The 72,089-nt window shown below is 41.7% G+C and overlaps 1 protein-coding gene across 1 annotated transcript; it reads right to left on the bottom strand.

Annotated features, from left to right (window-relative positions):
- Window positions 1–641: 641 nt before the first annotated feature.
- On the bottom strand, window positions 642–45,801 carry LOC138749877 (lactadherin-like). The gene is made up of 8 exons (XM_069911854.1): window positions 45,719–45,801; window positions 25,559–25,672; window positions 20,571–20,752; window positions 17,413–17,568; window positions 16,796–16,940; window positions 15,349–15,533; window positions 12,405–12,560; window positions 642–6,210 (listed from the first exon to the last, which is right to left on the bottom strand). The coding sequence occupies exons 2-8, from the start codon at window positions 25,617–25,619 to the stop codon at window positions 6,067–6,069; spliced, it is 1,029 nt and encodes a 342-aa protein (XP_069767955.1). The 5' UTR covers window positions 25,620–25,672; window positions 45,719–45,801; the 3' UTR covers window positions 642–6,066.
- Window positions 45,802–72,089: the final 26,288 nt, after the last annotated feature.

Here is a 72,089-nt window from a genome sequence, read left to right on the forward strand (position 1 = left end):
ATTTCTGAAGGTCACTTTTGGATCCACATTTTTATATCCTTTTTTTTTACAAGGTAACCTTGATTAGAGGGAGGAGGTAGATTGGATTTAGTTTTAGGATGTTTTTATATTAAAACCTAGGTTTAATTATGGTTCTCATAGCTCATACCATTTAACCTTCGCTTAGACCATCTAGAATTAATTTTAAGAAATATTGTTAAATAAACAAATATAGTTTTTTTATTTACACATATTAATTTGTCTGTTAAACTCAATAAAAAATATTCTAAAAAGGAAATATTTTGAAAGTTGGAAGGTGTGGACAGAGTAGATGCAAAAAGGCTGTTTCCCACAGTGGAAGAGTCTAGGACAAGAGGGCACAATTTCACAATCGAAGGGCGTCAAAGGTTATGTGGAGAGGGAAGGGCAGTGAGGATGATTGGGAAAATGGATCAGCTCACGATTGAATGGCAGGACAGACTCGGTGGGCTGAATAGCCTATTTCTGCTCCTATGACTTATGAATTGGTGTGAACAATGTACCTTTAACCTCATGGATCTATGTGCTAGGTCATGAATACTAAACAGCAAAGAAGTAAAACTGTTGGCCCAGTAAATTAACAGCATTAGTACTGAGATAAAAATGATAACAAGACACAGAAAACCAAAAATGTGGGATGTTTAATCCCCTTTAATGCTTTCACCAGTGACAAAAAAAAAGATGAAGTTAGTTCTTACCTAAACCAGAACCTGCAGAGAGTGGAGTATAGATTGTGTTTTCCACACTACCATACAAAGTCAGTCATGTGTGGTAATAAATTTAAAGCAAGCAAGATACACGAAATTCAGCACAAGTACGGTTCAGTCAACTTCTCTCGTCTTGACTGATAGGTCTCAAAACACTGATGGCTTCTGCTACAGTTACAGAAATTGGTCAAGAAGTGGAATTGATCAATCAAAGTCATCTTCATTGAGTTTTGTTAAAGTTTTTTGGGGGGGTGGGTTAGTTTAAATATATCTTGCCTCTTTTCAGGAAAAGCCAAGGGATACGAATCACAAAAAAATTTAACTATTCAGCACAAAGCTGCATTCTATGGCGTAATGAACGCAAGAACCAGATATATGGCGTATTAAGAAGTAATAAGATGGGGAAGAGAGCAGTTGCCTGAAAAATCTCACTGTTCCTACTTGTATTGCCCATCTTATCATGGACTCCCTTCCATATGATCAATCTCCATGATCATGAACACTACCTCAAGTTGATCTTCCTCACAGCCTTTGCGCAATCATGAACAGTTCTCACTCTGTCGATTCAATGTTTCAAAGCACTGCTGTTTGAACTTCTTCCTAGTTTTCTGTCTGCCAGTCATTCCACTGAATTGACAACTTGTACCAGAAGAGGAAGTGAGGGAGACAAGGCCCGTGGCCAAGAAACTGAGATGTGTCGCAAATTCCAGGCCCTTTCTTTTGCTTCTCTTCCCACAAATCTGCTGACAAACGGAATATCTCCAACATCATTCATCCTTACCACAGATTTCCAGTGTGCACTGTGATTTTGTTCTGCCTAAATTATCGGCAAAGTTTCTCGAATTCAGCCATTTTCTCATCTTTACTATTCAACCGTGGCCTACTGTGCTCATGAAAATAATCCTCCAGGTATAGTCATTATCCTGAGTGAAACACAATGCTTGGATTGTAGTAAACACACCAAAATGCTGGAGGAACTATAGAAGGCAAAGATATATTGCCGATGTTTCAGGCCTGAGCCCTTCTTCAAGGAAGAATTAGAAAAGGCAGAAGCAGGATAAACGGTATCAGAAAGTCTCAGAATTCAAACAATGGGGGTGGAATCCAGACCAACAAAAGGTTTTAATTGGATGCAATAAGGGACTAGGTGAGAATTTACTCTGTCTGTGCAAAAGGAGACAGGGAAAGGAGAGATAATGAGGAAGAAGGGGATGGGGGGGGTGTTTTAACGAAAGCCAGAGAAGTCGATATTAATGCCATCCAGCTGGAGGGTGCCCAGTCAGAAGATGAGGTGTTGTTCCTCCAATTTACAGTCTGGCAGTACATGAAACCATGGAGAGACATGTCAGCAAGGGAATGGGATGGAGAATTGAAATGGGCGGCCACTGGGAGATCCACACTATTGCGGCGGACAGAGCCGAGGTGGTCAACAAAGCGATCTCCCAGTCTGTGTCCAGTCTCTCTGATGTAGAGGAGACCACAGTGGGAGCACTGGATGCAGTAGATGATCCCTGCAGATTCACAAGTGAAATGTTGCTTCACTTGAAAGGATCATTTGGGGTTCCGAATGGTGCTGAAGGAAGAGGTGTGGGCACAAGAAATTAATCTCCACGGAATTATTGCATTGCCAATGAATTAATTAGTTACAATTCCAATTTAACAGACTATGCTATTGACAATTAACATTTAACCTAAAGGAAAATTCAAGTACAAAAATTTGTGACCCAACTTAATAAGTAAATCAATAAATAGCTGAAGGTCACCATGAAAACCCCCTACTGTTTTACAAGGAGTTAATTACAGGCATAATTGTTTTATGTTAAAGGCGGATGAGTTATTTTGGGGGGAATTTCTATCTGGACATTTTATAGATGTTCAATGGTTATTAGTGTTGTTTTAAGACTACATGTTATTCTGAAAGGGTCCTGTCTCTCACATCCCTCCTGTCACATTCTCCAATTCCTTGGCAGTTAATGAAGAAGTGCTCATGGCCAATGAAGAAATCTGCCAAGGAGCTAAAAAGGCAGAGACAAGGCAGAAATGTTGCTTCAGGTCTCTCTGTCAGTGAGGTGACAGAGGAAAGGTGGAAGTCTAGCTCTCCATTGGAAGGGGAGGTGGCCCTTCACTCTCCTGACCATCATGAATGGTCTGTATATATCTCTATTTACACCTTATTCTATCACATTTAAGAATCTTGCTAATCAAAATCTACCAATCTTCCTATTTAAAGTTTCAACAGACCATCCCATACTCCCTCCAATCCCCATTTGCAATCATGAGGCAAGTCTCAATAATAGAACTTGAAGACCTCCATCATTCTTAGGACAGGACACCTTTTTGCCTTAGAACATCTCATAAGTCCCACCTGTGGCAATCAAAGTACCATGGTGTCCTTTCATAGACCGAGGCTGGCCCAAAGATGGACATTGTTGATGCTGACAGATGATCTCCTTTCATATACACCATTATACAGATCGTACCATCTTTGAAAACCATTGTACTGATCAACATAAGAATGTCACTAATTGAAGCAGGAGTCAGCCATCCGGCCTGTCAAGTCCGCTCTGCCATTCAATGAGATCATGCATAATCTAATGATGGGCTCATCTCCATCTACCTGCCTGTTCCCCATATCCCTTAATTCCCCTACTATGTAGAAATTCATCCAACCTTGTTTTAAATATATTTACTGAGGTTGCCTCCACTGCTTCCATGAGTAATGAATTCCACAGATTCAAAGCAATTCCTCCTCATCTTCATACTAAACCTACTACCTTGAATTGAGAGGTTATTTCCCCCTCCATAATTATCTTACCTACCTCTATCTTATCTATGCCTTTCATAATTTCATACATTTCTGCAAGATCCTCTCTCATTCTTCTAAATCCCAGTGAGAACAGTTCCAGATGACTCAATCCCTCTTCACAGGCTAACCTCCTCATCTCTAGACTCAACTTGGTGGCCCTCCTCTGCACCGCTACCAAAGCCAGTACATCGTTCCTCAAGTAAGGAGACCAGAACTGCATGCAGATGCGGCCTCCCCAGTATCTTGTACAGTTGCAGCATAGCCTCCCTGCTCTTAAATTCAATCTCTGTAGCAATGAAGGCCAACACTCCATTTGCCTTCTTGACAGCCTGCTGCACCTCCAAATCAACCTTTTGCGATTCATGCACAAGTACTTTAAGTCCCTTTGCATGGCAGCACACTGCAATCGCTTACATTTAAATAATATTTTGATCTTTCATTTTTCCTTCCAAAGTGGACAACGTCACATTTACCAAGACTGTACTCCATCTGCCCAACCCTTGTCCACTTACTTAACCTATCTCTATCTCTCTACAGTCTCTCCGTATCCTCTGCACAATTTGTTTTTCCACTCATTTTAATGACATCAGCAAACCTCGATAGTCTACATTCTGTCCCCTCTTCCAGATCATTAATATATATTGTGAGCTGTTGCGGGCCTAGCCTGTGGCACCCTGATCACCACTGATTGCCAACAAGAAAACCCATGCTAATACATCACCCCTAACTATATGCATCCTTATCTTGTGTATGTATTTCATGTGGCACTTTAGTAAACGTCTTCTGGAAATCTAAGTAAACAATGTCCATCTGCTCCCTTCTATCTACCACTCTTGTTATATCTTCAAAGATCTCCAGTAAATTTGTCAAACAGGACCTGCCTTTGCTGGATCCCTGCTGCATCTGCCTGATGGATCCATTGTGCTCCAGATGCCTCGCTATTTCTTCTTTAATGAAAGCTTCAAGCATTATCCCAACTACAGATGATAAACTAACTGGCCTGCCTTTTGCCTACATCCTTTTTTGAAAGTGGCATGACATTCACCGTCTTCCAAACCGTCGGCACCTGCCCAGAGAATTTTGGTAAATTATCACCAAAGCCTCTGCCATTTCTTTCAGTAACCAGGGGGCTTATCTATCTTTACATCCACGTTTGCTTAGAGATAGCTATTGCATCCAGGTTCTCAACTCCCATCAGATCCCAATAATTTATTTTGCCCCAACGCCCTGCACTAAAATATCTTCAAAAACAAGAAGGACTACTCAAAATTATTGACCATACTAGGAAAATGATGGCAGTAATTTTCATTTTGGGCCATTACATGAAATTGACAATTTTGACATGGAATATTTTCTCATATCCCGTACTTAATTAAAACTGAATATTCAGAGAAAAGATGCTGGAATCTGGAGCAAAAACAACCTGCTGAAGGTTATCAGGTCACACAGCAAGACTGATAGAATGTTCTGGCTCGAAACATTCACCGTTCTTTTTTTTTCCACAGATGCTCTTTGACCTGCTGAATTCCCCCAGCAGATTTGCATTTTACTGAAAATCAGGAAGAGTTGGGCCAAGTGATCAGAAAAGGTCTATTTCATATTCTTGCAAAAAGTTAAAATACACCCCTGTGGTGGTACACCGATGGCCTACTGCAGGGGGCAACCTCTGTACCTGCAGGAGAGTAAGGGGGACAGGACAACACCTGGCCGGCTGCCTATCAGTCGGCCTGAATGGATCAAGCCCCACCCATTCGGGTGTCAATCACCCTCTGGGATATAAGCCTGTGCCGGCCTCTTGAGTCTCACTCAGTCACTGCAGCTACAGCCAGACTGGCTCTGTGGAAGTCTTTATGGATTAAAGCCTGTTGTACAGTCTTTACTCTGTGTGTGTCTGGTTCTGTCTAATGGCGCACCACAATCCCCGCAACTGCCCAAGGTTAAACATTTGTGGGACTCCACTCCGAAACCAAAAAAATCCACATACATCAGGCATCTTAATAATTTTTCCAGATGTGTTACAGTGAAATATCCCTCCTGCCCTAGAGAGGCAGCAGAATTTGGTTCATGAGCCAATCATTTTGGGGGATGAGCCGCGATGGGGCACTGGTCTGTTCCTGATCTTTCTCCCACAGAATGGGGTCCTTACTTCAGTCTGCCTGCTCCAAAGAATTCTCAAGTAGAATTCAAGACACTTCTCCATGGGAAGGTGATGAGAGAACTCAATCATATCACTCACTGAACAGGGTACCTGGCCTCAATCATACCTCTGCCTTCTTACCCTCCGTCACGACAATCAACAATCTCTGAAGAGGTCAAAAAACACAAGAGAACAGCACGTCAACAAGCGAAGGGGAGGAATACTACAAATAGAACGGGCCCTCTTGCTTTCAAAAATCTTCAATTGGTCTGCAGCAATGAAAGGTTATCATAAAATGCAGTTGACATTCCAGTGTGTATAAAAGGTGCAATACAGTGGAGCAGATCAGCATGTAGCACATATCAGATATTCCTCTACTGCATGCAAGAAGCAAGGATCTATTCGTGACATCCCAGCAGTTCTACACGGAGGGTGATGCGTTCGTGCCAGGTCTGAGGCAAGATCCGAACAAACTGTGCATAGAACGGTGGATTAAAAATGTTGCGCTTGTGGCTGTAGTTGTCAGAGTTGCCCTGGAAAACCTGTAGTGAAAGCATCAATAAAGAAAGCAAATGTTAATCATGATTCCGCTCACAAGGTTTTCATATTTGACCATCTGCCCTCAATCTTCTTCGCACCTAACTGTAGAGTGGAGGGTCATGTGATCTCTCCGGTGAAAACCTGATTGAAAGCCACCACATCTGTCAATGTGGAACCTGGTGGGAATATAGATTGTGGGGGGTCATGTGACCTCTCCTGCTGGAACCTGGTGGGAGTGTGGCGGAGGGTCATGTGACCACCCACGCTGAGGAATTACCTGGTAATTAGCCTTTTCACCACTGACTCCACTAATCACCTGCCCTATTTTGGGCTAGCCACACTGACCAGCAGGGGGGGTATAGAGCCCCAAGGAAGAACCCGAGCTCCACTCCAGGTCACGAGCCAGAACTGACGCTGGAGAATTGATATCAAGGTGTGTGCCAGTAATGGGTGCAAGGTTTTCCGGTGCACACTGACTAATCATCATTGTAGTGTGCTATTTCCTTATTTAATATTGGTGCCATACCTGCACCGGGTCAAGGGGTGGCAAGTACTGTTGTTGCACCTACCTCTACATTACATTTACATCTAGCATGGTTTAGTTGCGTCCAATGGGACTGTTGTATGTACCTTGTCTGAATGAGTGTAGTGTGGGTTGTGGAGAGTCATGTGATCACTCCTGGAACCTGGTGGGAGTGTGGATTGTGGAGGGTCATGTGGCCTCTCCATTTGGAACAAGTCAGAAGTCACCTCACCTGCCAATCAAGGACAAGCCCTGCCCACAAGTCAGTGCACACCTGGTCATTAGCCCCTTAATTACTCATCAATATCTGGGCTGGACCCTACAGTTGATAGCAATATAAAGCCCACCACATGTAGGCCAACTGCCCCCCCCCCTCCCCCCTCTGGTGGGATGAACTCTAGCTCCACTCCAGATTGTGATCTGTGGGCAGCGCTGGAGAGTCATTGGTAAGGTGTGTGTAGACAAAGGGTTGGGTGCTGTGTATTGTGTGTTTAGAAATCACTGTCCTGAGTTTAGAGTAATTAAGAGACATGCCTGCCCTTTATCAAAGGGTGGCAGCCACTGTATGTTGTTACTTGATTATAAAGGTTTCTAAGAGCAGTTTTGAGTGTGTCTTTTGACTCCCCAATGCACGTAAATAAAACCACTGTTCAGACAGCCTGTGCTCAACCTCATTTCTCAGGTCTGGTTGAACTTGTTTTTTCATGCACAACAGTGATTGAGTGTGATTCCCTGTGGAGAATTTCCCTCAAAAGTTCCATGAGTCCACAGGGAGACAGACATGAATATACAACAGACACGCAATTGCTTGGAGATAGAAAGCTTTATAATCAAGTAACAATGTACAAGGGCAAATAAAGATTTTTGTTACAACTGATCTGTTGCTTCTCAGACCTGTTGTACTTGTTCCTTACACTGACCAAACAACCACTCAGCCGATACTGGTAACTCACTCAGCTGATCTTCAGTCCCAGGTAGTTCTTTGACCTGAAACATGTTTTCTGCACAGCATTCATGGGATTTTTCTGTTATGAAGAGCCTTTGATATGCCAGCATTTGTTGTTTGCACCGGAATGACCAAAACCCGCAATCTCTGTATCAGTCAGCCATTTTATACAGTATACCCGCATTGTGGTATGTAAAGAGGCAGGATGTGCAGCTCCACTGTGTCAACGTTGACTGTGACTGTGACATAAGTATCCGATGTATCCTTGGTTTCAAATTACATGTCATCAGAAGTCATGGCAACATTCATTAGCTGAGTTGGTCCCTGTATGCCTGCAGTACAGTTTACACTAGGGGCTAGATGAAAAAAAGGTGCTTGGAGGGCTCCCCCATTCCGGGTCTGTGCTTTTAACACAGCACACATTCTGGTAAAAAGGGAATAATTTCCCAGAATGAAGTGGCTGTGTAAAAACCATGTCTTGTTTCCCTTTCCAGAGATGCTGCCAGACCTGTTGACCTGATATAATTTCAGATCCACGTGGGTTGCCTCCCACATCCTGAAGATGTATGAGGTTACTCGGTTAATTGGTCACGTTTCTGCAATTGGGCCAGAGGGACTGTTATTGTGCTGTACCTCCAAGTTGCTGAAGATCCAGCTGCGCTGGATGGGTCACGTCTCCAGAATGGAGGACCATCGCCTTCCCAAGATCGTGTTCTATGGCGAGCTCTCCACTGGCCACCGTGACAGAGGTGCACCAAAGAAAAGGTACAAGGACTGCCTAAAGAAATCTCTTGGTGCCTGCCCCATTGACCACCGCCAGTGGGCTGATCTCGCCTCAAACCGTGCATCTTGGCGCCTCACAGTTTGGCGGGCAGCAACCTCCTTTGAAGAAGACTGCAGAGCCCACCTCACTGACAAAAGGCAAAGGAGGAAAAACCCAACACCCAACCCCAACCCACCAATTTTCCCCTGCAATCGCTGCAACCGTGTCTGCCTGTCCCGCATCGGACTTGTCAGCCACAAACGAGCCTGCAGCTGACGTGGACTTTTACCCCCTCCATAAATCTTCGTCCGCGAAGCCAAGCCAAAGAAGAAGAAAAAAAATTCCTGCAGTTGTAAATTTTTGATACCTTTCTGAGATTGCAAATGTTGGCTGACCAGAAGCTGCTCTAATCTTGCTGCCACTCAGACATTTTCTGGTAGGGGGTCATCTGATAAACCAGTGGGATCTTTTGGTTTATCCTCATCTTCACTTGAGACAAATTACTGTAGTTCCCTTGCTGCGGAAGGCTAAGGGAGTGAAACCTGCTTCAGTAGCCATTGCACCACTATAGGTCAGAGAGTATCTGAAAAAGGTTTCTGGGACCCCCCCCAACACAAGGTCGAGCATTTCTCCTTTCACTGTTGCTGTTCTAATGCACTGAGTGTTTTCAGAATTTTCTGCTTTTTGTTTAAATTTCGAACACCTGTTTTTTTTAAAATCTTCACTGGGTGAATATTGAGGCTGGGTGAATATTGAGGCCAGCTGAAGGCAAGATTCCTAAAGGCCCACCTTTTTATAAAAAGGGGGAACTGAAAACATCAGCAGGTCATTTCCATCTTCTACCGCCAGATTTATGTGGAACTTTGAGATACTGGGATACCAGTCCCTTCAGAGAGCTCAACTTAGGCCAGACACACCTGAATAGTTTCCAACAAAAGACACCATTGTCCACTCCAATTAATGGCCTTTATGAGTCTTTGCTCAGTCGCCCAAAACAAGACCAATTAAATCGAAGCAAAAAGAAAAAGCAAGTCATTTATATCAAGCTTATTTCTTGGTTATGTCTAGAAGTTGTCCCACCAAGGCAGCTGAGGAATTTTGTTAATTAAATAAATCTGGAATATAAATCTTGCCTCAGAAATGTAGATCACAAACATTAAGGTTGTCATCCGGTTCACTAAAGGGAAGGTAATCTGCCCTTATTTTCTTAGACATACAGCATGGTAACAGACCCTTTTGGCCCTTGAACCCATGCCACCCAATTGACCTACAACGCCTGGTACATTTCTAACACTGGGAGGAAACTGGCGCCCCCCAGGGGTAACCCACACAGACATGAGGAGAACATAGAAACTCCAGACACAGCGCGAGATTAGAACCCTGGTCCCCATTGTTGGCGCTGTAACAGTGTTGTACTAACTATGCTGCCCTTCACCCCTTCTCAGTGCAAGGGAAATCAAAGTTGACCACTAAATGCTGCCTATGTCAACAACATCCATCTTGGTATTCAATATTTGATAAAAATATTAAAGGTTAGTGTAGCAGATAGCACAACACTGTTACAGCTCCAGCAGTTTGAATCCCACGCTGTTTCTAAGGAGTTTGTACTTTCCCCCACAGTTCAAAAATGGGTTGTAGGTGAATTGGGTGACACCAGCTTGTGGACTGAAGAGGCCTGTTACCATGCTGTGTCTAAATTTAAATTAAATTACTTTAAAAGAATCACTGTTGATTTCATAAGGAAACAGGATTGCTACAAAGCATGATCCTAACCTTTGAATTTGCTGGCAATGGGAGGTAGGAGTAAACTCAAGAAAATCCCATGTTAGCGGAAGCTCTTGGAAAGGCAAATGGGCTCTCAGTCTGACTGTGATTAGACCAGTGGTTCTCAAGCTTTTTCTTTCCACTCACATACCACTTTAAGTAATCCCTATGCCACAAGTGCTCTGTGATTAGTAAGGAATTGCTTAAGGTGGGATGTGAGTGGGAGGGGAAGGTTGAGAACCACTGCTCTAGACCCAATTGTTTCTGAAATATTTTACTTGAGAAAAGTTGTCATTGGCCCAGTTCCTTTGGAGTTATGAAACCCTGCACATAACGAGTCAATTGGGTACGAATAAAACAGAGGTTTTTAAACTTTTTCTTTCCACCCACATACCACCTTAAGCAATCCCTTATTAATCACAGAGCACCTATGGCATAGGGATTACTTAAAGTGGTATGTGAGTGGAAAGAAAAAGGTTGAGAACCACTGAACAAGACCATCCTCCTGACCGTAGGACAGTTCCCAGTACTGTACTGAGCATTCGAAATGTACAGGAATGAGGCTTCAACCCATAACCTGTTCTCTGGAAGGTAACAGAACTCTACTGAAGTTTCCTATGTACAATAAAACCCCTGGTATCTGAAATTCAAGCCTCAAGCAACTGGCAAAAAAAGATTGAGGAATATAGAAAATAAATAAATAGGAATAAAATAATAGGTACAAAATACAGAAGTTTAAAACTGGAGAAGTAAATGTTCTCTGAAGTAACACAGAAACCTTTGGTGAAGATGGGAGCAAATATTCAGCCATCGGAGATAGGGCCTTGACCATGTTTTGCTCGTAGCAGCTGTTTGAATAAAGTTGTGTGAAACAGCAATGGGGCCGCCCAGGATGAAGAGCTGGTTGATGCCGCTCGACGTTGGGGTGACTCTCTTAAGGCTCTTTTATAAACCAAAAAAAATCTAAACGTAAAGCCAGAGTAACATCACAAACCTTATCATCGTAAATGGTCCCTGAGCGGCTCCAAGGTGCCAACTTTGATCCTTCTGTAGGCTTGTGTCAGAGGTGGAGCGCAACACTCCACGTCACTGCATAAATGGGTGGGGAGATGACAGTGCGATGACGTCATCAGCTCGCGACCCAGGACTGTTCAGTGAACATATTATTCCAGAGTACCACAAAATGGTCATGATTGGTGTGGCCTCCATCGCTACCCGTCACTGCACCTTCGGGGCCACGGACTTGCCGCTCCACTCCCTCATCCTTCTCAATCTCCTGGTCGCGGTGGCTCACAAACATGAAGCCGGGGCCCCGAAGGTGCGGTGGCAGGTGGCGGCAGCGGCTACACCACTGATGACTATTTTCACTGAAGATTTGCATTATCCAGATTCAAGAACTCGCAGGTGAGTGAGAGTGAAATATAAACAGAATTAAATTGATCAGTGGCCATCTTCTCTATCCATAATCCCACATGCAGCTGGAACCATTCTGCGCATCCTAGAGTGGTTCCAGCTGCATGTGGAATTGTGGGTAAAGAAGTCGGCCATTGCTCGCCGTGTATTTATGACAGGCGGTGCCACAGCAACAGTCGCCCCGACTACAGCAACTCCGGAGGACATACTGATGCGCCGTTCCATATAAAAGTGATGCTGGAGCAGCCTTTTGGGGTTGCTCTATAAAAAGGTAAGTTAAAAATTTTTTCCATGGAAGAAACCGGCCTCGAAGCGGAGGCCCTCCATAAAAACATCTTTAAAGTGTCTCCTTATCCCTGCTAAGTAAGAGTTGCCCCGGTCAGAGAATTTACTGTAAACTCCTGGGGTGGTGGGGCAGTTAATTATCTATAATGCTATTGTTTGTCTTTTGGGCAGCTCCTTGGAGGGGAGGAACCTGCAGATGTAGTGACAGTTAAATGTTTTCAAAAAATGTGACGGAAAATAAAATAAAATGCTTTAAGGTTTAAATATTCATTCAAGTGAGATTCATTCAGGGTTAGTGCAGTGTAGTATTTTTGTCTTTTAAACTGTTTATTCTTAATGCAGGCGTATTAATTAAGCTTTTTAGAAGTAAGTCTCAAGCAGCTGGAATATACATTTATCCGTCATCTACCAATCCCCATAGATGCCGGATACCAGGGGCTTTACAGTATATTGTACTTTTTATGCGGATGGCACTATCACCACAATACACCAAATTGTTTACCTTATCTGATCCTTTTATGCTGTCCTTGTAAGTAAACCAAGCCTGTCCGTCATCACTGTACGCAATTTTAAAGGACTCCACATATTGATGCACTCCAAAGTCTTTTGCTCCTTGAGTAATAATGCCACTGATTTTTTTACGGTCTAGGAGGTCAATCTAATCGGAAATAAAAGGCATTTTGAGAGCAAACAATAAGAGAACATCAGCCCAGTTAAGACCATGAGACCCAGGAGCAGAAATGGGCTATTCAGTACATCACGTCTGCCCCGTCATTCAAACATGAGCCTCAGCCTTGCTGCCAGATTTTTCCCTATACCCTTTGATGCCCTGGCTAATCAAGAACCTATCAATTTTTGCCTTAAATATAGCCAATAACCTGGCCTCCACAACTGCCTGTGGCAACAAATTCACCGATTTACCTCGTTGTGGCTAAAGAAATTCCTCTGCATCTCTGTTCTAAGTGGATACCCTTCAATCCTGGTTATGCCCTCTTGTCCTGGATTCTCCCACCATGGGAAGATACCTTTATACATCTACTCTGTCCACGCCTTTGAACATTCAAAATGTTTCAATGAGATCCCCCCCATTCTCCTAAATCCCAACGAGTACTGGCCAAAAGCTGTCAAACACTTCTCATATAATCGTCTTTGTGAACTTCCTTTCAACCATCTCCAATGTCATCACAACCTTTCTTCAATGAGGAGCCCAAAACTGCTCACAGTACTTCACGTGAGGCCTCACCAGCGCCTCAACATCACATCCCTGCTCTTGTATTTTATTCCTCTTGAAGTGAATGGCTTCTTCACCACTGACTCAACGTGCAAGTTTACCTTCAGATCATCCTGCACGAGGACTCCGAGATCCCTTTGCATCTGGATAGTTTCAGTTTTCTCCCTATTTAGAAAATAATCTGCCTGTTTATTTTTTCGACCAAAGTTCATGACCATACACTTTGACGTTCTATTTCCACTTCTCAGCCCATTCTCCTAATCTGTCTGTCCTTCTGCAGCCTCCCTGTTTCCTCTACACTATCTGCTCCTCCACCTACCTTCGCTCAATCCTTGTAACAGCTGCAAGAACAACAGCCCTATCAAACCCTTCCTTCAGTATTTCAGCAAAGTTTATGCAAGATTCTCACTTGCTGTAACCACACGAACTACTGTAGATGGTAGCTGCAGCAAGTAAGAATCTTGAGGCACTCCTGATCAACGAGTCCTGGAAGATACTATTGTGGGTGTGGCAGGCAAGACATTTCAGTCAAGATGGTCCTTTTGGGAAACGGGTCACGAAGCCCTAGCCCCCACATTCATCCAAAGGCCACGGGTTTGTGACCTGGAACTCTACCTGATTATATATGGTGGAAACAAATTAAGAATCTTTCAAATGAGTTTGGAATGGCTCTCGGAGAAATTAAGTTACAGGGCCACTGGAAAAGGATTAGGTAGTGAACTGGTAAAACTGTTCCACTTGCAGTTGGCATAGACTCTATAGAATGAATGACCTCCACTTTAATTCTTTGTGCCATGAGACTTCAGTAACTTTGGCATCAATCCAACATAATAATCTATTGTAAACAATTTAAATCTGTGCTTCCCACGTAGGATAAACATAGGTGTTCCTGAGAGGATTAGGAACTTGAATATTTATAGTTTAATTTATTCTAATAACATAATCATATTTTTAAAAAAATGCTTGTGAACAGTGAACTGTGCTTCCACCTCAATGGTAGTTTGAGACTGGGATTCATCTCCCCTCATTTCCAGTGAACTTGAAGCCACGATGGAGGAGGTGGTAAAAAGAGAGCCTTTCAACTGACAGTCTGTCATTCAAATGGCATTTGCAGCTCCATCTTTGTAATCCCATTTTCCACATCTCTCTGGCTCTCTCCACTGAGGCTGCCTGACCTGCTGAGTCATTTCCGTCGTTGGCTCTATTTACAAGATTCCCTTACTCGTCCAACAAAAAAAAGCGGCTTCCTGATTTCCCCATTGGGGCAGCACAGTTGGGGTAGTGGTTATTAGCGCAATGCCTTTACAGCGCCAGTAATCAGGACCAAGGTTCGAATCCCACGCTTTCGGTCGGGAGTTTGTACATTCTTCCCATGTCAGCAAGGGTTTTCCCCAGGGGTTCTGGTTTCCTCCCACCGTTTGAAAAGTACTGGGGGTGTAGGTTAATTGGCTGTAAATTGGGCAGCATGGACTCATGGGCTAAAATGGCCTGTCTAAAATTTTTTTTTAATTATATTAAATAACTTTACATTTCTGGCTTGCAGAGGCGACAGGTTTCATATTTTCTGTTTGATAACATTTATTGTGGATCTTTGCTAACTAAGGATCGCACAACCAGATGGGTTGTGTTCAGTGAGCAAAAACTGATTTATTGCAGGCTGCATGACTGGTCTTCTCCTCCCAGCCCTGACCTGGCTGAGAACAGTGCTGGGGGCCCTGATGTCACTGGGGTGTCACATGGGTCCCCAAGCATGGGCTTCTGAGCCCGGTGCCGAGGTCGGGAGGAAACCCCCGACGGCGCCATTTTGGTTCGCCTGCCTAATGGCATACCGCCACAGATCCACAATTAACAAAGTCACTTAAAATTATGTTGCAATTATTTGACAGTTAAGATGATACAAAACAACAAAATGACAGAAAAACATAGGAACTGCAGATCCTGGGATCTTGAGTGACAAAGAGAAACTGGAGGGACAGCATTTCAAGCAGCATCCGTGGAGAGAAACGATCCATCAACGTTTTGCATTGGGACCCCTTTCCAAGACTTATCTCCGCTTTCTGCTCTAGTCTTGAAGATTAATCCTGACCGGAATAGTTGACCGAACATTTCTCTCCATGGATGCAGCCTGACGTACTGAGTCCCTCCAGCTTCTCTTTCCTGTGAAATGACAGGATTGAGTTGCATTCATTTGGCCAGAAGGAACTGGGTCTGATACCTGAAGCCACTGTGACTTGTTGTTGAACTTAGCAGCCCATGCGTTGGTTTTCCCATGTTTGTCCAGGCGCGCTAGGCAGGGGGCCCAGGTGAAAGCATCCATCCCCCACATTTTGTACGTACTCGAGGCAGTAATCTGTTTGTCACCAATGAACCTCAACTTCATCCCAAGTGGCTCCGAGCAACCTGTTGTGTTTAAATAAACGGTAAACACAATTTTTTATGACAGAGTGGATAGTGCCTTCAAGCCAGTAAATATAATACACTAATTGTATTCTCTAATTCTCTAATGAGAACCAGGCCATCTCTGCTAATACACATTGCAGTCATTCTTTATGGATAATCTAGATCAAGACATAGGAACTTTTCTGCAGGGAGTTTCTCTGACAAACTGGTCAGAGAACAGGCAATTTGTTGTTTAAAGGCTGATTTATTCACACTCAAGCTACCAGAACCTGAAAGAGTAAAACACAAAAGTCTGCAGATGGAAGTAAAAACACAATGACCTTTAAATAGCAAAAATGTTAGGGACTTTTTGGGCTTGACCCTTCATTAAGGTATGAGCAAAATGTAGGCAGTCACCCAAACAATATGTTGGGGGACAGAAGTGGCAGGGGAGGAGCACAGTCCCTTGGGTAAGAGATGGAAGGTGGAGAAGGAAGGGAGGGCATACCATCAAACAGGAGAAGGGAAGATGGATCTGTGAATGAATGGATAGCCTGTGTCTTAAATTAAATCTCTTTGAGGATGCCTACCCTAAAGAAGTTCTCCTTTGGGTTTGGCGCCTGCCTACATTTTGCTCGTACCTTGAAGAAGGGCTCTATGAAGTATGCTGTTTGGCCTGCTGAGTTTCTCCAGCATTGTGTTTTTACAAGAAACTGAAAGCAAATTCAAAAGTGACTTTCCAAAAGAAATTTGATTAAATATTTTAAGGTGAAACAATGAAGTCCTTGAAGAACAAGTTGGGAGTGGGTCGTTTGGACAACCTGACCAAAGTCCCAACAACCAAGATCATTTGATGACTCTGTGAGTTAACAGCTTCAAGTCCAGCAACAATAATACTCATCCCCTTGGCACACTAACCCATCGTGCAATTCTAGCCATCACATCCTCGGGCTTCTCTATAAATGAGCAAATCATTCTGTAAATTGTGTAAACATATCGGTGATATGTCTATTTCCAGCGATCGAAAAGCTTTATATCATGGTTGATTGGTCAGTTTTAATATGGATGGGTGCCCACAGACATGTTGGGTTTAATGGCCTCTTCATGTTTTTTTTTGGATTCCATGATACCTGGTCGATGTTAGGGTGTTTTCAATAACCAACACCACCTCTTTCCCCCCCCCCCCCCCACCAAGGAATTCAACTCCTTCACCCACCATTGTCCCCAAGTTTCACAATTGACCATTTTCATCCCATCCCAACTACTCCAGGTCTTAGATTTACCGTTCAGTTCACAGCCAATTAGCTCCATGCGCAGAGTACATGCTCTCTGGCACACCACTGGAATTAGGCGGAAGTATTGAGTGATGATCGGGGGGTTGATGAAATTCCTCTTCAGCTCACTGTTGTCATGGTTTCCAGTAAATAACTATGGGAATAAGGAGACAACTTGGTCAATGAAACTGGCTTGATTGTGAAAAGCAGAAGGCAGTGGTAGAGGCATTTCTCTAATTGGAGGTCTGTGACCAGTGATGTTACGCAAGGATCATTGCTGGGACCTCTTGTTTGTAACACAGGCCACCCCCACAATATGAAGGGGCTACTTTCCAAGGAAACCTTGCGTCACCATTTTTTCCCATCACAAACCCCCTTCACCCATGTGCCTATACATAATATGGGCATATGAGCTCCTATGGGATGTTTTTTCTCATATTATTATATCCAAATTCTCCTCATGCCTATTATAGCTCTCCATTCTGCCTCTCTCTATTGTTACCATGTCATTCCTGTTGAATTGCAATCAGAACTGTCCACAATGCCCAGAGTGTGGTCCAATCAATCCGGTAAGACTTTGTCCATTCATGCTTCTTTAGGAGCTGCCTTTTACATTTGGACATTACCTTGTCTTTGTTTTTATCACTGTCTTTCAAAATACTGAAGTTCACGCCATCAGAGCTGAAAGCAATTTTAAAGATCTTAATATATTCTGGAGCCCCGACGGCCAAAGCTCCCTGGGTAATGACACCAGTGATTCGCATCTTTCTCAGCAAATTGACCTGGAAATCAAAAGCAGAAGCTTTAGTGAAAATGAAGAAACAGCTTCCTTTAAAATGTACAATGGAATTGTAAAAGTAAAATAATTTCAGATTATTTGGAGTAAATTGACCTTGTAAATTATAACTTCCACCCACCCCTGCTTTTTGGGGTGTACAAGTGGAAACTTATCCCAGCCACTACCCTGTATAAAGGTGTTGAGATTTGGATTAATAAAGCAGAATTGAATGAGGGGAAAGGTCTTCATTGTGAATCATTGGTAGACTTTATCCCACAGATATGGGAGATGAGTGAAGTCAATACATATTGGTTTTCTGGGTTCATCGAGTGACATCGGTTAGTGAAGTAGATGATCAGACAATAATGTAACTGAATGGAAGAGCAGACTCGATGGATTGAATAACCTGCGTCACCTTGTTTATTATGAAGATACCTGGGATAACTATAGAATCCTAAAATATAGGTGCAGGAGTAGCGCAGCCATCCTTGGCGCTATTCATAGCTGTTCATGTGAACTCAGTACCCTTCTCCTGCTTTCTCTCTCTACCTCTTGATCCCTTTAGCTACATGGCGCCGCTTTTAACTCCCTGTGCGATTGTTGATAATTCAGCCATCATTTTACATCAATGAACCACAGCAGAATCTGGATATGTCCCTAAAGCACATTCAACATTATTTTACTGTCATGTAATAAAACAGAAAATATATTACACAAAATTTCCTTTAGTCTACCATAAGGCAAAGATTCGCTGTAATCAAAAATTGCCCAGTACTGCTTACACCCAGAGAAAGAAAGACAAAGGAGAGTCCCTTCCTGTCCCGTCCTTACCCTACCCCCTCCAGCGGCACTGAATGGTTTCACCTCCACCACTTCTGGTTCCTGTGAACAAAAAACTGCTAGAAAATCCTCTGACTCAGCACATTAAACATCCATACTGAACGTCGCTGGTCAACCACGATATCCAACAAGCTGCTGGACACACTTAATGGGTCAAGCAGCATTAGTGGGGGAACAAAGAATGGTCAACGTTTCAGGGCTGGAACCCTTAATTAAAACTATTCCTTTTCTCCCACTGATGCTGCTCAACCCTATGTGCTCCTCCAGCAGATCGTTTGCTCTGCAGGTTCTAGTATCAGAATCTGAATTTATTGCCATGAACAAGTCACAAGATTTGGTGTTTTGCCGCAGAATCATAGGGCAAACATTCATATTACAACCATCTTATGACATTACTATAAAAAAATAAAATTATAAATAACAATAACAGGACACAAAAAGTAAGGCAGTGACTTGGTTCACTGATTATTCAGGAATCTGATGGCAGCGGGGAAGGAGCCGTCCTTGTGCCGCTGAGTGCTCGTCTTTAGGCTCCTGTACCTTTTCCCCAATGCCAGCAGTATGAAGAGGGTGGTGGGGCTTTTGAGGATAGGCAACTGTGGTGTCTTCTGTGCTTTTCCAACTATGGGATATGGTTGTGGGCTTCACTGCACCTGATTTGTGCAGCAGGTTAAAAACTGGTGTGGTTTTGCAAAAATTACACGAGATGAGTTTCACAATTAATGGTTTAGAAGTGAGAGTTGGCAAGTCAGCACCAAGTCCACAACTGCCCACATTATGAGTGAGGGTAAGTGGGAGGCATGGACATACAGGCTTTCTATGTTTGCAATCCTTTGGAAAATACAGTGGTGGGAACTTTGGAATTCCATTAATGAATGTCTGATCATAATGGGCTGAAGAACAACAATGTCAGACTTCAGCTAATGCTCTGCACCTTAACCGTGAATTTAACTAGTTAACATCAAGGTGGATCAAATATCATGTAATGTTTTAAATGAGTGTGAAATTCATTCTATCCTAATATTGTGGAGTAATTCTAAAGGGACGAAGAACTGAACTCCAAACAGATGTATACATGGTCCAGTGCACATGTATTGGGAGACAGTGCAAGTACTGTTAATGTAGAACAGGTGAGTATGCTTCAGATAAAATCTAGTACATATCTTAGTGAACACTGACAACTAGCATGTGTGCTTAGGTCACATATATAACACTGCTATTACAATGTACACACTCCGTTTATTTATATATCTACTGTGACATATACTATAGCAACCAAGTACAAAGTCAACAAAAAAAAATACTGGTCAAACAAGAGGTCTGCAGATGTTGAAGAACTCGAGCCATACAAAATGCTGGAGCAACTCAGTAGGTCGTGCAGCATCTACGGAAAGCAATAGGCAGTCGACATTTTGGGCTTCAGCCCTTTGTATCCAGCACCTATGGGGATTGGTAGATTCCGGATGTGAATTTTCCAGTGGCTTGAGATTGCGTGTTGCATGGATTTGGAGATCTAACGGCGAGGAGCTCCAGTTTTAAACTTCCGTATTTTTTACCTGTTTATTTTCTGCGAGTTTTTTTTTTGCCGGTAGCTTGAGGTTGTCGATTGCTTGAATTCTGGATAACAGGGGTTTTACTGTACTATGTACAAATTTCCAGAAAAAAATGTTCACCTGTCACCATTTGATTCATCAAATATACCAATGTCAACAAAAGACCTTGATCTCTTTCTCCACAGATGCTGCCTCACCTATTTTTAGTTTTGTTGCATGGTTGGGTGTAGCTTCATCCAATGCTCCTACACTTGCATGCATTTCCAGGTTCTGCAATATCTTGTGTTTCACCAGCTGGCATCTCTTAGGTTGAAGGGCTTTGTTCTCTCTCTCATAAAGGATCTCAACCTGAAACATTATCTGACCATTTCTATCCATAGATTCTGCCTGACCTGCTGACTGCCTCCAGTGTCATTGTTCACTTAGTTCAGTTCTGTCAACCTGCACAGTACTGTATAATGTAACAGTCAGATCTCATAATAAATTTATGCTGTTTCATTATGACATTTTATAGACAATGTCTAGAAGATGGTTCATTATTTTGGTTTTGTCAATTGCTTCTCTGCAGTGATGAGTTTTCCATTATTCCTATTAGTAAACAGATTCTCAGTACCTGAAACCAAGGGTTAAGGTCAAAGGTTGCCATACTCCAAGCATTCACAATTCCCTTGTTGTTGAGTCGTGCTAGCTCTGGTCGCCAGCGTTTTAGTCCCAAGAATCCCACATGCACAGAGGATGCAGTGATCTGGTCGTCTTCAATTGCTCCTCCCTCCATTCCCAGTCTGGACACACATGCTAAAATGAGAAAGTTAAAGGTAAATAATCGGGACTTAAAAACACTGACAAACGCCAATGGTTTGGGAAGTAAATTGTGGTTGGATGACACTCTGGTTGCATTTGAAAACATTAATTAGCAGGAGAAAACTAAGCGGAAGGAAGGAGCTCTGAGGAGAAAAATACATTACAAGGTAGGCCACATTTGGAGTATTGAATGAAGTTTTGGTCACCTGGCTACAGAAAAGATATCACTAAGACTGAAACCATGCAGAGAAGATTTAATAGGATGTTAATAGGAACTGAGTTACAGGGAAAGATTAAACAGGATAGGGCTTTATCACCTGGAACGTAGAAGAATGAGGAGAAATTTGATAGAGGTTTACAAATTTGAGGGGTATAGACAGAGTAAATGCAAGTAGGCTTTTTCCACTGAGGGTAGGTGAGATACAAACCAAAGGACATTGGTTAAGGGTGAAAGGCGAAAAGTTTAAGGGGAACATTAGGGGGAACTTCATACAGAAGGGGGTGGGAGTGTGGAACAAGCTGAAGTGGTGAATGTGGGCTCAATTTTAACATTTAAGTAAATTTTGGACAGGTACATGAATGAGAGGGGTATGGAAGGCTGAATGCAGGACAGTGGGAGCAGGAAGATTAGTAATTTGGCACAGACCAGAAGGGCTATTTTCTGTGCTGTAATGTTTGCCTAAAGAAATCTCTTGGGGCCTGCCACATTGACCACCGCCAGTGGGCTGATAACGCCTCAAACCGTGCATCTTGGCGCCTCACAGTTTGGCGGGCAGCAACCTCCTTTGAAGAAGACCGCAGAGCCCACCTCACTGACAAAAGGCAAAGGAGGAAAAACCCAACACCCAACCCCAACCCACCAATTTTCCCCTGCAGCCGCTGCAACCGTGTCTGCCTGTCCCGCATCGGACTTGTCAGCCACAAACGAGCCTGCAGCTGACGTGGACTTTTACCCCCTCCATAAATCTTCGTCCGCGAAGCCAAGCCAAAGAAAAGAAAAGAATGTTCTATGGTTCTAAGGCAGTGCAACCAGTCTAAATTTCACTGCAAGAGCAGTCCCCTGCAATGTTTATTGACTCTGCTTTGGGATCACACTGGGCTAGAAGCACTCCTTGATATCCACTTTAATCTGAAAAAGAGCAGACTATTAAGATTAATTAGCATACTGAAAGGAAAAACACACCTGAGGCTAACACTGAGTTTGCACTAAGGGGCAAGTACAATGATGTGAGGGAGCTTTACATTCTGGTTCCACCACATTCCAATCACTTGCAAAGTTGACTCTGTAAACCCACACCTCAAAAGCAGGGTGGATTCCTTCCATCTAACTCCTGTGTCATTCAATTACAAGAAGATAGAGAGCAAGCCAGAGAACTTGCAACCGCTTTCATTAATATTCGACGTATTTAAAATGTTCTTTAAATCCTTAATCTTTTGGTCATTGTCAACAACCTCATCAGTTGATGGTTGAGGCTCATGTGAAGGTACACCGGATGTCTTGTTATGTGTGAGGTGTGGGGGCAGGGGCTCAGGGACTGCAGTATTGTACAGCATGATGAATAGGAGGAGGAACTCAGTAACAAGAGCAACCTAGGGATTTACAGAAGGTGGTGTTGGGACAGCTGCTAAATTTGCCCAGAGTAAAGTTTTACAGAACCTTTTAAGTGAGCAGAGAGAGGCAGGAGGGAAATCCCAGAGCTTAGGTCCTTGTTTACTAAAGATGCTTCCTCTAATGGTGTAGCATTAAATTGAGATGTTAGATCAGAATGGTAGTTTTCAATCTGGGATCTGGGTTTAAGGCTCCTTTTATTGTCATGTAATAACGCATTAAAAATGTAACATACATGATAGCCTTTAACTTTTGTCTGCCATAAGGCAAACAGAGTCACCATGAGCTCAGCACCCCTATCACTAGGAGAAAGAGAAGCAAACTGGAATCCCTTCAGAATCACTGGGTCCTTACAAACTGCCATGTAAAATGGGGTTAACTGGGCAATTTGCACAGTTAGCGCCCCAGTTACGCAGCAGTTTGAAAGGGTACAATCGGGTCCCTGTCCTACCTTAGGTGGTCAGGAAACCCAGTAAAACTTCCCTAGATCTCGACCACGGCTGATTTGAAAAGGAAAATGGCCAGCCTGCATATTCCGGTGATGCCAACGCTTGCGTGCTTGCCAGCATCTGAACATCCTTCCCGTTTGTCATTTGGACTTAAATTCTGAACTTCCGGCAGAACTTCTGGTGAGTGTGTATCACAGTTTGCCCCTTCTTCCACCACCCCCCCCCCCCCCCCACCGTGGGGTTTGCTCAAGGTGCTGTTTCCTCCTGCATCTCAAACACTGGGGGGGGGTCGGGTCGGACAATTAAATGACTTAATTGTAATTGGATCCAGGCTGTAAGTGGGTTGGTTAAAAAAGAATGTGGGATTAATGCAAAAGGGTCAGTGTGAACTGCAGGCAGAATGGCCTGTTTCTGTGATGCGTCTCCCAATGGCTCTTTAATGACCAATATGTGATGCCATTGGGTCTTTATGGAAGAGAGGGCTGTAGCAGTTAGCGCAACATCTTTACAGTGCCAGTAGTCGGGACCACTGCTGTATGCAAGGAGTTTGTACATTCACCCTGTGTCTGCCTGGGTTTTCCCCGGGGCTCTGGTTTCATCCCACCATTCAAAATATACTGGGGGGGGGGGTTGTAGGTAACTTGGGCAACGTAGACTCATGGACCAAAAGGGCCTGTTACTGTGCTGTATGTCAGAATCAGAATCTATTGTCATGAACGAGTCACGAAATTTGGTGACTTGCAGTAGCTTCATTAGGTGCAAACATTCAGATTATGAACCACCCCACACCAATAATATACATGAACAAAATGAAAATAGCAGTGCACAAAAAGTAAGGCGGTATCTTTGGTTCATTGAGCATTCAGGAATCTGATGGCAGTGGGGGAGAAGCTGTCCTTGTGCTCGTCTTTAGGCTCCTGTACCTCCTTCCTGATGGTAGTAGAATGAAGAGGGCATGACCTGGGTGGTGGGTCTTTGAGGATAGAGGCTGCTTTTTTAAGACACTGCCTAGTGTAGATGTCCTCGATGGACTGAAGTCTGGTGCCTGTGATGTCGCAAGCTGAGTTAACAATCCTCTGGAGTTTATTCTTGTCCTGAGATTTGGCGCCTCCATGCCAGGCAGTGATGCAACCAGCCAGAATGATCTACACAATACACCTGTTGAAATTTCAGGGTCTTTGGTGACATTCTGAATCTCCTCAATCTTCTCACAAGGTATAGCTGCTGGAGCCTTCTTTGTGATTGCATCTACATTGAGGCCCCAGGACAGATCCTCAGAGATGTTGACACCCAGGAATTTGAAGATCTTGACTCTCTCCACTACTGATGCCTTGATGAGGACTGGGTCATGTTCACCTGACTTCCTCCTGAAAGGTTATGCTAACGCTGAGCGCAAGGTTGTTGATGTGACACCAGTCAAAGAGCTGATCTATCTCCCTCCAGTACGCTTTCTCCCTGCCGATTGTGATTCTGTCAACAACTGTGGTGTCATCGGCAAATTTGTAGATAGAATTGTGCCTGGACACACAGTGATGGGTGTATAATGAGTAGAGCAGTGGGCTAAGCACACATCCCTGGGGTCTGTGCTGATAACAGTGAGGAGGAGACTTTGTTTCCAATTTGTACTGATTGTGGTCTTCAGATGAGAAAGTCAAGGATCCAGTTGTAGAGGTGGGTGCAGAGGCCCAGGTTTGTATCTTCTTGACCAACACTGAGGGAGTAATGGTTGTGGTACGCTGTTAGACAGAATCAAACACACATGTTAAAGACTGTACAACAGGCTTTAATCCACAAAGTCTTCCACAGAGCCAGGCTGGCTGTGGCTGCAGCAACTCAGTGTGAAGTCTCGGAAGGCCGGCGCAGGCTTATAATCCTGGAGGGTGATTGACACCCGACTGGGTGGGGCTTGATCCATTCAGGCCGACTGATTGGCAGCCAGCCAGGTGTTGAACTGTCCCCTTACACTCCTGCAGGTATAGAGGTTGCCCCCTGCAGTAGGCTGGTGGTAGACCACCACAATGGTGTTGAAGGTTGAGCTGCGGTCGATGAAGAGCAGTCGTATGTATGAATTGTTGTTTTCAAGGTGTTTCAGAGCTAAGTGGAGAGCCAGCGATAATGCATCTGCTATCCTCTCAAAGCATTTCAATACAGTAGAAGTTAGTGGTTCTGGGCGATAGTCATTGAGGCAGCTCAGCCTACTCTTCTTGGGTACTGGGAATGATTGATGCCCTTTTGAAGCTACTTCATCTGAACTCATGACCATTGAAACCATAAAACAAATTAGGAAAGTTATCTAGTCCAATGAAGTACTGTCCTTGGGCACACCGAGGCAAGAAACATCATAATGGAAAACAAAAGTCATGTGAAGATTAATTGCTTTTAAGATAAGTTCCTCATGTAATGGTGACCTGTTGGAGGAAGGGTCCTCTGCTCTCATCCACCAATGTCCCTAGTCATAGACAATAAGGAAATTCATATGTGGCACAGTAAGTTAGATGGGCTGAATTACCTGTTTAATCTGCACTTCATTTTGTACAAGAGCAACCCAACAATTTCTACTTTTTTTACACAAGTACGACAAACAATCTGTCAAATGTCAGGTGAAACCCAGTCCCATGCCATAGCTAGTAGATGGTTAGTGGCCACTTTTCCTGTCCAGTATGGATTTAATCCCAGACTTGAAGAGGAAAATGTCCGACTCTCATCGCTAATCTGATAACTGATAAGTAACACAACACTCACTGTGCTGGCAGTTTCTCCCTGTGAATGGAGATGGACATTTGCACGAGTAATCCGAATCCATGTCCACACAGTGCCCTCCATTTTTGCATGGCTGGGAGGCACAGTCATTGATATCTGGGAAAAAAAACATCCAACAGTTATAGCATTTACTGTATTAAAACACCAAAATGGGCCAACATGGCATCATCCCTGTGTCTTTGTGTAAGGTTTGTAGCCAAACTTTACACCACTCAATCACGTTATGTTGACCCTACCCCTTCCAAATACCTTCTCCATTTTTGCTACCCAAAGGGTTAAAGCCATGATCTATTTGTTTGCATTTATCAAAATTAATCAAGTAGCCATCAGGTTTATATATGGCATAAGCAAGATCCTTGTTGATATGTACATTTGTTCAAAGGTTGTGCATTCTGGAACTGTGATTGTAAGTAGAATTTATCAAATTAAAGCAACATCCAATCTCCATCTTAAAATAAGTTTGAAAGATTTCCTTGAAAACCATGATTCCACCAAGCTTTGGGTCTTTGCTTCCCCACCATATTGCTCAGCCTGCCCCTTTTCGTTTTTGGATTTTCACTGAATGCATTTCAATAATTAAAAACCCTGGATGGTGCGGCCTGTTTATCTGCTGATGAGATTGAGCGGTTCAGTGGTTTAAAGATTGTCAAAACTGACAAATGCTCCAAAGTAAACTGATAAATGGGAATGTGGGCTCAAATTGCACTGTGATAATTTGTAAGTTTTACATGAATGTGAATAATTTCAGGATAAATGGACGGAATTAGAAAAAGTAATCATAAGGCTGTCGGACTTTCAACCAAACTGCTTCCCTGCAGTTCTTCGGAGAGGTTGATCGGGGTCCGCATTCTGCCTGGTCTGTTTATGATGCTTGCCTCACTTCAACATAGCAAATGCCCTCTGGCCTAGATAACCAGAGAGATGTGTAAAAATATCGAGAAATTAGAAATGGTCGGTGAGCCCCAACTTTGCCACCATTGTCCATTGTGAAAATTAATAATCATGTGGAACAAATAAATGGGTCTTGAAACTTTCATTCAAAAGTCATCGATGCTGATATTCAACCAATCAGAATGTCACATAATAAAGCTTGCAAACAAAGATTGTCAAACTCTTCAAAAGATCAAGGAGAAGATGTCAACATAAAGGGGGGAAAAGTGCAACTCTAGTGATCCAGGTTCAATCCTGTCCTCATGCTGTCTCTGAGCTGATTTTTTTAGTTTGGTTCAGATGGAGAAGAGGAATTTTTCATCCCACAAAATGCTTGTCTCTACCAATTTTTAAGGTTCCTCATTGAAAAATGGGCCATAATATCCTTCTCGTGATAACCTAATTCCCTCTTGTATCACTTCTCAGCAGCTTTCAACTGAATTAACAGTCCAGATGAAGAATTTCAGCTTGACCACTCTCTCCCACTGATGCTGCTTGACCCAGTGAGTTTATCCAGCAGATTATGTTTGACAAAGTATTTTTCATGCAGCATTCCCTTGCCCCATTTACCAAGAAATTAAGTAACCAGAGTATTAATATTGAATCCCAGCTCAGTAACATCTGACAGCCAGGTGCAGATTTAACCAAGGGAGTGGAGATGGCTAATCCTATTAGACATCAGTGGGAGTTCCACTGACAGAGCAAAGAGCTTTTACGCTCAGCGTCAGAGATGGGCTGTAAATTTAATAAGTGAACAGTTAGCCTATCTCGGCTGCACCATTTCATCAGATGCAAGGATCGACAATGAGATAGACAACAGACTCGCCAAGGCAAATAGCGCCTTTGGAAGACTACACAAAAGAGTCTGGAAAAACAACCAACTGAAAAACCTCACAAAGATAAGCGTATACAGAGCCGTTGTCATACCCACACTCCTGTTCGGCTCCGAATCATGGGTCCTCTACCGGCACCACCTACGGCTCCTAGAACGCTTCCACCAGCGTTGTCTCCGCTCCATCCTCAACATCCATTGGAGCGCTTTCATCCCTAACGTCGAAGTACTCGAGATGGCAGAGGTCGACAGCATCGAGTCCACGCTGCTGAAGATCCAGCTGCGCTGGATGGGTCACATCTCCAGAATGGAGGACCATCGCCTTCCCAAGATCGTGTTATATGGCGAGCTCTCCACTGGCCACCGTGACAGAGGTGCACCAAAGAAAAGGTACAAGGACTGCCTAAAGAAATCTCTTGGTGCCTGCCACATTGACCACCGCCAGTGGGCTGATAACGCCTCAAACCGTGCATCTTGGCGCCTCACAGTTTGGCGGGCAGCAACCTCCTTTGAAGAAGACCGCAGAGCCCACCTCACTGACAAAAGGCAAAGGAGGAAAAACCCAACACCCAACCCCAACCAACCAATTTTCCCCTGCAACTGCTGCAACCGTGTCTGCCTGTCCCGCATCGGACTTGTCAGCCACAAACGAGCCTCCATAAATCTTCGTCCGCGAAGCCAAGCCAAAGAAGAAGAAAGTTAGCATAATGGAGAGCGCAATGCTGTTACTGCACTAGTGATCGGTGTTCAAATCCTGTGCTGTCTGAAAGGAGTTTGTAACGTGTTCTATGCTTGAGTGGGTTTCCTCTGGGTGCTCCGGCTTCCTCCCACCATTCAAAACGTACCAGGGTTGTAGATTAATTGGGTGGCACAGGCTTGTGGTCCAAGAGACCTGTTACTGAGCTGTGTATCTAAATTATTAAAAATTAAACGATTGTTTAATTCTTCATAAATGCAGAAATATTTTCTGGATCCATTACATTTCAGAATCTTGAAGAAAGTTGTCCTTTCTTGGCATTAATTTAGTTTTTACCTTTCTTAAATCATTATCTATCAATCTTGTTAATTCCCTCATTTCAAATGTCTCGGTAGGAGAAATGTAAACAACAGTATCACCTTGTTATTAAAAAAAACTCTCTTCCAAAATGCTCTATTGTAACATGTGAATTAAATCAATGCCACTGTCTTTCGCAAGACACAACAGCTCACTCTGGTCCAATTACTTAAGCTTTACATTTCTGGAATGCAAGATCACCTGCTATCAGGTTACATCAATCTAACTTAGTTATTTTATTCAGGTGAGAGAATGAGCACTTTATAGATGCATACAGGAGGGAGATGTATCAGCAAGTTGAGTGGTGTCACAACAACAACCTTGCACTCAATGTTAGCGCAACTAAGCCCTTCATGAGGGGGAAATCAGGAGAACACAAACCAGTCCTCATTGAGGGGTCACTGGTGTAAAAGGTTAAGAACTTTAAATTCCTGGGTGTTAACATCTCTGAAGATCTGTCCATGTCGATGCAATCACAAAGAAGGCTCACTAGCAGCTATATTCATGTTTAGGTGTACCGTGGAGAGCTTTCTGACTGGTTGCATCACTGCAAGCGCCAATGTACAGGAAAGGAAAAGACTCCAGAGAGTTGTGGACTCAGCAAGAGCCATCATGGGTACCAGTCCTCAATTCGTCAAGGACATCTACAAATGGCGATGTCTTAAGAAAGCGGCCTCTATCCTTAAGGACCCCCACCACCCAGGCTGTGCCCTCTTCACTCTGCTACCATAAGGAAAGCAGATGAAACACCCAACAGTGCAAAATCAGATTTTTCCCCCTCTGCCATCAGATTTCTGACAACGAACTACTGAAACGCCCTCACATTCTCTTCTTTTACATGAATTTATTTATTTTAAACATAATAATTTATAGCAATATTTGTATCTGTGATACTGCTACAAAATAGTTAATTTTGTAACATGTTCATGACAATAAATTCTGATTCTGTCCATGCAATGAACTTATTAGAGTCTTGATATGCAAAGTGCCTGTTGTGAAATGACTGATATTCACGCTGGTTTCACATCGCCAGACACACCATTTCTGTTGTAATCAAGAAAGAGACCAAGGGAGACTCTGACAAACAGATTGTAGGCTGGGAAGATATCTTGTATTTGGATACAGACATCAAAAGCACAAACTGAGAAGTCACAACCCTTTTGGGGGCTAAGCTAATAATCGTGAGGATACAAAGTTAAGTGATGAGGACACAGGTTATCAATTTATTTAAACTAATGACTGTGTGATTGCTTTAAAGCAACAAGACATTTTTAACACCAGGTGATTTGCCCAACATTCCCCCATCCCCTCCCCCCCCCCCCCCCAACACCAATATCCCAGAACTTGTGAAGAATCTCCAAAGATTTATGCAAGTCACGAGTGCTTTAAGATTTTGGAGTGAATTTCAGGTGAAAAAGTCTCATTACATTGCATGGTCAGTGATTCTTGCATCAGGATTCTGAGACACCCAGAGAGGGCCTGCAGAAAGTTTGAATGGGAGGTGGGGGGGGGGGGGGGGGGGGAAGAAGGAAAGACAACAAAACAAATAACTATCAAGGGCCTGAAGGGAATTGCCCAATGATTACCAAGTTGCTGCAGGATGCACTTGATAATTCAAAATAGACTTGGGGGCCAGAGGTGAGCTCACATGCTGTGGTCAGGATGAGCCGAAACTGGCCAGGTTTGGACATGGTCTGCTGAGATATAATGGCAGCAAATGCTGACTCAGAGAAACACAGGTTTTGGGAGGGTTCCAATGTTAGAGAACATTACAGCACAGTACAGGCCCTTCAGCCCATGATGCTGTGCTGACCAAGTGTTTTTTTTTTAAATTTTTTTATTTTTCACACCATAAATCACATTAGCCATGATATACACTATTTCTTTTCACACATATACAGTGACTTTTTCTCCCCCCCCCCCTTTCCTCCCAAACCACCCCCCCACCCCCCCCTCTCATCCATTTTAGGTATACAATCTAGGTTGCATTAAGCCAGTCAGACAATGTTGTCATTCAACAAAATTACACCAGAAATTCTACTGAGTCCATTCTTTTCTTTCCTTCTCCTTCCATCAACTTAGGTAATGTTTGTCCCCGGTAGGTTTTCGCTATTGTATTTAATGTAAGGCTCCTATACTTGTTCGAATATTTCAATATTATTTCTTAACCAATATGTTATTTTTTCTAATGGAATACATTTATTCATTTAAATTTGGTAGTTTCTTCCTTTTAATTTGGTTATGTATTCCATTAATATTTAAAGACATATAGTTCAGCGTAGCCCTTTTATATTTTGTTTATCTTCTCTTTCCGTTTTTCCATCATTACCTTTCCTCCTTTTCCATTTCTGTTTTCTTATTTTCAACTCTTTATAAGACAACATTCCTACAACATCTAACATTTTCCTTATTCTCCTATTTCTATCTTATTTATCCCCAATCTCCCCTTCACCTCCTGAGTTGTCCTTTATCCCTTGTCGGACAACCACATCTCCCCTCTCCATTTGGATTTGCGAATCCACTCGCAAGCGTCAACTGATTTTGCAGTGACCGCTATTTCCCCCCACCCCGCCTCCCCCAGAAAAGATTTCACTTTTCATATGTCACAAAGGTCCCTCTTTTAATTCCCTCCTTATTCTCTCTATTCCATTACCTTCCCTTATTAATTCTTGTCTATACTATCTATATTTTCCTCTAAGTACAGATACATTCATGTATGCTCATTGTCTCTATTCACTCTTATACCTCTTTACCTGCATACATATCAATCGTGATCATTTTTACTCTCATTACCCGTCTTCATCCCTCAGTCTATTTTTGTCTTTACCCACATACATATCAGTCGTGATCATTTTAACTCTCATTACCCGTCTTCCTCCCTCAGTCTATTTTTGTAATTGTTCTGCAAATTTTCGTGCTTCTTCTGGATCCGAGAATAGTCTGTTTTGTTGTCCTGGAATAAATATTTTCAATACCGCTGGATGCTTTAGTATAAATTTATACCCTTTCTTCCATAAAATCGCCTTTGCTGTATTGAACTCTTTTCTCTTCTTTAGGAGTTCAAAACTTATATCTGGATAAATGAAGATTTTTTGCCCTTTATACTCCAGTGGCTTGTTGCCCTCTCTTACTTTTTCCATTGTCTTCTCCAGTACCTTTTCTCTTGTAGTATATCTTAGGAATTTTACTACAATAGATCTTGGTTTTTGTTGTGGTTGTGGTTTAGAGGCCAATACTCTATGTGCCCTTTCTATTTCCATTTCATGCTGTAGTTCTGGACATCCTAGGGTCTTAGGGATCCACTCTTTTATAAACTCCCTCATATTCTTGCCTTCTTCATCTTCCTTAAGGCCCACTATCTTTATGTTATTTCTTCTGTTATGGTTTTCCATTGTATCTATTTTTTGAGCTAGTAGTTCTTGTGTCTCTTTAGTTTTTTTATTAGATTTCTCCAATTTCTTTTTTAAGTCTTCTACCTCCATTTCTGCTGCTACTGCCCGCTCTTCCATCTTGTCCATTTTTTTTCCCATTTCTGTTAAGGTCATCTCCATTTTATTTATTTTCTCTTCTGTGTTGTTTATTCTTTTTCTTAAATCCTTAAATTCCTGTGTTTGCCATTCTTTAAATGACTCCATGTATCCTTTAATAAGAGCAAGTATATCCTTTACCTTGCCTATCTTTTCTTCTTCTATTTCACCATACTCTTCCTCTTCTTCTTCCTCTGGGTTGACCATCTGTTGTTTCTTTGTTGCCCTTTCCTCCTCTTCTTTCTTGTTTCTATTGTCTTCTGTGGTCTCTTCTTGCTGCAGGTGTTCTGCAGCTGTCGTTGCCGGCTGTGGAGATCGACTCCCCAGCTGGTCCCCCCTCCCGTCGGTGTGTTTTTTTTCATTCGCATCGCGCATGCGCGAAACTTCGCGCATGCGCGGTTGCGCACTTTTGCTCGGCTCTGCGAGCCATTTTTGTAGTCCATTATTTACCGACCTGAGGGAGCGGGTTTCTCTCTCCGCAGCGGGCCTCTTCGGACAGGTAAGGCCTTCACCTTTTTCCTCCTTTGTCTTCTCTTCCTCTCTTCTTACCGTTGCTTTCGACTTTTCTTTTTTTGTCGCCATCTTCTTTCCACCTTTATACTCACTTTTCTGTAACTTTTATTTCTGTGCCTTTGTGTTTTCTCTTGTTTTTCCCGACTTTTCTGGAGAGGGCTGGAGTTCACCGTCCGGCCACTACTCCATCGCGTGACTCCTCCGTGCTGACCAAGTTTTAAGCAGTTTTATATTGCAGTCCTTTTGCAGAGCACTAAACAAGTCCAGTTTTAAAAAAAATCAATGAAATTATAAGTGCCTATGGGTGATTGAGACCAGGTATTCCTATCTGGTTGGGGAGTTGTTAACAGGGAGGAAGTTGCATCACTTTCATTCTCATCCCATTTGATTGATATTTGGCATGAGAAAAACAAACTATATGGGCCACCAGCCTTGATTTGTCAGGAGGCATAGAAGAGAAAATCAGGAAGCCTAGGATAGTTATAAAAATCATTGGTTGGTCCACAGATGTAGAACTGTGGTCAATGTACCATAGAAAGGATGTGATTGCACTGGAGAGGGTACAGAGGAGATTCATCAGGTTGTTTTCTTGGAGTAGAGCCTTTAAATTACGGGACACTCCGTGGAGTGGAGATGTCAGTGTCAAGAATGGAGAATGACTAGAAGAATGAAAAGCAAACCTTTCTGCGCACACCTGCCTTGTTAGGGTGGTCAAGTATTTTGGTGGCCACTTCTGCTCCAAACTCAGAAACATAGAAGGTAGGAGCAGGAGTAGGTCATTCGGCCTTTCGAGCCTGCTCCGCCATTCAATGAAATCATGGCTGATCTTAAAGTTCAGTACCTCGTCCCCGCCTTCTCGCCATAACCCCTAATTCCCTTATATTGAAGAAATAGATCTAATTCCCTCTTAAATATATTCAATGAACCTGCCTCTACTGCCCTCTGTGGCAATGAATTCCACAGATTCACCACCCTCTGGGTAAAGAAATTCCTCCTCACCTCGGTCCTAAATGGTTTGCCTATTATCCTCGAACCATGGCCCCAGGTTCTGGACTCCCCCACCATTGGAAACATCGCTTCTGCATCCATTCTGTCCAGTCCTGCCAGAATTTTATATGTCTCTATGAGATCCCCTCTCAATCCTCTTAAACTCCAGCGAGTACAATCCCAATTTGCGCAATCTTTCCTCATAGGTCATTCCTGCCATTCCAGGTATCAGCCTGGTGAATCGCCTCTGCACTCCCTCCATTTGCAAGAACATCCTTCCTTAGATAAGGTGACCAAAACTGCACACAATACTCCAGGTGGGGTCTCACCAAGGCCCTGTACAGCTGCAGTAAGGTATCCTTATTCCTATACTCTTGATATGAAGGCCAACATACCATTTGCCTTTTTAACCGCTTGCTGTACCTGCATGCTCGCCTTCAGTGACTGGTGCACAAGAACCCCTAGGTCTCTCTGCACTTCCCCATCTCCCAATCTATTGATCACTTGTGCTTGCATCTGTGCACAGATGTGTGGCCTGTAGCTTGAGGTGGTCTCCAGCCCAATTATGCATTAGGATCCAGGAGGGTGGAAAGGGGTCAGGGTGTAAGGAAACACTCAAGCCACCAAACATGCAATAAGTAGATAAGTTTACAAAGATTGTCCTTGAAAGCGTGTGATCTCTGCCAGATCTTGGGCATCCCTGATAAAGGGCTCAGGCCTGCAACGTTGACTGCTTATTGATTTCCACGGATGCTACGTGACCTACGTGACCAGCATATTTTTTCTATTATTCCTTGGAACTTGCCTTGACATTGAACATGGAAAATGTTACCAGAATTTGGAGGGTTGGCCAAGAATTGGGGCTGCCCCCATGAGAACAACTGCCATTTATATTGGAAGGCTATCTCTCACTAGTATTTCCAGGTGCCTTAGCCACCATCTTAAACAATAAATATCCTACAGGCACCAATTAACTCCTTGCAGATCACTTCTGATTAGTTCCAGAGATTACATTCCTTCCCTCAGGCTAAGAGGGAGGGGAGTCAATGAGAACCTGTTCCCTTGGTTGAAAGTCGAGCATTGTTTCTACGAAAGAGCAAAGGGTCAACTTATCAAAGAATTGTCAGACCTGAAGGGCAACAAAGTCAATCTACTCATCACAGAATGGGAGACCCAGTATGTTATTTTTTAATGTTTCTTTGATCTCCAGGTGAAGCTCAGAAAGTGTCCTGAGTTAACCCAGCTCACTGTCCAAAGGTAAACTTGCAGCACCCAGCATATGTGGTCCTATGTACTGTCCCTCCTCTCATCTCTCGATTCCTCTATTACTAACAAATGAGTACCTTTGAAGTGATGAGATAATGCAGAATTATCACATGAACAGTGTTCATATCTTTAGTATACCCCTCAGCCGCACGTGTCTGTGAGTCAGTGTGCTTGCTCTGTGCTGTAATGTTTTGCGATCCATGGAACGCTGATTGCAACAATTCACATTTTTGTGGCACTATATTACAGATTTTCCAAATAAAATTGTTTTCATGAAGGAGTTTCCATTCTTCTGTACAACTGTGAGTCGCCCACAGTTTGAGAAAATGGGATACCAAACCAGCATTTTAGCCCATCCCTTAGCCATCTGACAGTTCAATCGCACAAGCACAAGTATAGGATTTAAACCTTAGAATACTGCTGTCAGTTCTCAGCAGTGTTGTTGGAGGTGCAGTCCTTGAGATTGTTTGTTCAGCCAAGGTCCCTTCACCTTTTCTGGCGGTTCAAAAGTCTGAGTTGGCAGGGGCATATTTTTAGAAGTTGAATTCTGATTCTTGCTATCTTGAAAAAAACACAGAAAAGCTGAAGGAACTCAGCAGGTCTTGCAATGTCCACAGGAGGGAAAGATATCAGAATCAGAATTTATTATCATGAACATGTCACAAAATTTGTGGTATGGGGCAACATCACAGAGTAAACATTTGATAAACCACTTAACAAAGTAAAATAGATAGAGTGGAAGTAAACAAAAAAAGTAAAGAGGTGTCTGTGGTTTATTGATCATTCAGGAATCTGATGGCAGAGGGGATGAAGCTGTCTTGGTGCCCGTCTTCAGGCTCCTGTACCTTTTCCCCGATGGTAGCAGGGTGACGGCCTGGGTGGTGGGGAATATAATTAACTTTTCGGGCCTGAGCCCTTCTTCATAAATTTCTCTTCACATTCTGCCGCAATGAGTGATTTTGCGCTCTTAAATTTTGCAGGTTATTCACAAATGAAGCAAAATTATATTCAAATTTAAAACGTTGAAGAAAAATGTCAGGCAAAATGCTGTTTTGAGAAAAGCACTAATTTTTAAATTTGAATGTAGACTGGTAACAGGCCCTTCCGGTCTGCAGATCCCAATTACACCCAATTAACCTCCAACCCCAACGCTTTTTGAAGGATGGGAGGAAACTGGAACACCCAGAAAAAACCCACGCAGAGAAGGGGAGAACAACCAAATTCCTTACAGACAGTGCCAGATAGTATTCCAACCCAGGTCATTGGTGCTGTAATAGCATTGTACTAACTGTGCCACCCTATTGGTTTAAAGTGCAATTCATTTGCTAATTCAGTTCACACCTGTACTTCACACAATGTCCCAAGAACATTGCTCAACAATGAGGCAGGGAGCAGAATGCAAGGAATGATGGATGGTGCATCTTCACGGAGAGCTCCATGCTAAGATGCCAATGCTCCTTCCAATCTCCCCAGGGTGCAGCCACAGTAATGATGAGCAATCTTCAATCCAGATTTTTGTGTACTGCAAGTGCCTACTATTGCATAGAAGCAAACTGGCCCTTGGGCAGTCCATTATTAATTGCTAAGGAATAGATTTAAATGCGTAATGGCAAGAGATAGATCTGGAAGAAAAGGGTGAAAAGAATGGAGAGTACTGATGAAAGAGCTTTGCCTTTGACTATGAATTAAAGGCTGGGTTACCTCCTGGATACAAAGCTGTCTTCAGAATCCAAAACTCTCCAATCGTAACTCACAGAGGCACATGACCGGGAAAAGGCCCTTTGGATCATCAGAAATAGAATCAGAATTTATAATCATGAACAAGTCATGAAATTCTGTGTTTGCAGAAACATCATTGAGCAAATCTTCATATTATAACCATCTTCTTACAACATTACTTTAAAAAAATAAAGTGCACAAAAAGTAAGGCAGTGTCTTTGGTTCATTGATTATTCAGGAATCTGATGGCAGTGGGGGAGAAGCTGTCCCTGTGCTTGTCTTTAGGCTCCTGTACCTTATTCCTGATGGTAGCAGAGTGAAGACAGCATGGCCTGGGTAGTGGGGTCTTTGAGGATAGAGGCTGCTTTTTTAAGACACCGCCTCATGTAGATGTCCTCGATGGAGTGAAGTATGGTGCCTGTGATGTTGCAGGCTGAGTTAACAACTCTCTGGAGTTTATTCTTGTTCTCCATTCCAGGCAGAGATGCAACCAGATCAGAATGCTCTCTACAGTACACGTGTAGAAGTCTATTAGAGTCTTTGGAGATATACCGAATGTCCTCAGACACCTCACAAAGTATAGTGGCTGGCGAGGTTTCTTGGTGATTGCATCAACATGGAGGCTCCAGGACAGATCCTCTGAGATGTTGACACCCAGGAATTTGTAGTTCTTAACCCCCTCCACTACTGAGCCCTCGATGAGGACTGGGTTGTGTTCCCCTGACTTCCTCCTGAAGTCCACAATCATCTCTTTGGTTTTGCTGACATTGAGCGCAAGGTTGTTTTTACACCATTCAACAAGCTGATCTTTCTCCCTCCCTGATTTCTATCAAGTCTTGTTGACCAAGCATCTATTGAAACTTTTCCTACATTGCTTCTAATATATTTTCCCAACATTCCAAACAGTTAACCCAACCTGCACGTCGTTGGACTATAGGTAGAAACTAGAGCACCCAGGAAAACCCAAGAAGTCCACATGCAAACTCCACAGAGACTGTAGTGGAGGTCAAGATTGGACCTGGGGCAGGAATAGGAAGTTATCAGCACACTGTGTTGCGTGAATTACCTGCACATGGACTGGTTGTGTGCTATCAACATTCTGGACCAGGGAACTGATAAGCACACAGCACAATGAAGGCCCAACAGTGACACACCAACAGTTCATTCGGTTGCTGGCCCCAAGTTGTAAACCCAAGTGGTGTCAGAAACCTTGATATTTGAACACTGCTGATTGGATGTTGCACAGAGACAGGCCAACAGATCCACTGCGGGAAGAGTATTCAGGTTAGGTGTGGGTATAATTGTGTATGTGTAAGGGAGTGGGGAGCTTTGGATTTGGTGAGGCAGAGATGGATGGCAGGAGACTGACACCTGGATCAGAGTCTGGAAGGGACACAGTCGGCACACAACAGTCTGTGTGGAGTTTGCATGGTGTGCCCCCACATTCTCACGGCCATCACTCGCCGTCAGACCCGCCCCCACCTGCATCACTAGCGTGTGTCAAGCGTCACTAGAGTCCAGCTTGACACACATTAGTGACCCTCCATGCAATAAAGGCAGTGCTTTCGGCTGCAATGTCAGAGGGATGGAGGAGGTTTACGTCCTCTCAGTAGGCAAGCCTCCACCAGCACCCCCGCTCCACTGAGCGAGTTTACAATTGTCATACTGTGCCCCACCCAGATACCCTAATGCCCTCCTTTAACACTCGTTCTGGTGCCAACCCTGGGAAGGGATAATGGGTCCCAAATAGGCCAGGTTTGCTACGTGGGTTGGCAGCAGGAGCATTACATGGAAAATCACATCATGTTGTCCAATATTAAAATGGAAAATGGCAACTACACTAGGGTAAAACTTGGAGAAACCTTGTTGAATTTCCAGAGTGGTGCAATGTAGCCCAAAAATTATTGTTATTTCATACCACCATAAGAGACTTTCAGCTGGTTTGTACTGAAAAGAAACCAAATGTCTATTTCACTGTCTTGATTTCACATTTTTACAATACATTCAACATTGTTAAACAAATATGGAAAGCCTTTCACCTGATTGTCAATTGACATCTGAAAGTTATACATATAAATTGAGGTCAAGAAATTTGTCATGGTCTGAGATCTAGTCCAAATATTAAACAGACAAAAATATGATGCAACTGCATTTTTGATTTTACAGGAACTCTCTGTATAAACACAGGCCATTCTTTCTAACTGTTGCTAATTTGGGCAGTGACTGTGGAAGGAGAAACAAAGTCATCTTCAGGTCAAAAGATCCTTTACCAAAATTTGGAAAGAGAACAGTTAGTGGTTAGCACAATGCCGTTACTGCGCTAGCGAGCCGGACCATGGTTTGAATTCCGCAATGTCTGTAAGGAGTCTGCATATTCTCGCTTCTCACGTGTCTGCATGAATTTTCCCCGGGGGCTTTGTTTCCTCCCACAATTCAAAACGTACCATGGATGTAGGTCAGTTGGGTGTATTTGAGGGGCACGAGCTCGTAGGCTGAAAGGAACTGTTACTGTACTGTATTTTAAATTTTGACCTTCCTAGTTCTGATGAGGGATCTTCATCCTAAAAAAAAGGTTCATCTTTCCATGGACCTCTATTGCTTTGCTGGCTATTACCAGTATTTTCTGTCTTTACTTTAAATTCTAGCATTTTTGATCTTTTTAAAACATTTTTTCATGAACTGTGCCTAGTTATGTTGTATTGGGCATAATAATCGTATGATGTTTGATTATACCTGAAATACGCCAGTCCAAATTTTCTTTCAGTAAAACAGTTGAATATCTTAATCTTATAAAGAATACAACTGGGAAATAAAACATTATTCTTAATCAAATTCAAATACATCATCTTAAAATGATTGAAAATCAACGTGTATACAGATCATATACCTCAATATTTTGCAGCCTCTCCCTAACAACTAGTGGACATGGGTTTGAAGAGAATGGAAAAGTTTAAGGGAGATCTGAGGGGTATGTTTTTCCACCCAGAAGATTTGGGTATATGGAACAAGCTGGCAGAGGAAGTGGTTGAGCCAGGTTCAATGTCAATGTTTGAAATATGCATTTGGGCAGGCACATGGTAGGAAAGGTTTAGAGGAATACGGGCCCAACACAGGCAAATGAAATTAGCGTTACAGACATCTTGGTTCGCAGGGATGAGTTGGTCAAAAGGGCCTGATTCATGCTGTCACTCTAAGTTTAACAGACACAATAATGAAAATACAAAATTGACATTACGAAGCAGCCAGATGCAAAGATTCTCCTTCATGATTGTGGTCAGACAGAACACACAGCAAGATCAAGTGGAATCAGACAATCCCCAAGATGATAATTCTTGAGAGCCTATTTTATGATAGTTTTCATTTTGTTTTTGGTGTGAAATGGGCTTCCAACTCAAAAATCACCAGTCCTTCCAAAGAGCAATTTCACACTCCAAACATTGGGATCAGGGTCTCCCAGAATATCCTCAAGTTTATTGTTGTCATTCCAATTGTAAAGTCTAACTGGAGGAAACAACAATCTTCAGTTTTCGGTGTAAAAACACATATAGACATAGCACACACATTTACAAGCCATTTATATGAAATACATATATAAAAATAAATGAATAAATATTGTTTCATAAATAGTAGAGCCTCGGATAATTAGTGTGAGCAGTTTCTTTGGTCGTTCAGCTGTCTCACTGCCTGTGGGAAGAAGCTGTTTCTCAGCCTGGTGGTTCTGGCTCTGATCCTCCTGTATCTCTTTTCTGATGGGAGTCACTGGAAGATGCTGTGTGGTAGGGGCCTTTATGATTTTGCAAGCCCTCTTCAGACAATGATCCCAGTAGATGGTGGGGAGGCACCAGAAATCCTCTCTGCCACTCTTACGGTCTTGTGGATTGACCTCTGATCCAAAGCTCTTGCAAGGGAGGCAACCTTTTAATTTAGATATACAGCACTGTTACAGGCCATTTCAACCTACGAGTACATACCAGGGTTAATTGGGCGGCATGAACTTGTAATGCAGCCAGCCAGGATGTTCTCAATAGAATGCAGTAGTTGAACAGAGATGTTCTCTTTCTCCACTGTCCATCACACATCCTTAGGTCAGCAACTGCACAGCGACGAGGCAGAATTAAATGCTTACTGTGGCATTCTTTGCAGTACTGTCAGCTCTGCCACAGCAGTTTTTTTTTAATATAATTTTTTATTTTTCACACAGTGAGCCATATCAACCAAAATATGTACAAATGTATCTCATTAAATTTACACAGTGCTATTTTCTCCCCTTTTTTGTGATCTCATTTGTTCTTCATAAAAGGCTTTATATATATTCTGTTCATCAGTTTTACCTTTTCTTTCTCTTTGTCCATCAGTTTTACCTTCTATTTCTCTGTGAAGATCTTGGTCTTCTTCTCTGTGTCTGTGTCTCTTCTGTTTTTCCTGATGAGCTGCTTGTATCTCTTTCTCGGGCCTCATCTTGCTGGGCTTCTTGTTGCTGGTCCTCCCCTCCCGGGCTGCTCGTCTGTTGTGCTTCCTGACGTTGGTCTTGTCAGTTTTCCCTCCATCTGTCTTCCACATCTGTTTTGTTGCACTCTCTTCTGCTGTCTTCCTTATCCTCCAGCTGAGAGTGTTGGGCGTCCCTCAGCTGCTCGGTCTGTGACAGCCCGTTCCTCTGCTGAGCCCCCCTCCCGCCGGTGTCCTCTTTCTCCTTTGATTGGACAGTTGCACACTTTTGTTTAGCTCCGAGAGCCATTTTTGTAGTGCACCACCGACCGGCTGGTGGGTCGCGACTCTGTAGGGCAGGCACTGACTTTGAGGGTCGGGTGCTCCTCGCCACCGCAGCGTCCTGTTCCTTCCTGCAGGTAACGCCTTCTTTCTTCTCCGGTGACTTTTTTACTTCTTTTTTTCCAATTGTTCTTACTTTCTCCTTCTTGGAAGCCATCTTCTTTCTCTTCTCTGTATATTTATCTTCTATTTCTTGTACTCTATTTTTGTTATGCTTTGCTTTTTCCTAACTATTTTTTCCTATTTTCCTGGAGAGGGCTGGTTTTTCCGACCGGCCACTACTCCATCACATGACTCCTCTGCCACAGCAGATTTAAAGCTTTCTGCACAACCTAACAACCTGACAATTACAAACTCAAGAGTGTCCTCTGCTGCCCAAGGGTAACATTTTCCCATCTGCTGCATCAACCTTATAGGATTGCCAATTTAGTACCAATGGAAGGAGGCATTATTGGACTGGATTTAAAATAAAATCTTCAAGCTGAAACAATGCTATTTTTTAATTTGAAATTCACTACAGATTCCAGACAGCCATGTACCCTCTATTAAATGTTGAGTGTGTATGGGACCACTTTGCAACTTGAGCCATTCAAGGTTCTTGGTCCCTCAGAATATGCAATAACAGGGTAACAAAATCGAACAGGACATGTTTTTCATGTCCAAATACCAAAAACATGCATGTTGGTTTTAAATGCTGGTTGGTTGTTGAATTGAACATAGAACAGAAGAGGAGGTAGCATCCTGCCTGTGGGACTGTGCTCCTTCCCCTGCCCTTCTCCCTCTCCCCCCCCCCCCACCCATCATTTTGCTTTTCCTCCCCTCCTCTCCACTGCTTTTGATCAGAGTGCTTTGAATACTTTGAATACCTTCACCCCCACCAGGGCGTCTGTCTGCATCTCTGCTCATACCTTGATGAGGGGCTCAAGCCTGAAACATTGGTTACTTATATTTATCTTTGCAACAGTGTTTGACCAGCTGAGTTTTTCCAGCATTGTGTTTTTATTTGAATAGAACAGTACAGCACAAGAACAGGCCCTTCAGCCCACGATACAATTTTGGCTTGTTCAGCACAGAAATTGTGAGTCGATGAAAAGTTCCAGACCAGAAACATTGACCATTCTTTTCCTCCCACTGTTGCTGCTCGACCCACTGAGTTCTCCATCAGATTAGTTTGTTTTGCGTGGAAAATGTTATAAACAAGCATTACTTACATTTTTTCATAAAAGAGGCTCATTCACAAGCCAGCCAATGGAAAGGGGTGAACAAAATGATAGATCTGTTGCTGAGGGATTGGGGCTGGAGGTATGGAACTGGCCAGACAAACAGAATTACTCAGAAATCAGAAGATGCTCAAGTCATTCCACTCACAAAACCAGCAGAGGGCACAGCCAAATCCAATAGAGTTAAGTGAGATCAAATGGGACACATACAGCGTCATTATAATATTTAAAAGTCAAAGCTCAAAGTACAAATTAATTGTCAGAGAACATAGATGACATCACCTACAACCCTGAGATTCTTTTACTGCGGGCCAGGCAAAATTTCTAATTACCGGTACTATAATCTATACTCAAATAAAGAACTGTAAACAAACTGACTATGCAAATATAGAAGTATAAATATTCAGTAATAAATACTGAGCAGAGTACATCCTGAATGAATCAGTTATTCTTTCTCTTTGGCTTGGCTTCGCGGACGAAGATTTATGGAGGGGGTAAAAAGTCCACGTCAGCTGCAGGCTCGTTTGTGGCTGACAAGTCCGATGCGGGACAGGCAGACACGGTTGCAGCGGTTGCAGGGGAAAATTGGTTGGTTGGGGTTGGGTGTTGGGTTTTTCCTCCTTTGCCTTTTGTCAGTGAGGTGGGCTCTCCGGTCTTCTTCAAAGGAGGTTGCTGCTCGCCAAACTGTGAGGCGCCAAAATGCACGGTTTGAGGCGATATCAGCCCACTGGCGGTGGTCAATGTGGCAGGCACCAAGAGATTTCTTTAGGCAGTCCTTGTACCTTTTCTTTGGTGCACCTCCGTCACGGTGGCCAGTGGAGAGCTGGGAAGGCGATGGTCCTCCATTCTGGAGACGTGACCCACCCAGCGCAGTTGGGTCTTCAGCAGCATGGATTCGATGCTTGCGGACTCTGCCAGCTCGAGTACTTCGATGTTGGTGATGAAGTCATTCCAATGAATGTTGAGGATGGAGCGGAGACAGCGCTGATGGAAGCATTCTAGGAGCCGTAGGTGATGCCGGTAGAGGACCCCTGATTCGGAGACGAACAGAGCGTGGGTATGACAACGGCTCTGTACACGCTGATCTTTCTGTGTTTCTTCAGGTGATTGTTTTTCCAGACTCTTTTGTGTAGTCTTCCAACTGAATGAATCAGTTATGTGGTGATATGTAATTACACCACTAGGTCTCCAGGGGTCATCCCGGTGACCTTGTCTATAAAGCAGTCCAGAGCTACAATCTAGCCTTCCAGATTCGTCTGGCAGAGAGACAAGACCTCTTAGTGTACATATTAGTTTATTAAAGCTGTCTTACACTCGCACTGCTGGTGTGGTTATTGTCAGTACAGGTTGTTCAGGAGTCTCCAGGGAATGGATAGGCTTATTCCACACCCACTCCTCCCTCCATTGAAACAAAAGTGGGGTTTATCCAAGCCTTTTAACATCGCACCTTGTCTAAACCATCAGGTTTATGTGGTTTGATTGCTCCCCAACCAAAAGAAGAATTGATCACAACAGGAAAAACCCATTCCACTTGCACAACGGTGAGCATGCAATGCTGTAGAAACACAGCAGGTCAAACCGTATACTTTATGTTGCCAAAATAAAGATACATAACCAACATTTCAGGCTTGAGCCCTTCATCAAGATATGAACAAAATATAGACAGGGGCCCCAACAAAATGGTGGGGGGTGGTGTGGAAGGGGAGTATACTAAGCACTTTGAAGATTATGAGAAGGGGAGGAAAAACTTTTTTTGGACAAATTAAGTGATGGTTTGGGCAGTAAAAGCAAATCTAATAGACACATGGGATGGACATTGAGAGGTGCAGGATAGCCAGCAAATGCCCCATAGGTCAATGTCCTGTTTCTGTCCAAAAGTGACTGGATATTATTAGTGGAGTGTGAGCACATTGACAAGGCTGAATAATGATGCAGTGTTATTAATTTAACATGAAACAAGTTTATCTATTTTCAACATAGTTGGTCTAACCATGAAACATCTGTAATGCAATTGACAATTTTAGAAATCTTGCTGTGAGAACAATCTCCCCTTTTATTTTCTGCTGAAGAAGTTCAGCTGTCTGGTTCACCCAGAGCTTTTCTGGGAAGCAATCCAAGCCTCAAGCGACAGTAATTTCTCCTCGGGTGATTTTCTCACTGACTGGCTACTGATATCATGGGAGCTGTCAGCAGATGCATTGATTGATCTAACCTTATCCCAAAGTCAAGATCAACCCTCACAAATTCAGTCTGAGCAATGGTCTTCCACAACCAGAGATTATGCACTTCTCCAAAACAATCCATAATAATTCAATTCAAGAAATGCAACTTTGGAAGCATGGGATGCAAACTATTTCCTTAAAATGTTCCGTTCTTCCTTCCAGGTGACTGGAAGCCTAACAGATAATTAGAGGGAAAACACCTCATCTTCATCGATTTTCGACATCAGGTCAGACAGGGCGAAAACTAATTTTCTAGGGTGCTGAATCAGCAAAAGAGCTCGATACAAGTGTACATTGGCTTACCGATCATTACCTTTTAATATGGCAGCACAGAAACACCCTTCAGCCCTTCTAGTCTATGTCAAACTATTATTCTGCCTAGTTCCACTGACCCAGCCAATGTCCCTCCATACCCCTCCCATCCTTGTACTTGCTCAAGTTTCCCTTAAATGTTATAATTGAAATCGCATTCATCACTTCGGCTGGCAGCTCGTTCCACACTCCCACCACTCTCTATCTGAAGAAGATCCCCCCCTAAATCTCCCTCTTCACCTTTACTTCACCCTTAACTCATGTCCTTTGGTTTACAACTCACCCAACCTCAGTGGATAAAGCCTGCTTGCATTTACTCTGTCGAGACGTCTCAAAATTTTGTATACAGACACGAAACAGCATGAAAATGCAGCGTCCTTGAATAATGTAGTTCCATTCAATGTCATTTCTTTACAACATTGATGAGAAAAAAAATACTGTAATATTAAATTGGTTTCATTTTACGCTGTACCATAAAAGTAGCAGATCAATAATGTTAAGTAAGGACCTGCAGTATATGTTATCCAGCAGCTATGTTCACCTTAGTGCCTGCAATGGATAAAAGTGTGTAGATCTAGGCACAGAGCTCACATATGCCGATAACCAAAAGAGGATATCACTAAAACCAATAGGTGACATTGCTACTTCATGAGAAATTGAGGGAGTCAGTATTCAGTTCAATGCTCCTCTTTCAATATACCACCATATCCCTTTGTTCTTGTCACCAACAGACATTCATTGCACTCATGAAGCCCAAATAATCTCTTCTGATAATAATCCCCACTCCACTTACTTGTTTGACAGTGAACACCCTGGAAACCAGTGGGGCACTTGCAGATGTAGTCACTGAAGACATCCCCTCTACGTGATAATAATTCGCACAGACCGCCATTTTGACAGGGGTTAGGGTTACAAGAGTCTGTAATATAAAGAGATTTTTAAAAAAACATGGATTAAGTGTTGCCATTCAAATTGGAATTTTATTTACAATTTTGATGTATTGGCATTAATTGCTTTGTTAAAATCTTTTAACCATTTCCAGTTAGCAAACTCCCATGCTTCACAGCAGCCTTAAATCAGGCATCTTCCAAACCTCCAGCTAGTCCACTGAAGGTCTACAACTGGGCCAATGAGGCCACCTGAGATCAGATTCCAAGACTGCACCAATCACTGTTACTAGGCTGTTTAGCCAAAATACTAACCTTTCTCCACCTCATTCTTGGATCTTTTAAATTCTTCTGTCTTCCCTCTTGAAAGCCAAACTTGCTTGGTCGCATACTTCCACCTCTATCAGTCTTGTATGTAGAAAGTCCTTAAGATCATAAGACAGAGGAGCAGAATAGGCTATTCAGCCCATTGAGTCTCCCCTGCCATTTAATCATGAGCTGATCCATTTTCCCACTCAGCCTTCTCTCCATGACATTTGATACCCTGGCTAATGAAGAATTTATCAATCTTTGCCTTAAATACACCCAATGACCAGGCTTCCACAACTGCCTGTGGCAACAAATTCTACAGATTTACCACTCTCTGGCTGAAGGAGATCCTCTGCATCCCTCTTCTAAGCAGATGCCCTTCAATCCTTCTCAAAATCCCTCACTTGGTTATTAATTTTTATGTTTGTCTTCAGTGGAAATGGATGTTTCAAGACCCTTTGTATATTCAAAAGCTCCTTCTAAACCGAGGTCCAAGCTCTGGAACTCCCTCCAAAAGCCATCCAACTCCCTCCCTCTCGACCTTAGAGATCACATTGAAATTTTTATTTTTGTTCATCAATGTGATAACTTCCATGGGATCTTGGAATGTCTTACTGCATCATAGCAATGTAAATGCAAGTCATTGTTTATTCTAGCAAGGGGATAACCAGATATGAAATACATGGGAATGATGGATGAATTTTTCAAAGAAACTTCCACATAATGAGCAGATCATTTCTTCAATAGGCCATGATGAAAAAAAATGGCTGCACTGCTGGGGCGGACCTGGGGAGTGTGGGGAGTAGAGACACAGCACTCACCTGCAGGGTCCTACCATCCAGTCCTACTGCCGACGGCTCTGTACAAGCTTCAAAAGGCCTGTTAAAGGAGTCGATGGATGATGCTTTATTGCAAATCCTATGACCACATGGTCAGGACCCAAGATGGCAGCTCCTGTGTTCAGCAGAGGCCACGAGGGATTGCAAATTCCGGGGAAACAGCAGATTGGCAAATGGGGAGAACACACCCGCATTGAGAAGGAGAAGCAGAGTTTGCACTAATACCATATTTCCTTTGTAATTCATCAAAGGGACAAAAACAACCCTCAGAAAAACAATCAGATAAATTTTTTATTCCCTTCTTTTCCCATTGTTTCAAAGTGGCATTGGAGACCGTAAAAGGAACAAGTTGATTATTATATAATGGCAATCTTCCAGAATATATATATTTTTAAGTCCCAATTTTTTAAGTTACTTGTCCATAAATTCAATAAATGTTTCAATATTGGTACATCATAAGTTCGTAATAAATTTTTATTCCATCGAAACAAAAACTCATGAGGAAATTTTTCTAAAATAACCGCCATTTCTATCTTTACCCAACTAGGTGGGTCGTCCATATTCATTAATGCACTAAGAAATTTGAATTGAGCTGCTTCATAATAATGCTGAAAATTCGGTAATCTTAAACCTCCAAATTGAAAATCCCACATCAATTTTCTCATTGCTACTCTCGGAAATTTTCCCTTCCATAAGAATTCTCTAATCGCTTTATATAAGTCCTTAAAAAAACTTTTTTTTTTTAAATAAGGAATTGATTGAAACAAATATTGTATTCTAGGAAAAATATTCATTTTTATGGTATAATCCTCCCTAGTAAACTCAAAGGTAGATCCCTCCACCTAATCAAATCTAATTTAATCCTTTTTATTAAAGGAAAATAATTAATTGAATATAATTCTTGAAATTCCGTATTAACATTAATTCCTAAGTATTTAATTTGTGTAGTCTATATTCTATATTTGTATATTATTAATTAAGATCTTTTGTAAAACAGTTATGTGGTCGACATATGATTTTATTGCCTGAATCTAGTTTTGAAGAATATGTACTTTCAATACCAAAAAAGGGATATATATCTGATTTGTATTGTATTTTACAAGAAATTGATAGTAAAAAAGACTGGGATAAAGATAAGTTGAAATGGGAAAAAGATTTAGGACATAAAATAGCTGAAGAAGCTTGGATGGAAATTTGTCAGAATAGTATTCGGAAATTAATTAATGCTAGACTAGCGATGATTAATTATAATTTTATTCATCAGCTATATTTAACGCCGGAGAAATTAAAAAAATTTGGTCTTAGTAAGTTGGATTCTTGTTTTCGATGTGATCAGACGGCCAATACTTTTTTGCATACTGTTTGGCTTTGTGATCGATTGCAACAGTTTTGGAAAGGTATTCAATCTATTTTTAACTGTTTATATAATATTAATCTTGTATTAGATCCCGATATATTTTTATTAGGGAACATGCAATCATTAATTGATTTAGGTTTAGAGGATTATCAGATTTCATTTATCTATTTAGCTTTAGTCATGGCTAAGAAATGTATAGCACTTACTTGGAAAGATAGAAATATACTAACTTTAGATAAGTGGTATTTGGAAATGAAATTTTGTTTGACTATGGAAAGGATATCTTTTTCAATTCAGGATAAGATGTCTTTTTATAAGTTAAAGTGGACTCCGTTTGCTAATTATATGCATTTAAGTTTGATTTAAATATATGTTTAAGTGTGATATTTTAGTATTGACAATTTTTTTTTGTTGTTAGAATTTTTTTTAGGTTAAGTTTTATCTCTTTTTTTGTAAGTGGGTATTTTTTTCCATATATAATATTGTTAATTTTATTAACTCTTCACTCTTTATTTGGGGGGGAGGGGAGGGTTGGACTAATTTTAAGTTAGACTATTAATATTGTGTTACAATTAATGGGGGGGTTATTTTGTGTAGTTTTCTGATGTAATATTGTAATCATACTATTTTAATTTTTTTAAATTTTTCTTTAAATGTAATTCTCTATTGTATTCATGTTATAAAATTTTAAATAAAGTCTTCAAAAAAAAAGAGAAGGAGAAGCAGAGGAAACTACATCAAGGACAGTGTCCAAGGTGGTGGACTAGCGAGGGGCTCTGTGGGTGTAGGACACACACACAGTGAGCTGTTGGTGACAGGCATGTGATGAACTCACACAGGCTGTGAGCTGCTGACGACTTGAGGTCAATGGACTCACACCAGGCTGCAGGCTGCTGGAGACTGGCTCATTAGAACCAGGTATCGGAAACTAGATTTGAGAGGGTGCTGTGGGCAAGAAGGGTTCCCGAAGGCTTCCTCATCATGTCAGAGTTTTGGATTTGGGCTTGGGTTGCCAATGGTTTGAACTGAATTGGAGTCTTGTGCAGCTGGAGAAGAGCTGAAGGCGACTCCATGGACACACAAGACTCTGAAGGAACTCTCTTTCTCCAATTGCAAGGGGCGCTAGGCAGTGCTAATGGCGAATCTTTGTCTGCTGATGTAATAAAACAGAAATGTAATAAACATGACAATAAATAGTATCAGATCTGATGTCTTCCTAACTGAATTTGCAGCAAAACTGTGCTGAGAGACATTTCCCAGCCAACATCATTGTCCCATGTGATGCCCAGGGTAGAACCAGCATGAAGTGTAAAATAGATCCTTGCGAATCAGGAAGGTTCACCTCACCATGGGCCTGGGTCGTGGAATTAATCCACAATGGGGTTAGGGATAGGGGCAACTCAATTAAGCCTTAAATTTCAACTCTGTTCACCTGGCAGGAAATGAGTGGCCAGTTTGGAGCTTCCCAGGTTGTTGCTGTACCCACATTTGGAGTCCCTGTATTGCCCTATGGAGGTGAATAGGTGACCCAGAGTATTGAAATATTCTGGCCTCATTATGTCATCCAGACCTTACCATATTCTTAAGCTGAAAATGTACGATTTGCAGTGTCCCCAATTATTTCATCAGTTGACATTTCTGTTGGTTCTTCCTGGCTAAGACAAATCAAGGTTGCATCTCAGTACTAAATCCTTTTGACAACCTTTGCTGAGTGCTCTACTCTCAAGTTACATAACTGTGATCCATTAAGCTTTCCAGCCAACACTACTTGATTTACCTCTGTCAGGAAAGTTCCAGGGTCAATGGTCTTGTGGTGGGGGGAGTGGGTGGTGGGGAAGGGACTCCTCACAGAATAATTGTTCCATGCTGTACGTCTCCAAGGGCATTTCCCTTTCTGGCCCATCCCACACTTGCCTGAGTCATAATTAACAATCTTGGTGGGAGAAGGGTAGGGAACCAACCAGTAATGGTCTCATGCAGCATCTAAGATAGCATGGTCAAAATGCAATTGGCTTTCTTTGCAGTGTCACATATAGATAGACATACAACTACAGGTTTATCAACACAATAAAACTAAACAGGGATAGTTTAGTGGGACTGCAAATGAAGAACCTTCATCTGTATACCAGACTTTAGTTAAATGATGCAAGAGCAGATATGGGCTTTTGGAGAGGCAGCGTTAAAAGAAAGCTGTTTGCCAGGAAGAGAAGCATTGGCAGTATGTGCATAAAACAGAGGATGAGTAAAGCTTTTGGTCTTTCGATTCTGCTTGCTGCCTTGCTCCCAAGTTTGGTGCAGTAGCTCTGCACCCACAGACAGCAGGCAAACGAAGAAGAAAGCTCATAGAAGGCCAGTAACTGAATCAATCCACCGAGCAATTCCCAATGGCACATTACTGGTGTTCAAAGACAATTCAAAGAAGGGAGAGGTTGTACAGCAGCCCAAGCAGGAAACAACAGCTCTCACTGCCAAATGCTAGTATTTGACAAGCTAAGTAAGAGGAAAACAGATGTTGACATGTTCTGTGAGAGTTCCCATGTCTCATCAAACTCTGCACAAGACTCTGAGCTGCAGCAGGGTCAAGCTTTGAATTTCTGTTCAACATTGTGTTGTCAGAAATTACAAGCATCTTACCTGACAATCTGGAGTATGTAGTGACATCGTTATAACTTATGTCTTCCAATGGCTGTTCGGTGGGTACCTCTACACCACTTCCTGTTTTGATTGCATCAATAAATTGTATTAAAATAAAACGATGAACAACATGGCATCAAGTTGCTTTACCTTGCACAGGAAGTGATGCCAAGGAACATCCTCACTACACAATGATAATGAAGAAAGAAGCAAAATGATTTTGTTGAAGATCTATCTCATCACGTCAAACCTACCACCTGCTAAAGAAGAATCATCAATCATAGTTTTACAAACGTAGAAGCCAAGTTTAATCTAAAAATGGGAAAGTAGATGGTTTACAAGGATGAAAGCAGAAGCAAATTCATCTGGTTTACTGGTTAGATAGTTAATGAAGTAAGCCCTTCCCAAATAAGAATCTGTCCCTCTATCCTAAAATTGCTGAATGGGAACACATGGAAAAGACACTTTGGCACACTGAAGAGTTCACTATGTTGATCAACAGTCCTCCCTGAAACATGCTATTCAGATATTTCCAGTTCCAGTGAATATATCTGGTGTTTTTCTATATAATCATAAATGATCTATCATTTACCATCTGTGAAATCTTACTGGACTTATAAATTATTTCTGTAATCATACAAATAAACAATGGAGTCTGCACTTTAATATTATCTCATCTGGTTTAAAATGTTCTTGGTTGTCCTTGGACAATAAAAATACACAGGTGCTATTTTCTCCCTGGGTTCATCTAATTTAGCAAAGCAGCAGAGAGCCATTTGATTCAGATACATATTGTTCTGGTTAATTATAGCCTCAAGTTCTATCATCTAGGTATTGAAATAACACCTGCTTGGATGGAACTGTGAAATGTGGGAGGTTGCTTGGACACAAGTAAAGGTGAAGATTTGATGCGACTAAATACAGAAAAACTATCACTTTGGAACACAGGCAAGTACTGATGAGAACTACCTCTGTTCTATTTCCATGCATCCGTCCACCTGGACATGTGTAGGAATGTTAATGTCATTGTTCTGACAGACGCATGTCATATAGGTATACACATAAGTACACATAGTCATTGTACATCATTTGGAAATCTGTGGTCCTCTCCCACCGTCCTGTTCAAGTCCCTTCGTCGGAATAAAAATCCCTGCTCCAGAAATTCATCCCTGCTTTTGACAGCAGGAAACATCCAAATTTTATCCTCATACAGTTTGAGTTCTAGGTTCAACTTTCTTCCATCTTACTTTGGGGTGGTACCGCAACACTGTTACTGCACCAGCGACCCGGGTTTTAATCCAGCACTGTCTGTCAGGAGTTTGTACATTACCCCATTCCTGCATGGATTTCCTCCAGGTGCTCCGGTTTCTTCCCACCCTTCAAAACATATGAGGGTTGTAGGCGATTTTGGGTATTTGGGCACACAGGCTTATGGGCCGGAAGGGCTGGTTATCATCCTGTATGTCTAAAAGGAAACTAATGAAGTCTTCAACAATTCTATGGTTTTTGATCTTCATTCTACTGGCCAAAGGGCCCTTGACTGGGTGAAAAATGTCTCAAGCCCAAGATGTACATTGAAACAGAACTACACTTCATGAATCATTTCACTGCAAATGAGCCCTGCATTACAGATGTTTAGTTTCTATAAATTTGCCCTTGGAGAATTCACAAATTGCTACCCAAAATTTTGAGATTATGCAATAAAATCTGTCAACATAATTTAAGCAAGACAGTAGATGAATTAACACAAAATTTCTTTTTCAACGCATGCACTAGTGACACAGCTTCATATTATGGGAAATTGTGATAGTGGGTTTCTTGGAGCACCTCCCACACACCCCTATTGCACAGAGGTTGCCTGCATTCTTCTTTTCAACATCCCAATGTTATGAAAACATTTTCAATTTATAGACTATTTTACGACTAAAAAATTGACACAAGGAAAGTTCTGATGGGGGAAGGGGAGAGGAAGGGTGCTTCAATTTGAGATACTGTACAATTTGTTTCTGCAGTACACTACTCCACTAGAGATGATGACAGACAAACTATTTTTATCATTAATGGGACTACAGTCTGGGCTTGTGGCATTCCACAATCTTCGACAGCTCTCTGAATGGGTGTACAGCATTTTGAGATGTCTTCTCATGTAAAATGTAAAAACAAATTTTCTATCTTCTTGTGATTCCAGTACATCAGCAGTTCATTAAATCAGTGTTAGAAATGATTAACAGATGGATTTATCCACAACAGCTGCTTGGTTTTGTTAATGAATAAGATACTCTTGGTCCCTGAATTGAACTTCTTTTCCCTTCTCTATGAGCAAACTTTCAGATGTGTTGCCATGTTTCAGACACTGGGCAATAATCGAGTGTTGGTCTCTATGACCTTCTGTTTGCTGTCCGTTATCTCTGTATTTTCATTCCAAGTTTGGTTCATTTTGCTTCCATTTAAAAGCCACAGAATTGTTAAATGTTTGGAGCAACAAAAGATAGGTAACAGCCAAGTGGAGCTAAACAAGAAATTTGCAAATGCTGAGGTCTAATAGAGTGCACAAAAGTGTTGGAGATATGCAGCAGGTCAGACAATGTCAATGACCTCCTTCAGGAATGCCAAAAATCCTCCCTGAATTAAAATATGGAGGGAGCTCTTTACAAGTGGCCTCAGCGGTGGCCATCCACTTCAATTCCACACCACTGCTTCATGTACTGCCATGTTGATACCACTCGTAAATTGGGGAAACAGCACTTTATATTCAGTCTTGGCAGTCTCCAACCAGATGACATCAACATTCCCCTTCCATTTCCATTAATGCCCCCCGTTTCTCTCTTTTCCTCATCCCTCTGACTCCCTCCAGCCCCTTCCCTTGCTATCTCTCTTAGTCCTCTGCTTTCTCCCCCCACCCCACATCACCTCTCAGCTCCTTTCTCTTCTTCCCCCTCCCATCAGTATCCACCTATCACCTGCTAGCTTGTGTTCCTCTCGTTGCCTCCCCCCACCCAACCTTCTTTTTGTGGCATCTGCCTGATATTCAGCACTTTTGAAGAGGGGTTCAGGGCCAAACCATCAGATGCTGCATGACCTGTTGGGTTCTCCAACACTTTTGTGTACCACACTAGGCAACAGCCTTGCTGACAAAAATAGACAGAAGAATAACCAGTTCAGACCTCAGAAATCAGCTGTGTTAAGCGATTGCTTACCTTGCTCCACCTCAGAGCAGTCCTTCCCAGTAAATCCATCTATGCAGATGCAGTCATAGGGATCAGAGGAGACTCCAGTTAGGCATGATCCTCCATTATGGCAAGGGTTGGGGCTACAAGGTTTCCCTAAAGAGTAAACAAAACCACATAAACACTGTCAAGTCCTCAGGGATGAGCAGGCTGTAACCTGGCTGATTGACCATTAAACACTTCCAACCTGCACCCTACATCACAGCTGCAAGCACACTTGCATAATGCAGATGGCAGAAGGAAGATCATACAATCAGAGCATAGAAACAGGCCTGTGTTAACCACAATGCCCAACTCTAATAAAACCTCTGATATCCAGCACCTATGAGAATCGGTAGATGCTGGATAAGTATATTCTCTGGTTGACTGAGAATGCGTGTTGCGTGATTGGCAAACTAATGGTGAAATGCACCAATTTTAAACTTACGTATTTTTTACCTATTTATTTTCTGCAATTTTTTAGCCGGTTGCTTGAGGATGCTGGTTGTTTGAATTCTGGAAAACAGGGTTTCACTGTATTCCAGTCCCACTTTCCTGCATTAAGCCCATGTCCTTCTTTACTATGGATGGCCAAACTTGCTTAGCAAAAGAGCTATGTTTGATAAACATAGGATGTTTGAGAGCCACAAGACATTAAAAGACAAGGCTCAAGAAAGAGAAGATAAAGTTACAGAGAAGAACAAGAAGATGGCACCCAAGAAAGAGAAAGTAAGAACAACAGGAAAAAAAAATCACCGGAGAAGAAAGAAGGCCTTACCTGCACGGAGCAGGGAGCTGCAGTGGTGAAGAGCAGCTGATCTCCGAGGTTGGTGAGTGCCCTGCAAAAGTCGTGACCTCCTGACCAGTGGACTCCAAAAATGGGTCTTGGAGCCAAACAAAAGTGCGCAATCAAAGGAAAAAGTGAACACCGGCAGGAGGGGGGCTCAGCTGAGGAGTGGACAGGTACAACACGAGCAGCTGAGGGACACCCGGCATCAAGGCGCTCAACTGGAGGATAAAAACAACGGAGAGGAAAGGAGCGAGGAGCTGCATGAAGAAGAATGACAGCGGAGTGACCAACAACAAGAGGATCAACAGCAGGAGGCCAGACAGACAGCCCACAAAAGAAAGACCAACAGCAAGAGGCCCAGCAAGAGGAGGCCAGAAAAAGACATAGAAATAATTCATCAGGAAAAACAGAAGAGACACGGATACAAAGAAGAAAAGAAGAAGACACAAACACAGATACAGACACAGAAGAAGAGAAAGAAGAAGACCAAGATCTTCACAGGGAAATAGAAGGTAAAACAGATGGACAGAATATAGATAAAGCCTTTTTTGAAGAACAAATGAGATCATTAAAAGAATGGTTGTCATTAGAATTTAGTTCAATCAAAAGAAAAATGAAAAGAGCAGAAGACAAAATGCAAAGTTTAGAACTGGTCATGACAGAATAGGGAAGAGTAGAAAACGTGGAGGAGCGGGAAACGACTGTAGATTTGTAAGTAAATGATTTAAGATAAAAATTGAAAGAAAGTGACAAAAAAATTAAAAAGACACAAGAGTTGTTATCTCAGAAAATTGATATTTTGGAAAACTATAGTAGGCGAAACAACATAAAAATAGTGGGCATGAAAGCGGCGAAGACATGAAGGAATTTATAAAACGATGGATTCCGAAGGTTTTGGGAATGACAGAATTACATTCAGAAATTGAAATAGAAAGGGCACACAGAGCACTATCTCTGAAACCGTAGACAAATCAAAAACCAAGATCCATCCTAGTAAAATTTTTAAGATATACGACAAGAGAAAATATATTGGAGCGGGTAAGGAATAAAGTTAGAGAAGTTAGAAACCCGTTGGAATATAAGGGACAAAAAATATTTTTTTACCCAGACATAAGTTTTGAATTCTTAAAGAAGAGGAAGGAATTTAATACAGCGAAAATGATTTTATGGAAAAAAGGTTATAAATTTATGTAGACATCCAGCCGTACTTAAAATATTTATACCTGGGGAGCAAAACAGACTGTTCTCAGATCTGGAGGAAGCACAAGAATTCGCAAAGCGTTTGCAGGACAGAAGAGATGTAACAAGAAAGAAGACCGGCGATAAAGTATATATAAAGATGTAAAAATAATGTATATGTAAAGAACTAAAGATGGTAAAGAGAAGAGAAGGGAAGGAAGGAAGAAGGGGGAAATAAAGAGAGAGCTTTGTTTATATGTATATAAAAAAAATTGTTTTCGGGGGGCTGGTGGGGAGAGAATAACTGTCACTGCGAAATCAGTTGACGCTTGCGAGCAAGATCGCGAACCAAATGGAAAGGGGAGTTGTGGTTGCCCGGCAAGGGTTAAGAGGCAACTCAGAGAAGGGGGGTGCATTTAGGGTTAAGGTGTTATTGGGTGTGGGAATTGTTAGAGTATTTTATGTTTTAAATGTGTTGTCATACATTGAGCTTAAAAAGGGAAAACGAAAAGATAAAAAGGGGAAAAATGGGGATGGAAGTGGCGAGGAGGTGGAAAAAGAGGTGTAAACAAAATATAAGATGGCCACATTGAACTATATGACTATAAACATTAATGGAATACATAACCAAATTAAAAGGAAGAGGCTACTAAATTTACTGAAAAAAGAAAAAATAGATACAGCATTTGTACAGGAAATGCATCTAACTGAAGTGGAACATAACAAATTAAAGAGAGACTGGGTAGGACACATAGCGGCAGCATCATATAATTCAAAAGTTAGAGATGTAGCCATATTAGTTAACAAAAATGTACCAATTAAGATAGAGGAGGAAATAAAAGATCTTGCAGGGAGGTATGTAATGATAAAGTGTCGGATATACTCAGAATTTTGGAATCTGCTCAATATATACGTACCTAATGAGGAGGATCAAAAGTTTATGCAGGATATATTTTTGAAGATTGCAGACACACAAGGAAATATATTGATAGGAGAGGATTTTAACCTTAATTTGGATCCATTGTTCGATAAAACTGGACAAAAGACAAACAAAAAGAATAAAGTAGCAAATTTTATGGTTAAATAAATGCAGGAAATGAAACTTATGAATATATGGAGGAGGCAACACCCAAGAGAGAAGGAATATTCATATTATTTGAGTAGGCATAAAACATACTCAAGGAGTATAAAGCTAGACTACTTTCAGATCATTCACCCCTATTATTAGCAATAGAACTGGAGGACATCCCACCAAGAACATATAGATGAAGGTTAAACTTCATGCTACTTAAAAGGTAGGAATTTAGAGAGTTTATTGAATGCCAAATTAAAACATATTTTGAAATAAACACAGAATCGGTGAAAGATAAATTTATACTATGGGATGCAATTAAACCTTACATTAGAGGACAGATAATAAATTATGTAACTAAGATGAAAATGGATTAAAATCAGGAAATAGAGCAGCTGGAAAGGGAGATAGCATGTATAGAAAAGGGACGATATAAAGAAAAAGAGAGAATTGACGGACAAAAAAATAAAATAAGAAACATTACAAACGTAAAAGGTGGAGAAGAACTAATGCAAACAAAGCAAAAGTATTACGAACTGGGAGAAAAAACAATTAAAAATATTGGCTTGGCAACTTAAAACAGAACAAGCTAAAAGAACTGTATTGGCATCAAGGAAAAAGTACAAACAAATCACATATAATCCAACAGAATTTACTGAAAACTTTAAGTAATTTTATAAACAATTATACCAAACTGAAAATGAGGGGAAAGATGATAAAATAGAAGAGTTTTTAGCTAAAATTGAACTGCCAAAATTGCAAGAAGAGGAACAAAACAAACTGATAAAACCATTTGAAATAGAGGAAGTACAGGATATATTAAAAAAGCTGCCGAACAATAAAACACCAGGAGAGGATGGATTCCCGATAGAATTCTATAAAACATTTAAAGAATTATTAATTCCTCCTCTCCTGGAAGTAATGAACCAGATAGAAGAAACACAAAACTTGCCAGACTCATGTACGTCAGCAATAATTACAGTAATATCAAAGAAGAGGAAGGATCCATTAACACCAGCATCATATCGACCAATATCTCTACTTAATTCAGATTATAATAGCAAAATTATTAGCAAACAGATGGCCGACTGTGTACCAAAAATAGTTAAACAAGATCAAACTGGATTTATTAAGAAAAGACGAACAGTGGATAATCCCTGTAAACTTATTTATCTAATTCATGCAGCTCAAGGAAATAAGAAACCAATGGTGGCTGTTCCCTTAGACACAGAAAAAACTTGACAGGGTAGAGTGGAACTACTTATGTAAGGTATTACAGAAGTTCAATCTGCCAGAACAATATATTAATTGGATTAAAGCATTATATAATGGACCATTGGCAAAGGTAGTAGTAAATGAATATGTATCGAACCAATTCAAATTAAGTAGATCAACTAGGCAGGGATGTCCAATATCCCCCTCATTGTTCACCTTAGCAATAGAACCACTGGCAGAGCTAATAAGAATAGAAAACAAAATAAAAGGGATAAAAATAAAGGAGAAGGAGTATAAAATCAGTTTATTTACAGATGACATTATAGTATACCTAACAGAACCAGAGATATCAATAAAAAAATTACATAAGGAATATGGAGAAATATCGGGGTACAAGGTCAACGCAAATAAAAGTGAGTGATGTCAATGAGTGATGTGGATTACACAGAACTTAAAAAAAGTCACCATTTAAATGGCAACCACAATCAATCAGATACCTAGGAATAAGATTAGACAATAACTTAAGCCACTTGTACAAACTAAATTATCAGCCACTAATAAAGAAAGCGCAGAAAGATTTAGAACATTGGAAAGAACTACCGCTAACATTGATAGGGAGGGTGAACTGCATAAAAAAGAATGAGTTCCCAAGGATACAATACTTATTTCAAACGTTACCAATTCCCTTACAGAGAAATTCTTTGATGAACTAAAGAGAATAATAAGGAAATTCTTGTGGAAAGGGGGGAAACCAAGGGTAGCGTTAGATAAATTAACAGAGAGGTATAACCAGGGTGGTTTGCAGTTACCAAACTTAATAAATTATTATAGAGCCGCACAATTGAGGTATTTATCAGATTTTTACCAGACAAGAGACTGGACTACGATAGAACTAGATAAAATAGGAGAGAAGGTACTGGAACACATACTTTATATAAATGGGATGAAAAGCTGGTGCAATATAAAAGCTCACCAGTATTGCATCATTTACTCAATATATGGAAGAAGATTCATTTAGAAAGGAAAAAAACAAATGACCAAATACCAAAATTATTATTGACACAAAATCCATTAATCCCTTTTACAATAGATAACCTTTCTTTTAGAGAATGGGAGAGAAAAGGAATCAAAAGAATAGAAAATTGTTTTTTGGGAAATAATTTATTTAACATTTGAACAGTTGAAGGACAAATATGGAATAACTCATGGTACAATGTTTGCATATCATCAACTGATGGCTTATTTAAAGGATAATTTGGGAAACAGCTTGAGATTACCTGAAGGAAGCAGCTTTGAATATGTGATTACAGACACAATAATAATTAAAAGATTTATAACGAACATGTACATCAAGCTGCAAGAGAAGGAAAATGATGAAATAAGCTATAAACCTAAACAAAAGTGGGAAAAGGATTTCAACATAAAGATAAAGAATGAAACATGGGAAAAGTTATGTTCTCGAACTATGAAGAATACAATAAACACAAGGTTACATATGATACAATATAATTGATTACACAGGTTATATATCACGCCTCAAAAGTTAAAAGAATGGGATCCAACATAATCAGATAGATGTTTTCGCTGTATGAAGGAAATGGGAAAAACAGTACATGCATTGAGGACAAGGAGGAGGACATGTTGCCACTATGTGAAACTTTGGTTAGGCCACAGTTGAGTGTGCTGTGGGCAATTCTGGACACCTCATGACAGAAAGAAGGCTTTGGAAAGGATACAAAAAAGATTTACCAGAGTTGATGCCTGGATTAGACAGTAAAAGCTATCAGCAGAAATTGGACAAACTTCGGATGTTTTATCTGAAGCGTTAGAGAGGTGATCTGATAGATGTTTGCAAAATTATGAACGGCATAGATCATAGATACAGTAGAGTGTCTAAATTTTTTTCTTCAAGGGTAAATGGTCACATAATTGAAGATATGTATTGAAGATGAGGGGGATCTTTGAAGGAGTGTGGAGGAAAATCTGAACACAAAGGGTTAAGGGTTCACCCATAAGTTGCTTACAAGAACATACAAGAGTCAGTTGCTTAAGTGGAGACAGGGAACCTCAAGGTGCAATTTATCTGCAGACATGCTTATCTGCAGTCATGATGAGCTTTGGAATTCTGTGAAACAATGATTAAATTATTGCCAAATGTTTGACAATGAGAAACTATTGTCAGGTTGACCACAACAGGAAGCCCACATGCAGGAAAACACTGCCATTTATTGTATATAAACTCTGTTAAAACTGGCTGTGGGCAGAGCAAGCCCAGGCTGGGTACTGCTCAAGCTCTCCAAGATATCTTGCTAATAAAACTCTTCCAAAGCGTTACCCTGGTGTCGGTAGTTGATTCTTTCTCCGCAACAAGGAGATTTTTAAAATTTAAATTAAAAATAATTAATTTAGACATACAGCATGATAATGGCCATTTCAGCCCATGAACCCATGCCGCCCAATTTTTACACTCAATTAACCTACACCCCCTGTACGTTTTAAACAGTGGGAGCCCTGGAGCCCCCTGGGAAAACCCACACAGACATGGGAAGAATGTACAAACTCCTTATAGACAGTGGGATTCGAATCCAGGACCCGATTACTGGCATTGAAAGCCATTGTGTTAACTGCTATGCCAACCGTGCTTCCAGATGGATTTAAGAGGCTTTTAAATAAACATGCTAATATACACTGAATCAAGGGATATGGATTGTGTACAGGCAGAAGAAATTTTGTTTAATTTGGCTTCATGTTCCTGTGCTGTACTGTTTTATGTTCCATTTGACACTTCAAAGCACATTATGGTCAATGGCATACTTTTGAATGAATGGCATTATTTCCAAGTAGACCTGCTGAAGCAAGTGAAGGCAGGTGTGAGAGCTGGAATTTTATATCTATAGCATGGCGGGCTGGAACGCGAGAAGTGGTTGACATACAATGGTGTTTGCACAATGTGAGAGACTTTCCTCTGGAGACACGTACTGTTCCATTGAAATTATGCTTCAAATGATGGGGAAAGTTCTTAAAACATATTCCTAATCACTTAAGTGGTACCATGGCGAGACAGTTATTTTGCTGAATGTTTGAAATTTGCATTCTTTGCATCATCAAGTCTGTAATACACAGTGTCATCAAATTAATACATTGGGAGTACCAAAGCAACAATGCCATTCATGGCCACTTTGGACAATACACCTTGCAAGTGTTTGGGGGGGGGGGTGTGGGGGGCTTGTTCCAGAAGCTCTGATCTTGCAGCCTGGCACTTGCCATATCATGAAAACCCCTAGAACAATCCCTCCTGCCTTAGCCCGTCTGTCTACCAATTATCATTGCTTGCAAGAGCTTAATGAACAAAAGTTGCCGTATTTCTCTGAATAATAACCATACTGAGAAAGTCTATTCTTGGCTGTAAAGAGCACCGGGGTATCCAGAGTTCATGAAATGTTAATGTTTTTCTCTGAGATAATTCTTCAGTCCTACCATGTGATTAATGATTTGGTCACCTGTGCTAAAATTTCCTTGTGCTTTAATACTAGATTTTGTCTCATGATATGCTTGTGAAATCCCTCAGGGAGTGTTTACTACCATGAAGAAATTATATGTGTAAAGAAAAAAATGGAGGTATTATTACATAGCAACTAATTTCAACAAAAAGTGAATTGTCAGCGTCAGATTCTTCATACAAGTTGTCCTCTGGGTGCTCCGGTTTCCTCCCACGTTCTAAAGATGTATGGGGCTTGTAGATGTATTTGTGCGGCACGGGCTCATGGGCCGGAAGAGCCTATTACTGTGCTATAGCTCTAAAAAAAATTTTTTTTAAATCTGCAGGTGTTGGAAATACTAACTAAAAACAAAAAATGCTGGAAACGTTCCGCAGGTTAGAAAGCATTTGTTTAGGGACAGAGTTATCTTGCAGAGAGTTGCTGTTGTGTAGACCATCTTAAAATCCTCGCCAGTATTCATTTTATTAATCTCTTTACTAAAGTAGGTTCGTAATAATTCACTGCATTGAAAATCATCCAGCAGCCAATGTTGGCATGGTTAACACAGCACAAAGTTAACACAATGCTGGTACAGCACCAGCGACCCAGGTTCAAATCTGGCACTGTCTGTAAAGGATTTGTATGTTCTTCTAGTGACGTGGGTTTTCTCTGGGTGCTCTTGTTTCCTTCCATCCTCCAAAATACATGGGATGTGTAGGTTCATTGGGTGTAATTGGGCTACACGAATTTCATGGGCCAGGGCCTATGCTCAGCTCCTGGTTTGCTGCTCACAGCCTTCCTCGATATATGGGGATGTTTGGTTCACACTGAAGGGGGTGAGTGTGGTGGAATTCACAACCCAAGCTAGACTCTGTGAAAAGAGAAAGGGGGGAAGCCACAGTTTAATTGTTGAAATCAATTTGTTAAGTTGTACAGCAGAGACAGGCCCAACTCATCCATGCTGACCTGAGTGCTGACATTAATCTTATTTGCCTGCATTCCACCCCAGCTCTCACCCTCCCCCATCACCCCACCCACCTCTCCTTCGCCCCCTATCATTTCACAGCTTGTTGCCTTTTACTTTCTATGGATTCTGTATGATCTGCTGAGTTCTCCTGCACTTTTGTATACATATACTGATAAGGAGTGGAGTTGTAGGGTTACTAGGCGGTCCAAAATAGATTTCAGCTTTATTGTCAGGGTATGACATCACATACAACCCTGAGATCCTTTTTCCTGTGGGTGAGGCAGAATTACCACTACTTGGTAGTGCAAAAAAAATGTACTCAAATTATACATGTAAACAAATAAAGAAATGTAAACAAATTTACTGTATAATACAGAGAGAGAAATAAAATCAATAAAGTACAAAGTAAGAGTCCTTAAATGAGTCTCTGGTTGAGTCTTTCCTGATGGTAGCAGTGAGAACAGAGCATGTGCTGGGTGTTGTGGATCCTTGATAATTGTTATTGCTCTCCGACAGAAGTGTTCTCGATGTGGGGGGGTGGAGGGGGGTAATAGTTTTTCCTTTGATGTCCTGGGCTATGTCCACTATCTTTTGCAGGACTTTCTGCTCAGGGATATTGGTGTCCCCATATCAGACCACAACACAGTCAGTCAGCACACTTTCCACCACACATCTGTAAAAATTTGGCAGGATTTCCCATATCATACTAGGAAGTTGAGGCGCTGACATGCTTACTTCCTGATGCCAATAGAACACACTAATAGCTAGAACCACAGGAAGGTAAGATGCACTCTGAATAGTAAGCCAGGCACTGGAAAATGCTTTTGATGAAGCAGAATCAAATGAGGGTATGGAGTCTGAAGCTATTTCACTTACATACATATAGCACGGTAACAAGCCATTTTGGCCTACAAGTCCGTGCCGCCCAATTTACATCCCATTAACCTACACCCCCTGTACGTGAACTGTGGGAGGAAACTGGAGACCCTGGAGCCAATGCAGACAAATGGGGGGGGGGAGCGTGCAAACTCCTCATAGGCAGTGCAGGATTAGAATCCCAGTCCGGTCCCAATCACTGGCGCTGTAAAGACGTTGTGCCAACTGCTACGCCAACCATGCCGCAATTATTATTTTATTATTGCAAAAAATGGCTTCCTTCACCTGCAACCAGGATGGAATATCTTTTAACACTTGGGGATGAGGAAAGTTTTAATGATAATGGAAAAGGTTACTTCAGAGGTACTCATACACAAATTAAATCTCAGATTGGATGTTTTGTTTGGTCTAGTTCATGCAAATACAAGGATTAGTGTGCTTTGTTCCATCTCCAAGGAGATGCTGTCATAATAATGTCCTGGGAGACAATTAACTTGCACATAGGTGGTAGAAATGTGTTACTTTAACATCAGGACTTACAGACTAAATCATTTTCTTCCTGCTAGGAGGTCAGTGTACCAATAAATAACAGATAAGATTACAAGAGATGAACTCTCAATACCTTCTTCATCACTGTTCAAGCCTCAATTGTTTAAGATGTGGTTGTAATCAGATATTGACCATGATATCAAATCAATCCATTCAGAGGTACAGCCCCTAATCGTACTCAAAACTATGACTAACCATGCCCAGAGGGCAGATTTTTTTTGGGGGGGGGGGGTAAATATACAACTGGAAAGGCATCCACTGAGATTGAAGATCTTAAATTCATTGTCATGTGCCATTTATCATCCACCCAGATTGTTATATATCATTATATTTCCACTAACTAAACACTGTCGTAAGGCAAAGTTGAATGTTTTCAAAGATTCCTTGCTGTCAGAACTTGAAGGATTTTTAAAAGACATTTATAATCATGGTTGAATTTGTCAATCAATTGACAGACAAGGCAGAAACCTTCGATATTCCCTCAGGATCAATTGACAACTCTCAAGAAAAGTTCACACCTGTTCAACATTGGGTATGGAGTGAAACACAAAAGTCTACAGATGCTGTGAATGTAGTAAAAGCTCACAGAAATGCTGAAGAACCCAGCTGATCTCGTAGAATCCATCGGAGGTAAAAAAACATTACTACTGATGTTTTGGCCCTGAGTTCTTCCAGTGGTTTGAATGTTCTGATACATAAATACCCGATCAAGAGAGTTAACACCATTTTAAAGAATTTTCCCAAATGTTCCCATTATTATTTAAATAGAATGTCTGGTTATTATAATCTTGCTATGTACAAGATGGTGGAGTTTCCTCTAAAATAATACTTGAATTCTCACCATTCAGAAATGTGACCGAACCCCATGTTAAATTCTAACTCAGTGTTAAATGCGGGCTCAATTTTAACATTTAAGAAAAATTTGGACAGGTAAATGGATGGGAGAGGTATGGAGGGCTAAGGACAGGATTCAGGTCAGTGGGACTGGGCAAAAAAAAGGTCCAGCACAGTCTAGAAGAGCCAAAGGGGGCCTGTTTTTGTGCTGTAGTGTTCTATGGTTATATAAAAGGGTGATACTTCAAAGCAAGATGTTCTTTCTAATTGTAACTCAAGCTTCCCAAAGTCCACAAGCCCTCTTGCCTCCACCAGTAACTTCTTTGCCTCCATCCATCGACTTTTCAAACCCACGCTGGGTAAGGCAACAGGGTCCATCAGGTCATTGCTGCAAAACTCTCAGTCTTGAGTTAAATTCTTGTTCTGTTGTCTGACTTCAGCAAGAGAGATGGATAAAGTAAAGCTAGAATACTCACTTTAGTGGCAATCCTCTTACCTCAGCTTAAAATAGAAGTATAGGATTAGTTAACCTTGTGAACCCCAATGCTGTTCAAATAACCTTCAGAAAGGATCAAGTTATCAAAGGGTAACTACATACAATGGAGTGGAATGAAAAGGGATGCATCTAATGGAGTGAAATGCAAAGTTGAAGCCAAAAGTGCATTGCAATAAGTTTACAGATTTTCCCTCTAATTCAAACTGGACTGTCCCCATTTCCCTTTTTCCAAACCTGCACATTCAATCAATTCCAGCTACTACTGCGCACCATTAACCATTGTTTTTGTTTCACAGGCATTTGTCAACTTGCCAATGTATAAAGAGAATAGGTGAAGTGTCCTCTTTGAACTACCATTCAATTTATCAGCTGCAGAATCTGTTGTTATGTTTCTGCTTGAAAGCTTCATGTTTGTCTCCGTGAATGAACTAGGATTTCACGCAGGTTCCACTGCCATTAACCTATCCAAATGTGAACTTTAGTTACCTTCATGTCCATCCATGCGGCAAGATCATCAATTTTATTTATCACCAACATTCCTGCCTCCTCATTTGAAAATGCTGACTTCACGTGGGTGAGAAGTGGTTGCCTTCAGTCAACTACTTAACTCCTGAACCTTGAGCAAAGTCAGGGTGCAATGGTCAGCATTTTGACGATTCCACCATCGCAGTCAAGCCTTGTCCCTACCTAACATCCAAAGAGGGTCACTGATTAGTGAAGATGTTGTGATTTTATCACTGATCAAGGAATGTTGAAATGTGCTACAAAAAAAAATAGAATATTACAGCACAGTAAACAAGCCCCTTCAGCCCTTCTAGTCTGTACTGAACTATTAGTCTGTCTATTCCCACCGACCTACACCCAGTCCATAGCCATCCATACCCCTACCATCCATGTACCTGTCCAAAAAACACACACAGAACAAGTGCACAAATTAATGATTTACTTTTACAGATACCACTTTCCTGATGTTGAGGTGGCAAATGCATTAATCAAAAGTACTCAAAATATTTGTAAAAACCATGTTGGCAGAGGAGAGTCTGGAGCTACAACATCAATCACAGTGAACCCCCCCCCCCCCCCCCCCACCACCCTTTTACTCCTCTTGCAATCTCAGTTTACCAGGAACTGATGACAGCGATTGACAGGTATTTGATAAATTAGGGCATCAAGGGTTATGGGGAGAAGGCTGGGGAGGGAGAATGAGTGGGAGGATGGATCAGTTCATGATCGAAAGGCAGAGCAGACTCAATGGGCTGATTGGCCTACTTCCGCTCCTAGATCTTGTGAAGAACACAGAGTGAGGAGGAAAGAGTTACTAATTCACCTTTGCTCACTTTACACCACCTTACAAGATCAAAATCCAATCTGAGATTTATTCACACACATCTAGTAAGTCTGTCACACCTCTGATTCCAGATGTTAGAGGGCAGCTGCCAAACCTATTCCAGCTGCAAGATTATTTTAAAAGGGAAAGTTGGTCATTGTGCCTGACATTTTTAATTTGACTCCAGTCCAAGTCTTGCAAGGATTGTGTGGAATGGAAAGTTACTTGGCTATGCAATGAAACAAAATGAGTGTGAATAAGTGAAGGGGCAGGATTAAGAAAAAGAGACATTGTGGCTCGGTGGTAGGTGGAAATAGAAAACAACCCCTTTTATGATCATATTGCAACTTGGTTGAGACAGAATTCTTGCTTTCTATGTGCTGCTTTGGTGGGGATCTGCAGTGGACCTGGAGTATCTCTTTTTGTTATGAAAAGATTGAGGCCAGCCGATGTTCCGAATTCACTTAATTGGGGAAATAGCTGGTGGGATGCAGGTCTAGCTCGGTAACTGGGTTCCTCTTGCTTTAAAAAGAATCAGAATCAGAATTTATTGTCATGAACAAGTCATGAAATTCGGTGTTTTGCGGCAGCGTCACAGGGCAAACGTAACCATCTTATGACATTACTATAAAAAAGTAGTGCACAAAAAGTAGGGCGGTGCCTTTGGTTCATTGCTTATTCAGGAATCTGATGGCAGTGGGGAAAAAGCTGCCCTTGTGCCGTTGAGTGCTCGACTTCAGGCTTCTGTACCCTTCCCCCCCCCGGATGGTAGCAAGAGTGAAAGGGCGTGGCCTGGGTGGTGGGGTCTTTGAGGATAGATGCTGCTTTTTTAAGATACTGCCTCATGTAGATGTCCTCGATGCAGTGAAGTCTGGTGCCTGTGATGTCGCTGGCCAAGTTAACAACTCTCTGTAGTTCATTCTTGTCCTGAGAGTTGGCACCTCCATACAAGGAGGCGACGCAACCAGCCAGAATGCTCTCCATGTAGGAGTTTATGAGAGCCTTCGGTGACTTACTGAAAATTAAAGAAGGTTAACCTTGTTTATCAGTGTTCAGAGTTTTATTATAGTTTGAGAGAAGTTTGGAAATCAGCCCAGTACAACATAGTGACGAAGAATTACCTTTCCCTTTCTCTGGGTTGAGAAGTAATCTCTTTGCTTCTCCAGCCATGACAGAATAGCCAGTCTACCCAGGACTAGAGTATCTCTAGCCCTCACATTCACAACACCCAATGAACCTGACAGAAAGCTGGAATTTAAAATAAAATCCATTGTTAGTTTCAGCTGGTCACAAATTAACATGTATTCTTTGTTAAGCAAATAAAGCAGCAAACCAGTGATAGAAATGGTCAGTCAGCATTGAGGTTGGATACTTTATTAAAGCAAAAAAATACATATATAGAGGAAAGATGCTTCTTTCCTTTTTTATACATGTATTTCAATTTTTATTTTTTACTTTACTCTTGATAAAGGGAACTGACACAAAACATTGATTTACCATTTCTCCCAATGGATGCTGTCTGACTTGTTGAGTTCTGCCAGCAATTCTTTGTTTGCCCAAGATTCCAGCATCTGGAGCTTTTATGTTTCAGTTATATTGTTAAGTGACATTGAATGCCTGAAGGTATGACCAAATGCACATTATTTGGAATAAAGCATTTTGCAAGAGGTGGGGCTCATTGCAATTATACATTCCATGACTGGAGGGATTTGTGAAGTGATTTGGAAATTCACTGAGCAAGAGAATCCCAGCAGCAGAAATGTTCATCGAAACATCCATCTGTGCTCTAACATTATGCCTGCCACTGCTGACCAGGGCCTGCGGCTGGGTACGAACATGAAGAATCTGGATCTAGATTACTGAATGGAAAAAGATGATTCACACACGTACTTCTATTTCAAGTATTTGAAGCAATAGGAATGGTTTAGACATACAGCGCAGTAACAGGCCCTTCTGGCCCATGAGCCCATGCTGCCCAACTTACACCCAACTGACCTAGAGTCCCAGTACGTTTTGAATGGTGGGAGGAAACTGGAGCACCTGGAGGAAGCCCGTACAGACACAGGAATAATGTACAAACTCTTTACAGACAGTTCCGGATTTGAACCCCAGTTGCTGGCGTTGTAACAGTGTTGCGCTAACCAGTCCCACCCTAAGACCTTCTGCACATGACCACTATATTCTAAGGGGTTTTGTATTTCAAATATTTTATTTGCTCAAATAATACATCAGTTTCACATTCCATTATCCTGAGGAAAATGGAAGGTTATGTGCACAGGTGAGGTTCTCCAGAAACCAGCAAATTTCATTCCTGAACACATGCCAAGTGTAAAATTTGGAACATGGGATGAGGGAGATGGGTGGAAGCATAAGGGGCTCTGTGATGTACCACTGCAGTCCTGCCATAATTTCAGAGATGATAACAAGGTGCTGAGCAGAACAATGTTACAGTCAAAACCATTGATAAATGTCCCTAAATAAAGTTAATAAAAATCCAGAAACCTGCTGATACTGGAAATCAGATATAAAAAAATGTGACAGCATCTGTGCAGTGAGAAGCAACGTTAATGTTTAAGGTCAATGACCTTCATTCAGAACTAGATCATTTTAAAACTAAACACAGCTTGAGAAGAGCGTGAGGTTGGGTGAAAGCCAAAGGGAACTAAGAGAGACCAGAAGTGACTGGCTAGCTGAGAGAGGATGGAGAAAGCTTGTTAATTACAGCTGATCTGTCTCGAGGTATAAATAAAAAGGTGATAAATGAGGACAGTGAGAGAAAGCATTCTAAGTGCAAGATATGACACAGTAGTTGCAAGATCCTGAAATAACAGCAAAAGTTGCAGGCCCCTAGCTGTCCAAACAGCCTCGACGGAGAGTTAAAACCAGAATAACCACAAGTTAATTCTTCAGATGGTGCTAGTATTGACACAAACTGGAATGGCTGGTTATCAGAAATATTGGTGGAAAAATGCAGCAAAACTGGCAATCTGAAACAAAATCATAAAATGCTGGAAGCCCTCAGAGGGTCAGATCACGGCTGTGGAGAGAGAGAGAAGCATTTGTTATTTCAGCTCATGACCCTTCTCTTTCCACAAATGCTGCCTTACCTGCGCTGCTGAGAATTCCAGCCTTTTCTATGTTTGGAATCGAGTCCTGAAGGCTGACCTGTCGAATTGCAAGATGAAATGGAGTTTCTCAAAGCTTATGTGGAGGCCAAAGGTCAGAATGGTAGTGGGATGGTGAATTAAAATAACAGAGCATTTGTAATTAACAAGCCTTCACTACCACATGTGTTCTTCAGTCTAACTCAAGTCTCCACCTTTCACAGAAAACTTCCTTTAATCTCTCCACACTTCTCCAATATCTGCAACTCAAAACGTATTCAATTTCCACCTTTTCCCAGTCTAATGAAAAGGTCAATGACCTGAAACATTAACTCTATTTCTCTCTCCACTGATGATGCTTGATGTATTTCTAATTTTTTTTAAAAAATCTTCAATTCTGGTACTATAAATTACAAGATCACAAGATATGGGAGCAGAAGTAGGCCCATCGAGTCTGCTCTGCCAATTCAATCATGAACTGATCCATCCTCCCATTCAGTCCCACTCCTCAGCTTTCTCCCTGTAACCCTTGATGCCCTGACTAATCAAATACCTGTCAATCTCTGCCTTCAATATGCCCAACGATCTCACTGTGCCAACAAATCTCACAGACTCATGCCCCTCTGTTTTAAATTTATGCTCTTTTATCTTCAAGTTATGCCCTCTTGTCCTACATTCCCCAACTATGGGAAGCATCCTTGTCACATCTACTCTGTCCAGGCCTTTCAGCATTCAAAATGCTTCACTGAGACCCCCCCTCATCCTTGTGTACTTTAACGAGTACAGTTCAAGAACTGACAATCATTCCTCATTATGCCAACCCTTTCACTCCAGATATCATTCTAGTAAAAGTTCTCTGAACCCTCTCTAATGTCACCACGTCTCCAACAAATCGGAACACAGTGCTCCTTGAGGTCTCAACAGTGCTTTATAGAGTCTCAACTTGACATCCCTGCTCTTGTATGCCGTTCCTCCAGAAATGAATGCCAACATTGTATTTGCCTTCTTCATCACCTGGAGGTTCACCTTAAGGGGTATCCTGCATGAGGACTCCCACCTTAGAATTCTGAATTTTCTCCCCATTTAAATAATAATCTGCCCATTTATTTCTTCTACTAAAATGCATGACTGTACATTTTACAACATGGTATTTCATCTGCACCTCTTTTCCCATTTGCCTAACCTAAGTTTCTCTGCAGCCTTTCCGTGTCCTCAGCACCACCCACCCTGTTGCATATTTGTAATCAATTGCAAATTTAGCCACAAAGGCATCTATTCCATAATCCAAATAATTTATACACAATGGTGGCACAGTTGGCGTAGCAGTTAGCGCAAGACCTCTACAGCGCCAGCGATCAGGATCAACCCGGGATTCCAACCCCGCGCTGTCTGTAAGGAGTTTGTACATTCTCCCCGTGTCTGCGTGGGTTTTCTCTGGGGGCCCCAGTTTCCTCCCGCCGTTCAAAACATACCAGGGGTGTAGGTTAATGGGGTGTAAACTGAGACTTGTGGGCCGGAATGGCCTGTTATTGTGCTGTATGTCTAAATATTTTTTTTTAATTTAATTAAAATTTAAAAAATTTTAAAATGTAAAAAGAAGTGGCATTTATATTCAACACATAAAGAAATTAGTCGAACAAACTGACACATCTCAGGAAGAGACCATACCAAACTCCAATAATCAATATTTTCAATCAAGTACTTTATTTCCTTAATGCACTGGTTTTGTACACCCTCGGAATGCATTATATCCAGTTTGTTCTCTACTCTTCGACTAGCAAAAATAACAATCATTCATTTGCAGCTTTCCTACTTTGCTCCATGACTTGAACTCCCTGAACAATATTAAATAAAAATCCTGTGACAGATGAACAAAAAAATGTTGATTTTGCATTTTACTTTGCATGCTTGTTCCAATTCACTTCATGCAAAAATCCAAAACCATTCTGGACAATTTCCTTCACACTGAAAGGATTTTTTTAAAAATCAAGCAATTATACACAGCTCGTTGGAAAAAAACAAGGGTATATCTTTGAAATATCTC

The sequence above is a fragment of the Narcine bancroftii genome, chromosome 14 (assembly GCF_036971445.1).
Source record: "Narcine bancroftii isolate sNarBan1 chromosome 14, sNarBan1.hap1, whole genome shotgun sequence".
NCBI classification, from domain to species: domain Eukaryota; kingdom Metazoa; phylum Chordata; class Chondrichthyes; order Torpediniformes; family Narcinidae; genus Narcine; species Narcine bancroftii.

What these genes read in the sequence shown, in the direction of transcription:
- LOC138749877 (XM_069911854.1), bottom strand. Translation starts at nt 25,619, where the DNA reads ATGGATTCGGATTACTCGTGCAAATGTCCATCTCCATTCACAGGGAGA. An exon ending in GTGATAAAAACAAAGACAAG is followed by an intron (nt 16,941 to 17,412) that starts GTAATGTCCAAA and finishes TTATTCCCATAG; the next exon opens with TTATTTACTGGAAACCATGA. An exon ending in AATTGGCTGTGAACTGAACG is followed by an intron (nt 15,534 to 16,795) that starts GTAAATCTAAGA and finishes TAAACACAACAG; the next exon opens with GTTGCTCGGAGCCACTTGGG.